The sequence below is a fragment of the Silene latifolia genome, chromosome X, assembly GCF_048544455.1.
Source record: "Silene latifolia isolate original U9 population chromosome X, ASM4854445v1, whole genome shotgun sequence".
In the NCBI taxonomy this organism is placed as follows: domain Eukaryota; kingdom Viridiplantae; phylum Streptophyta; class Magnoliopsida; order Caryophyllales; family Caryophyllaceae; genus Silene; species Silene latifolia.
The window spans coordinates 269,407,795-269,479,883 of record NC_133537.1 but is presented as its reverse complement, the minus strand read 5'-3'; the positions used below and the strand labels follow the sequence as shown (position 1 = coordinate 269,479,883).

The window sequence follows — 72,089 nt, the reverse complement described above, 5'->3', positions numbered from 1 at the left end:
GTTATGAAGTAGTCATAATTTCCTCGAGCGGTGATACTCATTGGTCCACACACATCGGTATGTATGAGTCCCAATAGTTCACTAGCTCGTGTCCTTTACCGCTAAAAGGATTATGAGTCATCTTCCCAAGAAGGCAATATTCGCATGTTCCATATGATTGATAATCAAATGGTGTAATCACATTAGTCGAAATTAATCTTTTAATGCGATTCTCGTTTATGTGACCTAATCGACAATGCTAAATGAGCGATTCATTTGGATCACTTGAATTGAGTTTATTTGATTGAATGTTGTAGATGTCATTAGTTGGATTCGAGGTTTCTAAAATGTAAATGCCATTAATGGAAGGAGCTTGGCCTATAACCAAGTCGTTCCTTGAAATAATACAACGATTGTTTTTAATGACAAAACAAAACCGTCCATGTGTAACATGGCGATTGAAATAATGTTTTTAGAAAGTGTAGGTACATAAAAACAATTATGTAAATACAACACAAATCCATTAGGCAAAGCCAATACATAACTTCCTTTTGATTCGGCCGCTACTCGAGCTCCATTTCCAAGGCGTAGATCCACATCTCCTTTGCTAAGCCTCTTCACGTCTCTTAGCCCCTTTTGGAACGATGATTCCTTCCCTTATATTTCGCAAATATATGGGACAATTCCTAAGCCAATGTCCCGTGCCATAGCAATAATGGCATTCATCTTCAACTTGCTTGAAGTTTTTCCCTTTCTTTCCCTTCTTCTTGAACCTTTTGCCCTTAGAAGCAAGAGCGTGATTGCTTGAGCTCCCACTAGTTTCGGCATCTTTCTCTTCCTGAGATAAAGATTATATAGATTTTATGAGGCGGTCTTCCTGAGACCGGCTCACAAGAGATCTTGTAGTAGTAGGTGGTTTAGAAGAGGTGATGAAGTTTAGGTTTTCATCCGAACCTATCCCAAAATGAAGTTCTCTAGTAGTGTCGAAATCATTGTTGAAGCAAACGTCGTCAAAAACATTGTGGCAAGACTCAATACTTATCGGTGAAGTAGCATTTGATGGATTCATTGTAATGAACTACAAGTATGGAGGAAAAGTAAATATTAACATTTGTCTTTTTAGTCATACTAGTAAATAAATTTAACAAGATATGAGCATTTATATAGTGACCTCTACCCAACTATTAAAAATGATTCCAAGATCCAAATTCATATTAACTTGGGCACGCTTTGGCGATACAACCCTCATCAATATAACTCGGTGGATTAACTCTTTAATCGATTCTACTTTTAGAACTCTTGGTCGATAAAATTACATTAATATTTATCTTTAGCCCAAAACACATCTGGCTATGGTCGAGAATACTTTTGTTGAGTTCAACCCAAATTTCGAATAAATGTGTCCATGATCCAAATCCACATTAACTTGGGCACGCTTTGGCGATACAACCCTCATCAACATTAATTTGGTGAATAGACATTTATCACCCACTTCCCCTACGTAACAAGGTTTTTAGCCCGGTTTGGCCGAGCGCACTCCCATACGAAATGGGTTTTCATGGTTTCTAATTTTTGGTAAGGCTAAGTCTCAATTGTTTATTTAGCGAGAGGTCATGTCAATTTATTATCTATCACGTTTTAAGTGAACTAAAGCGGTGAACTACGATAATTGTAATTGACACGGTTGATAAACTCGATATAAAATGCATGTTTAGTTATGGCGATTTAGCGATGCATGCAACATATAAATAAAATGCAAAGCCGAAAAATAAAATCCTAGTATGGCCTTCCTAAAATAGTAAATCTAATAAACTATTACAAATTCGGAAACCAACTCCTTTGGTCCCTTGAACTTCGGTCTTGGCACGCATCTCGAGGTAACACCGTCTTCATGGAAACTCCGGGAAAAATACAAATAATAAATAAAATTACATAATTTCCTATTATACATTTGTAATAAAAATAAATCTATTAAATTACAAAACGGTGATACGAGATCATAATAATTACAACCGAATCGATATTCCCATACATTTCGAGCAATACCAATTAAAAACTAAGGCCATACTAAGTAAAATTACATAATTCAAAAATTACATAAAATAAAAATATGAGAATCATAAATAAAATGCAGCATTATAATATGTATGAACATGCTAAATTTTATGCTAAATCGCCTTTAAAGAGTCAATACCGTATATTAACCGGTTTTTACGGATTTGCGTGATTTAACTTATTAAATCATAATTTGTTACATAAACTCATATTTATGTTCAAGTTAATTATCCTAACACACTTAGGGCTCAAAATTTAGTCTTCACTAACACTTTGACAATTATTCAACTTGATTTCTTAATATTGTTCATTATGGACCAAAAATACAAAATTATGCTATAAACTTCAAATTAAATTATAAAAATTTCAAATAATTTCGAAATTTGAAATTTAAACTCATTAACATTCCCGAAAAATACCATGACACTCATAATGTTCAAAACTTAGGTTAAAAATTTTGAATATTTATCGAGAAAAACAATGTTGCGGTTTATCGATTTTAACTAATATGACCATTAAAATATGAGAAAAATTATTTTTATCAACTTTTAACTTTTATATCTGAAATATATGATAAAATGCAACATGTGACGTTTTTATTTAGTCATGAAGTATGTGTTAGCATTATTACTAATTTTAGTCACTATTTATGTGATTTTTCGTCAAAAATTCATAAATCATGCAAAAAGACTTCACTATAGCCAAATATTTTAAACACATCTTATAAAATTGCGTGGTACAACATACTAAATTTCCATGACCATATTCGAAATATAACTCATATTAACCTATTTACCCATTTAAATACGATTTTAATTTATAAAATTCATATTTCGAGCAAAACAACTTATTTTAACATGAAAATTTACAGGCCATCAGTAGATAATATATGTGAAAACATATCCAAAAACCACTGAAAAATTCAAAGTGTAGCTATTTTGCGTCCAAATATGACATTTTTCTCATAAAAATCACATTTTTAATGCCAAAAATATATAAAATGAACAATAAAATCCATAAATGAACCAAAAAATCCCAAATAGATTTTATGACCAAAAACTTTAACATGCAAAGTGATTTCGTGATATATCATAATAAACATAAAATTACAAGTTTTATTTGTTAATAAGATTAACTCGGAAAAAACAATAAACCGATTTGCATGCAAACAACCTAAGACGCTCTGATACCGCTTTTTAGGATTCAATAATCTCATTAGTATGCATATTCATATATGAATTAATTTATTTAGTCATAAAATAAATACAAGATCTCATGCATGCAAACATAAAACAAAGTAGAGAAGAAATCGTCACTTCTTACATTTGTGTTTCGGATTTTGGGAACCAACAAGATCTCCTTCTTGTTAGTTCTTGAGCTTTCCAACAATGGATGAACAAGGTTCAAATTAAAACCTCTCCCAAAAGCATATACCCAAGGAATACCCTTAATAACCAAAATTATTATGAACTAGTAATAATATTAATCTTACTTAAAATTAGGACACAAAATATTAATTTTGGTCTCTCTTATTTCGGTCAAGAGAGAAGAGTTTTGTGAGGTTGTATTTCTCTAAAAATTTCACAAGTTGTAGAAAGAATAATAATTTTCTAGCACTAGAAAATCATATAGTAAGTTGTGAATGAATAATAGAGGAAAAACCCTCTATCTTTTTCTCTAGAAAACCGGTGGGAAGGGGGGGAAAATAGGCCAATGCATGGTCTTGTTCTTCTCAAGATGAGACTAGGCATGCAAGGCTAGATAATAGGTTTCATCATCATGTTTTCAATTAAAAATAAAAACACAATATAAAACTTTATTCCGCTCCAATATTTCGGTACACTTAGAATAAAATGGGTAGTCCATTTTACTTTGTCATTTGTCAATTTTGTCACATGTTACATGTTACATGACATGTCACAATGCAATGTATTTTTAACAATTAAAAAATTAACATATTAATAAAATATGTCACATACAAAATTAACTAGTAATTCTTGATTACTTGTACCAAAATGGTTTATCAAATTATAAATTACAACAACTTGTATTTATAATGAATTATTCATTCTGTTACAATTGTTTCGTAAACAATATTTTATTCTAAGTAATAAAATAATTCGATTACTTAGACCGTATCTAATTTAATCGAATTACAATAAGACACGTTGACTTAACTCACAAAACATCCGTCAATTTTAAGCAATTTAATTAACTCGTATCGGCATACGATTAATTAAATAATCAACTAAGAGTATTTCCCTATAGGTATGACCTAAGGGGATCAATTGATCACCACCGTCGCACGACAGTAATGTCAAACTCTAGTCAGCCAATCATTACCGATATGTGTGGACCAGTTGACTGTAAAATATTACATCCCTCTTGTATTCTTAAACATGAGATTTAAACATGTGATCATCATGATCGACAGTTGTGATCACATTATTGTCGGAGGACACTTATTCCAACAAAGATAACCTCCTACACTATTCTAATCTTCTTAGGAGATTTTCGAATGTGCCATTATTCAAGCTTGATTAATCTTTGAATGATCTTCATCTTCGCATGAATGCTTGAATAATACTTTAATAGATTTTAATATCTTGATCCTTGATTGAGGGCTTGATCATAATATGTTCTTATACACTTCCACCACAATTCTTTAAAGCTTGCATTTAGTAAGTCCAATCTAAAAGACTAAACATACAATTACGCGCAACGTGTATATAAAATATCAAGTACTCTTGACATCATCAAAACATAAACATATATTTAAATGGTCCAATAAATTCCCCCTTTTTGATGATAGCAAGTCTCCTAAAATTGTGACTAAGTATATAGTTCCCCCTCAATATAATATCGTCATCTTTATAGATAATGATTAACGCAAAATCAAACAATTATATACTAGACCGAAACTTTAAGGACCCTAAGAGACAATTGGTTCTGACAAGGAGCAAGCTTAGGAAAATGCTTACCATGGTCGTTCTTTCCCCCTCTTGACATCATCGAAAAGATAAGAACAAACATAAAATGACTAGAATAATATACGACGAGGCAAGAGAAAAGAACGATTAATAAAAACAAATAAACCGTAAATAGCCATAAGCACTTACGAAATTATAGTAGCATACAAACCAAAAGAACATGTTTTAAAGCCAAATGGGCCGAATGAAAATAACATGTTTAGAACTACCGGGCCAAACCACAAGTAGTATGCCAAAATGGGCCGAATAAGAAGCTAGTTTATGAAGGCAAAATACAACAAAAGAAAACAGAAGAAAGCAAGGGAAATAAGGAAGGATGAAAATAGGGGAGGGGCAGGATAGGATTAAGGGTGACGGATTTTATGAGGATTGACATAGCCAGGACGAGTACGTAATTCTAACGAATCAAGACGATCAAAACAACTCCGAACATGATTAGCTTGAGCGGCGAGGCTTGTCTCAAAGTTGAGAACCTTCAAAGACAAAGCCTTTGTTGCCTCCAAAGTCAATGCTTAATCCGCCTTCATAACCTTCCCATCTTTCACCAAAGCACCTCCTTGACTAGTAAGAAAAGAAAGACGATCACCATGTTGAAATACTTCCTCACGGATAGTCACTAATCCCCTTTCTAAACCCTCAAGCCTTGTGTTGATATCCTCCATCCAAGCACAAACCCGAGCATCATTCACACCTCCAACAGAGGACCCCGGCTTCCCAACACTAGACACAACCGTAACCAAAACCGTGGTTTTCTCCTTTAACTTGGCCATAATAGACCCCATAAACGCATCCAATTTTTCTTCCATAGCCGCCATCCCAACCTCATTGACACCCTTATCATTACCCTTAGAAAATACCAATTCGGGTCCTTCAAAACCGAGCCCCATCAACTTTATAACATGGTCACACATACCGTCCTTAGCACTAACACCATAGCTTTCCCGACTCACAACCCGCTTAATTTCCAATAGTCTCGAAATCCACATACCGTAAGGAAGATCAAGAGTAGTACAATACTTCTCTTTTGTGACGGTAATGATAGTTTGAACAATCCGATTAAACACAAGACTAGACAAACTCACTTTTCGGCCTTTTAGCCACAAATACAAGATAATAGCTTCGTAGCTTGACACCTTGTCCCGTCCTCCCCTTCTCGGAACGATTGTTTTCCATAAAAAGTTCAAAAAGAACTTGAGTTTGGCGTAGAGAGGACGAACCAAGATGTTGCTATTTTTGGAAGCAAGCTCATCAAAATACCTCTTCATAATCAATTGTTTATCATCACCCACATTAGACCATTCTTGACTTGGGTTGATCTCGGTTCCATCATGAGGAACCTTGAAAGCAGAGCAAAAATCAGCAATGGTGACGGTGATGTCGACACCACTAAAGACTGCATGCAACATTCCCCCTTTAGCTTTCACCGAAGCAAAGAACTGAACAACCTCAATCGGGTATGTACGACCCGAGAACCGACTAACATCATTCCACCCTTGGAAATCAAGAAAATCCACAAAGAATTTTAAAGATGGAATATTAGACAACCAAGATTTGGGATAGTACCTTCCACCATGAATGGAGTATTGTAAAACACGAGAAACCAAGTTGTTTTTGTTCTTGGTCATTCGGACACGATGTAAATCGACTTTGGTTGCGCTTTTCGAAGGCTCTCGAAACACAGTCCTCTAAATCCCATCCCGAATAACAACCTCGGGTTCACTATCTTCTCCAATATCGTCTGCTACAACCTTATTCTTCCCCTTATTCACCCGTTTTCGTTTTCCCTCGGAGACCGAATCATCCCGGCCATAAAACAAGGAGGAAGGTGATGATGGATGTTGGTTTGTTGGAGTGAAAGTAGAGGAAACGGGTTGATGGGATGATGGTGGTTGTGGTTGATTACATGGTCGTGGTTGGTGTTGGTTTCAGGTGGCGGATCAAGTGTTTGCATGTGGATGGGACATGGTTGAGAGATGAATGATGATGATGATGGAGATGGAGTGTAGGTTTGGTAAAGGTAAAAGCAAAAAGCAAGTGGGATATTGACCAAGGCACACGGTTAGGGGGTAGATATAGGAGGAAATCTACGGTAGGGTTAGAGTTAGATGTTTACACAAATTAGAAAACTAATTTGGTAAACGATTTTTGTATAGATTTGGAACTCAAAGGCTGGATGTATATGGCAAATATGTCGCATAAGGACAATGGAAATAAATAATTTTGGATAAAAATTTGGTAGAAAAGGAATATGGAAAATAATTTAGATGAAAAATTGGTGAATAAAAGATTTGGTGTATCTTAATTTGTTAAGAGAATAAGTTTCTATGAGCCTTAATGACTTAAATACAGACAGAATATATACGATAAATAAATTTCTATAAAACGTAAATATTCATGCAACGAAATATACAAACACAGTCATACAATCTTATCTTATACTAGTCAATCATTGAGAGATTAAACATTTTATAGAAGCTTAGGTGCCCCCAATTCAACCAATTTCCAGCCGTAAAGTCTCAAAACGTCCTCTAGCTAAAGGTTTTGTCAAAATGTCTGCCCATTGTTTCTCCGTACTACAAAATTCGAGTTTTATATTCCCTTTTTAAACCTGGTCACATATAAAATGGTGTCTAATTTCAATGTGCTTAGTACGCGAGTGCTGCGCGGGGTTTTGGAAATTATAATAGCACTCGTATTATCACATAAAATAGGAATACAACCTACGTTAACACCATAATCACATAACTGTTGCTTAAGCCATAATAATTGAGTACATACCAGTCCTGCTGCAATATATTCGGCTTCTACTGTTGAAAGGGCAACTGAATTCTGCTTCTTTGAACCCCAGGTAATAATGCAAGGTCCAACAAATGTGGCAACACCTGACGTACTTTTCTTGTCTAAGGAGCATCCTGCATAATCAGCATCTGAATATCCGACATGATCAAAATGGCATTCCATAGGATACCATAGATATAGTTTGGACGTCCCAATAAGATATCGTAAGATTCTTTTTACGGCCGTCATATGCGATTCTTTGGGAGATGATTGATATCTCGCACAAACGCATACACTAAACATTATATCTGGTCTACTTGCAGTTTAATTTAGCAATGACCCAAACATTCCTCGGTAAGTTATTTCATCAACAGACTTACCGTCTTCATCTAAAGTCAATTTCTTGTCTGCGACCATTGGAGTAGACATAGGATGGGAATTTTCCATTCCGAACTTCCTATTTAACTCCTTAATGTATTCCTGTTGATGAATCTTGATGCGTTCCTCAGTTTGTTGAATTTGTAGACCTAGGAAGAATTTCAATTCTCCTATCATACTCATCACAAATTCAGAAGTCATCAACTCCGAAAAATAAATAATGTTTTATCTACGGATCCTCTCTTAAATCCACTTTCGAGTAGAAATTTCGATAATCTGTCATACCAGGCCCTTGGTGCTTGCTTCAATCCATACAAGGCCTTGTCTAATTTAAAGACATGATCTTTAAATTTGTTATCCATAAATCAAGGAGGTTGTTCTACGAAGACTTATTCTTGTAGATACCCATTTAGAAACGTTGTCTTGACATCCATTTGGAAGAGTTTCATTCCTTTATGAGTTGCGAATGCTATCAGAAGTCTAATAGCTTCAAGACGGGCCACACGTGCAAAGGTCTCGTCATAATCTATTCCTTCTTGTTGATTATAACCTTGTACCACCAATCTTGCCTTATTTCGAACTATGACCCCGGCATCATCTAGTTTATTTCTAAACACCCATCTGGTTCCAATTACAGATTGATCCTTGGGTCTAGGAACTAAGTGCCAAACTTTGTTCTATTCGAATTGTTGAAGCTCTTCTTGCATAGCTATAATCCAATCTGATTCTGCGAGAGCTTCCTTAATATTCGTTGGTTCAATTGTTGATAGAAACGAATAGAAAGAGCAGAAATTATTCAAGGATCGTCGCGTTTGAATACCCTTTTTAATATTACCAAGAATGCTTTCCATAGGGTGTGAACTCTTGTATTTCCATTTTGTTAAAGTACTTGGTTCTTCAGCATTTGAACTTGATCCAACTTCATTTGACTCAGAGATTAAGGATGTTCCCCCTGAATCCAATCCTGGTGTTGTAGTTGAGTCAGGTATAACTTCAGACTCATTACCTTGATTTGGATTCAATGTTATAGTAGCATCATCTATAACATTGGGTTGATAATCCTTATCTTGAGACAAAGTTATAGTATCATAAACTATAACTTTAGTTTTCTTCTTTTTGTCATTTGAAGAATGATCAAGCTCATCATGTGTTCCTTCAATTTCCTTGTCTTGAGACAAAGTTATAGTATCATAAACTATAACAAACATGGATCATCAAGTGTAACTTTCATGCATGAAAAAGAGTTAGTAGGCACAACATTTAAATCTACCATATACACATTTCATTTTCTATGGTCTTCAAGAATAATACTACTTGTACCTTCAATTATAATGCGACAAACATCTGCATGAAATACAACCTTGTTACCTTTGTCGCATAGTTGAGATATGCTAAGTAGATTATGCTTGAGACCATCCACTAGATAAACATCACTGATTGCATGGGATTTAAAAATTCTAATTTTGGCCACACCAATCACTTTGCCCTTCTTGTCATCCCCAAATGTTACCTTTCCTCCATTGAAAGACTTGAGTGAAAGAAACAGTTTTTCATCTCCAGTCATGTGTCTTGAGCATCCACTGTTAAGATACCATTGGTTGTTTTCTTTCACCATAACCTGCACAAGGATTAGAAACAGTTTTTAGGTACCCAAGCTAAGTTGGGTCCTTTACGGTTAGTTACTCTATATACCATATCCTTTCGTACCCAAACTTGTCTAACACTTGTACTTCTAAACTTTCGGTAGTTTCGTCTAGGAGGATTTCTAGGTCTAGGGGACTCCCTGGGTCTCACATATCTAGTCTCCTTGTGTTTAGGTCTACTTTGTTTAGGTTGACAAGGAGTTTGTGAGGTACTAGGCCTTTTAGTATAGTCAAAGGCCATGTCGTAGAACCAGCGAAAGTTGTTATTTCTTTCTTCATTAGGTTCATCTATAGAGGATTCATCATCCTCAACTACTGCGTCAACCATTTTAGCAAATTCAGTATTCTTTCGTATATCTTGTACACGTTTGACACAATTGTCTTGGATGTGACCCGTATGACCACAATAATTGCAAATCAAGTATTTAGGAAGATCAGCATATTTTCTTTTTCTGAAATCATGATCAGAAGGTGTTGATTTGCATTTAGAATGATCTCTACGGCTGTAGCACTCATGTCTTAAACCCATCTTCATATTATTGTCAGATTGTTTGGTTAGGAAGTTTAGGACTTTGGTGCTACCTTCCCATTTGTGGTGGACTTTCCTTGCATGTAGGAGTAAGTCCTTTAGGGTTTTAATTTCCTCAAGACATTTCATGTGATCTATGTCATTATCCTTCTTGAAATTGCCATGAAAGTCATGGAACCTTTTGTTAAGAATAAATACAACATCCGAATGTTGTTTTTTTTAACATGGATCATGTCAGTTTTAGATTCCTTCAATTTCTTTGTGAGAAAATCTATTTCTTTCTTTTGGTCTAAAATCACTGCTTCATTAGATGTGACTTTAGACTCTAAACGTTCTTTGGCTTTTCTAAGTTCTAAAGTTATAGCTTCATTAGCTATAACTTTGGCTTAAAGGTGCTTAATATTACGCTTTAGGTATAAGGTTATAGCTTCATTAGCTACAACTTTAGACTCTAGTTCCTTCTTCTCATCATTAGCAGTATCTAATGTTGTGGCTTTATCAGTCGTAACTTTAGATTTCAACTTCTTAGCTTTTTCCTTTAAAATATGATTCTCCTCAGCAATATCAAGAATATGTTCTTTTAGATCCTTTAGTTCCAAATTCTGTTCATGACATTTGTCAAGCGATTGCTCAAAGAATTCAATTAGGGCATTTTTAGAAAGTTTCTTAACACGCTTTTTGAGTTCAAGATAACTAACCTCATCATCGTCATCTTCATCTGATTCTCCTAGAAAGCAGTAATTTGAGTGACAATATGTGCTATCATCGTCGCTGTCAGATAATGGGTCAAGACTTACGCTGCTGAGACAAAGACTTGCTACTTCGTCTTCTTTAGATCCTTCATCATCTTTAGAGTCAAGATCTCCCCAACACGAAGCCATCATTACTTATTTAAACTCCTTCTTTGTCATCTCACGTTTTGTCTTGTCCTTAATTTTCTCCCATGTGGGACAATCCTTGATCATATGATCAGATTTTCCACAGTTGAAGCAACCTCTGTTGGCAAATGACGATTTAGACTCTGTTGCTTTCTTATTGAAAGACTTATTGTTATTAGCAGTAGACTTTGTTTGCTTGTTTCGAAAGATTCTATTTTTAAAATGACGAGCAAACAATACGGTATCATCTTCTATGTCGGAGCTGACATCCTCGCTTTTCAAGGCTATGTTTTTACCTCTACTTGGTTCTGCTTCATCAGCATTTAGAGTGAGTTCATGGGCCATGAGGGCACCAATGAGTTCTTGATAGGATAGGTTATCAAGATCTCTTGATTCCTCCATTGCAGTCACCTTGGCGCGCCACTTTTTAGTTAGGCTTCTAAGAACCTTTCTTGCAATGTCCTCGGTATCAAATTTTCTTCATAGGTTTTTCAATTCGTTTATGATGCTTAAAAAACGTGCGGACATACTATCCAGGGACTCATTTGGCTCCATACTGAATAGCTCATATTTCTGTATTAACAGATCTATGCGGTGCTTCCGAACGATGGAAGTACCTTCATAAGCTAGTTCAAGGCCATCCCATATTTCCTTGGCCGTTGAGCAAGAAGAGAAGCGATCGAATTCTGCAGTAGTCATGCCATTCTGTAATAGGCTTATTGCTTTAGAATTCTTTTCGGCCTTCTTGTAGTCAGCCTCGATATAATCCTCTTCCTTTTTCTCGTAGGTAGTGCCTTCAGTGGATGCAACCAAAATTTTATGCGGTCCGTTTTGGATAGGCTTCCCAAGTAAATGAGAGCGTTACCATTTGTAACACCCCCATTTATTCATGACCCTTGTAACACCCCCATTTATTCAGGAGTCTTTAGCTAGGCTTCCTAAGTAAATGAGAGCGTTACCATCTCGCTTGCCCGAGGTAAGTGATACAAATTAAACAAACCAAAGTACTTTAATAAACTTTAAATCAAATCAATGGCTTTATTACATTAGTCCAACTGAAAATAAATAATTAAAACTTGCAGCGGAATTAAATAAAGTGAATAATTAACTAAATGATCTAGACTTCTAGGTAGTCTGGCCGAAGTCCTCACGCATCCCCATACGCTCCCAAGTCAGCTAATCTTAAGTACCTGTCAAGTTTGCTCCTCAGTTACGGTTCATCACAGGTGTTCACGAATACACTGTCAACCACGAGGTTGAGTAGGGACTAAATAAACAACAACGTAATAATTATTAACCATAATAAGAACATAAGTGAAAACAGCAGGATTAGTACATTAATAAAAATCCATCTCAGCTACAATAACCACTGGTTATACTGTCATCCATAACTTTCACCCATCCATACCCCATACTACAATCTCAACAACTCCTCCCCAAACACCGTCTTAACGCTTCCTCAGCTCCGAATGTGCACATCTCTCTAGTAGTGAGCCTACTAGAGAAGAGACTCTGAGGGGCAGCCAGTGATCAACTGACGCCACAAGGACTAGCGGTTGCTCAGACCGGTCCCTTCAAATACTAACCAAGGACTAGCGGTATATCGGTCCCTTCAATAGATAACTTACAAGGACTAACAGTTCGGTCCCTTCAATCAAAATACAATAATCACCAATACTCGTAAACAACCCAACTCCATGATCTCAGTTCCACATTCGTACTCACAATTGCAATATATAAATCAACCACATATATAAACAATTAACAATCACATAAATGTAAGTTGAGTAGGATAATCCCTACCTGAGATGGTAGCAAATCCAATAAGCCAAATACAAGCCCAATTAGTACTCGTCTCTACCACACCGAAATCTACAATTATAATAACATACACTAATTATTATTAACTAACAAATTAACTACTATAATTCATTTACCCATTATAAACTAAACTAACTACTTTAACTAATTTTCTAAAGCCTTGTTTACGTCTCACCATACACTACTACAATTTCAAGCAAAGATGACGCCTTTTAGAAGACAGTTGGTCACGGAACCGTCTTTAGTCATGCATATATATTGGCGCCCTTCATGATTATATGGATAGCATGGTTTACAAATAGAACCGTCCTTGATTTTTATATAACGAGGACGGTTGGTCAAGAAAACCGTCTTGCTTTACAAAAGACCACACTCATTGGACCCAGCCGTTCTGTTTGTAATACATGTTTTTAGATGAAACTCCATGTCTCCGTCTATTCTACCACTCTAATGCGTACTCACAGTTACATACTCCCTCAAATCCCCCGCCCTATCTCAAACGTCAACCACCACACCTTCCATTATCGCCGATCACCACGCCATCGTTCCCTTGCCTTGTCAAAAACCACAACAATTCACTCTCCCTCTATCGTTCTATCCCAATCACCCTAACATATTCCCCCAATAACCAACAACCACACACCTTCTGTCACCACTACGCACAGGCCGTTGCTTGTCGTCCGCGCCGCTGGTCATATACGCCGTCGTTAGCCGCCGCGTTCCATCACCCTATCCGGCCTGCAGGCCCCTCACTTCATTGGTAGAACTTCTACTTTGCTTATATTCATGTAATTAATTATTTATTAGTATAAATTTTGATTAATACAATTTTGTGATTTATATTTCGGATAATTCACGCGGTACCCTTAAAGTTGGTCATTTTGCACAAAATACCCAAATTTTTGATCCGGAAAACTTAATGAGGCTATAACTCGTGTTTACGAACTCAGAAAGTAAAGATTTTTTTTTTTTCAAATCGATCATCTTTCTGAGTACTACGATTTGAAAAAAAAGTTTGACGAGTTTGGAACTCGTGGCCAAGAGATATGCTCACTCAAAGTTTGTTCGGTCGAAAAAACTTTGACACACAATAACTCCTAGTAGCGGAATCCAAATGCACCATTTTTTTTTTTCAAATTGTAGTTCTCTAAAAGATAAGCGATTTGGAAAAAAATTCGTCACTTTTGGAACACGTAAACACGAGTTATGACCTCTTTAAGATTTACGGATCAAAAATTTGGGTATTTCGTGCAAAATGACAAACCTTAAGGTACCGCGTGAATTATCCGTTTATATTTTCTATAGTTAGTATAAATTTTGTATAATTTGTTTCCGATTCGATTTGTTAGTATTTGATTGTGATCAATTTGGGGAAGTATATCATTTGTTGGATGGTTAATCGTAGTCAATTATGTTCTGTGTTGTTTAATTTAGGTCTGAAGAATACACTATGTTCTGTTAACCAATTTAATTTCACCATCTTCTATAATATTTACTCAGTATATATTTTAACAGATATCTTTCCATATCTCACTGTGAAAAAACTCATCATTAATTGAAATAGGTGGGGGTTTAGAATTGATCTTACCTTAGGAGAGCTGGCTTAACTGAAGAAAATGTGGTCTTCAACAACACTCGGTTGTTATCTGAAGGTTTTGTTTTTATGTAAACTGATGTTTAGAGGGTGCAAGTTATTGTTCTGGTGCTGTGAGACGTTTTCTGTATATATAAATTGATGTTTTATGCTGTCAGATGGCTTTTTGTGTAATTAGAGGCTGCAAAAATATTAGCTAAAGGTTGTTTTATTTTCCCAAATTCAGTTGGTATATGCTCTAAGAAGATGGAACATGTTTGGTAGTACTTGCATACTGTTTATAAGTTAGTTACATGATTATTTTTTTGTACACCAATATGCTATGATAATAAGGGTTACTAATTCATTAGGATTGAGTTTATGTAAGCCGTCACTACTAAGACACGGTACCATGAGTGGAGTGAAATAGATATCATTTGAAACGCTTAATCCACTCCGCACATACCTCTCACTATTTTGAGAATTCGAAATATGAAGTATGAACTCAACACATATTACTCCATAAATGCTATTGGCGCTCAAACTTAAGAATTTACAGTTATTAATGAATAATTTGAACCTAGTGCACTGCTTAATATTTCTTTACTGGGGAAGTAACTGAAATACATGGAAGTAACCAAAACTTGCTTTGTCAAATGTCTTAAAAAAATCAGGCTAGTTCAGGGATTTCTTTTTTCGGATTTGGGGGGTTTAAGAAATGTGGATAGTAGTGGTACATGAAGCTCTCTATGCCGTACAAGTACTGTTGAATGTAATCCCTGATTGAATGTAATGCTATTGATAAATGACGGTTGCATTCCTATTATCATATAGATGTGTTTAAAAGAGTGTACTCTGATAGATTTAGTGATATATTTCAAAAAAAAAATATTGAACATTGAATAGTAATATAGAATATCTATGTATGGATTGGATTTAAAATGATGTCTAGAGGTTGCAAATTGATGTTTAATAAGTCTAAAGATTTTGAGAAGTTCAATAATAAGTTGATTTCTTATTCAATTTTTTCCTTGAGTATAGAGAAATACTTTGGAAGTGCAATGAAGAAAATTAAAATTATGATGATGATGATGATGAAGTTCTGGCTGAGTATCTATGGAGGGGGTCTAAGAGAACCCAAGGATCGACTACTTGTGCATCTATGGAGGGGTCTAAATCACATCTAGCTAGTGAGGAGTCGCCCCATAATGAGCCATCACATAAGGATAAACCAAGTAAGGAGCCATCTAGTGAGGAGCCACCCTCAGAGGAGGTTTTCTGTACACTAGAGGCCAACATTCCTAGGTTTTTATATTAGCTTAATTAGAAATGCAGTGACTGTTCTTAGGATGTTCACCTGGTTTCTTAGCCAAAGATGGATAAATGCAGGGGAGAATTAAGCAAATGGAAATTTGATATTTCATTCATAATTCTCCATTACAGAAGATGATAGTACTTATAAGGTAGTTGACTTGGAAATTAAGCTAAGGTTAAGATAGTAATTAGCCTAATAGACCAGCTGTATTATTCTTATCACCAAATTATTCCTTCTAGGTACTAGCTGACTCACTGTCCTTGTTTGTCCTATTCAGGTGCTCCAACGGATCTGCACATGGGGCCATGAGTTGTACTGGTGGGTGATGGTACTGACATTCAGGTAATTTCCTTCCTTCAGTTCCCTTGACACGAGCACAAATAGTTAGGAAGTTAGTTACCCCTACTCTGGCACAATTTCCTGCATTAGCAATGCCATAGTCCTGACTGAATTTTCCTGCAACTGTAATGCTCTGCAGTTGAATATCAAGTGGTGTATCAGGTTTCCTATCCTAGCACTTCAGGTTGGCGTTCATACTGTTCAAGTACTTCTGAAATGCATACCATTCCATTATGATTATTACTGTTTACTCATGCTAAGGGTTCATTTAATTATCTATATAAATGCATACTTTCTGAAATGAAAAGGCTTGCATTATTACTGTTTGATTGTTTATATAAATGCTAAGGCCAGCATTATTACTTTCTGAAACATTAGTGTTATTTTCACAAGCTTGATTTGTCAACTAACTATCTAGTGTGAAATGCATACTTTCTGAAACATTTGTGTGATGAGTATTTGTAAAATGAATGCAGTCTATGTAAAAGATAATCATCCCTTCATCTATAAATCATCATTTTCACAAGCTTGCTTGAATATGAGACTATTATAGTAACTAATACTTCGTTAAGTTATTAAGAAGTCTAGAGCTATATGAATGTTACACTCTATTACATGGACACTAAATAGTTGAAGTATTGAATTTTCATTGCCAAAACACTGTATTAGATACATTTAAATTATGATTAATTTTAAATGTGTAGGCATGGAAAAATTGTATATTATCATTGTCAAGAAACCGATAAAGAGGCTAATCTCGAGTTGCTGGTGATTTAAATCCATTTTATGATAACGCTAAGGCTAATCTCGAGTTGAGATCTAAGTCGAACTTGAGGTTATCCCATCAATTAGCTAATTAGCTAAGTTAAAATGATGTCTAAAAGAGGCAATACACTTTTTCATAGTGGGAATCGAGCCTAGATGCTCCATATATTGAAAGGTATGTACCTTTTTTTCATACTACTATTAATTATATTATTCAGTGCTACTTATTAATACGCGATGCTGATTGTTTTATTTTATAAATGGTAGTAATCATTGGTTGTTAGCTGCTATTAATCCAAAGGATAATGTAGTATATTGGTGTTATCGAGCTGGAACTCTAAAGCCTCGTAAATTTTTGAAGGATACAATTATTTGGTAAGCTTAGCATGTATACGATTTAAGAAATTGTCGATAGCTTGTATTTTTGAGGTTCAAACTTATTTGTTTTTGTTTGGTTGGATTTTAGAGTGTAATTGTAAGATTTGCTGGATTTTTTGAAATGTAGCCGGATATAATATTTAAGGTATATAGTCTTATAGGTTATGGATGAAATAATTTCCTTTTCAAAAATATGATTGTGTGAAAGCATATGGATGCGTGCCAATATTGTGCAGGATATATTTGTAAATTGCGTGAAATTGATTTCAAAAATTGGCACAAAAATGTGTAGATGACGGTTCCTTGACAAAGCGTCATGAAGCTGGCGCAAAAATTGCGCGCGCCATTTATCCAAAACAAGATGGTTCTGACGCGCACCCATCCTCTAAGAAAATGATGTGACTCATATTTGTGCACATTTAGTCCCCGAATTAACCTCGTTCTCATGATTTCTAGCGACTATTAGGGTCATTTCTTATCTTTAGTTCCTTATTTTGAATATTCTTTGAGATTTTGTATCCTTGGTAGGAGAGGATTGTTAGCCTTGCATTTATGGAGCAAAATAAAACTAAATGGATCGCATCTAATGACCAAGCATCGAAGAGGAGACCAATACTAAAGGCCTAAGCAAACAAAACAAGTGAATTGGGCAATGATGAAGCTCGCCACGACCCCAAGACAGTCCCCACGGATTGTTAGGCAGTCAAAAATATGAGGAGAAACCCTGTCCCAGGATCCGGGGATCCGGGCGTCCTGAGCTCAGCACAAGCGTCTCAGCCCAGGATCCGGGCGTCCCAAGGCTCGGCTCGAGCAGATCTTCTTACAGGATTCGAGCATTCTTTAGCCAAGACGCGCGTGTCCTTGAGGGATTGGCTACCCAGCTCGCGCGTGTCCCTACGGGACTTGCAAATCGTCAACTTCTCTTAGGGTCTTAATCGTCATTTAGACCCTTAGTAACCCTAATCCTTGTACTTAATCCTTAGTGTAAATACCCTATTGTACTAGCTAGATAGAAGGCATCTCATAATCAAGTACTAATATCTCTTAATTTAGTCTTAATCCAAGTTGTAATACACATTTCAATATTAATCACATCTTAATCTTTCCTTAATATCTCAATTGTTCTTAGTTTTAGTTGGGTAATTAGAAGATTATTTGGGGTTTATTGGAGGATTGACAACCTTCCATCAATCATCAAGTTTACGTCTATTATTCTTTGCTTAATTATTTGGATCATCTCAAGTAGGTTTTATATATTCCCTTTTACCTTTGCTTAATTATTGTTAATTACATCACTTGTTCATCATGTTTTGCTTTGTTAATATGATTGACATCCTTATTAGCATGTTAAACTTGACCATGAGTGAGTAGTCTCTTAGTTAGGGTTAATGAAAAATTAGGGGAATCAATCATGGGATTAGATCTATGCTTAAATTAGTATGCTTTTATAATCAAATGCTTGCTTGTTATGATTTCAACCTATGCACATGTTATGTTTGATGAAATGCTAGACTATGAAATCTTGCATTTTTTTACCCATCTCTTATCTTTTCAATGAGGCTTGTAAGATATAAGCCAATTCAAACTTTGTTAGACCATGCATAGATTTGAACAGGAAGACACTAAGTCGACTTGTAGGTGTTGTAAAGTCTTGATCGACTCGGCTCTGGGACCTAAATCTTCCATGAATTGTAAGATATACACTAAGTCGATTCCAGCACGACAATAAGTTGCTTGCATCTATTTGAGAACATGTTTGTATGATCTATTTCCATGATCCCCTTATGAACCCATGCCACCCTAGTGCCCCTAATAAATTGTTTACAAACCCCTTTTATTGCTTTGCTTTGTTTTCCGTAATTTACATACATCTTGTTTATTAGTCTAGATTACATCTCATCTCAACCCAAATTGAAATCCTAAATCAATACCCGTCCCTTGGAATCCGACCTTTACTTACCACTCCAATAAAGAGTAGTTTTTAAAGTTAGAAATATTGTTTTGGTTGAAAGCTTTAACGACAAGCAATCCATTCACACCAAAAATAGCGCCGTTGCCGGGGACGGTGTTCAATTGATTCGATTTTCATTAATTGTTTTTAATTGTGTCTTTCTTTACCTTGGAGAAGTCAATCTCCTTAAGGTTGTTCTAATTGTTTTCTAGTTGTTTGATATTTTGCATGACTAGGAGATCACAAGGTAATCCATTAGCTATTGATCTTGAGATTGAAAGGACCTTAACCAACAATAGAAGAGTTGCTAGAGGTACTTCAAGAGTTGTGGGCATTGGAGAGATTTTGGACATTCAACCAAATAACATTGAGTTTGTCAACCCTTTTGCAAGAGAAGGAGAGGATAACCCAATTCCAAACCAACCAAAAAATCAACCAATAATGCCTAAATTTTCATCTCATTCCGTACCTACCGAGGAGAACCTACCAAATGGTACTCCTACACCACCACATTTAACCCGTAATTTCATTGCCAAATCCTCATTCATAAAATTAGTTGAGAGAAGTGAATTTGGATGGATTCCTAGTAAGGATCCTCATTTACATATGGAGACTTTTTGTGACTATTGTGATGCAATTTCTCAAGCCGGAGTTACTCAAGACCAAATTCGGTGGGTGTTGTTTCCTTTTTCCTTAATCGGAACTGCAAAGCAATGGTTGAAGAGCCTAGACAAGGCTACCCTTGGTATTGATTCATGGAAGAAGTTAACACTTGCCTTATACAAGAAATTCTATCCTCCGGAGAAGACTAACATGTTGAGAGCCCAAATCACCGGGTTCAAACAAAGGGATGAAGAATCATAATATGAATCATGGGAGAGATTTAAGGACACTTGTCGCTCTTGTCCACACCATGGACTTACTGAGTGGTTCCTTGTTCAACTGTTTTGGAACGGCATATATGAAGACTCACGCAATCACTACTACAAATATAGGCAACTACAACGGCCCTTTAACAACGCTTATTCATGAAAATCACCATAAGACGTTGTAGAATGGATGGCGCGAATTTTACCAAACATAACTACAACGGTTTTGTGTTGTTAACTGTTGTTATTGGTTTTAACAACGGGTCATACTTTCAAAATCGTTGTTAATATAAAAACTAATAACAACGGTTGAATCTGTAATACATTTTAACCGTTGTTAATAATTTGGCGCAAAATTAGTGAAAAGTAATTACAACGGTTTTTTTAGAACCCGTTGTTATTAGGTTGTAATAATGGTTGTATACTGAATAACCGTTGTTATTAATGTTATGCAAATCTTAAGAACAACAGATTGCTTTATTCTGCTATACGCTATAAAACACAAACACACGCTAATACTGCTACTATACACAAATATCATCCTCCATTCCTCCCTGATCGTCTCTCTGTCTTCATCTCCGTCACCGTCTTCTCTCCCTCATCGTGTTTATCAATCAGGTATATATGTTTCTTAGCAACGCTTATAGATATAGGATTGTATGTTCAATTTCCTGGCCTATGAATGTCGATTATTTTTGAGTTTGTGAATTTTTTGGGTTATTATCTGATTTGTTGATAATTTTGCTTAATTGCTTTCCCGAATTTCTTTTATTTGTTTGCCTATTATTGGATTTTCTGAATTAGTTTCCTATATATTACGAATGTAGAAAAATTACTCGAACTTGGATGATTGATGCAAATATGAGTGACCGCAACTATAAGGATGATTTAGCTGAATTTTATGAAGTCGTTTCGAACAATTTGAAAGGTTCTTCTAGTATTGCACGTCCTTGTGAAAGATGTGGTAATATTAGGTATATGGCTTTTCCGGACGTAAAATACACCTAGAAAAGTGGAGATTTAGTCGATCCTATACACGTTGGATTTTTCATGGGGAACCATTAGAGGACAAGAATAGTTTTGAAGAAGATGATGTTGAGGTACACGAAAGGCTAACTGATGATCCTGAGTTTGCCGAGTTTTTTGAGTTGGAAGAGTTGGAAGAAGAGAAGTTGAATGTTGGGTCTATAGATAATGAAGAGAATGATGATGAGTCAAATGCTTTTGAAGATGTAGGTGATGACACTATTAATTAGGATGACCTTAACAACATGTATGAGAAGTTGTGTGAGTCTGAAGCACCTCTATATCCTAGTTTTAAGTTCACAAAACTGTCAGCTGTGGTGAAGTTGTATAATATCAAGGGGGCAAATGGGGTGAGTGACACGTGTTTCACTAGTTTTTTAGCCTTTATAAAGGAGTTGCTTCCAGATGGTAATGTTCTACCTGTTAAGACATATGAGGCGAAAAAACTAATAAGAGGAGTGGGTATGAAATATGATAAAATACATGCATGTCCAAATGATTGCATATTATATCGGAAATTATATCAAAACTTAACCAATTGCCCTAAATGTTTGGAGTGGCGTTATAAGGATAAGGAAGGGATCCCGGCTAAGGTGTTGTGGTATTTTCCAGTGATACCAAGATTCATAAGGATTTATGCGAATCCCGATGATTCAAAAATGTTAACTTGGCATGAAACAGGAAGAATAAATGATGGAAAGCTAAGACACCCGGCAAATGGTATGCAATAGAAATCGTTCGATGCTAAGTATCCTTAGTTCGGCAATGAATCTAGAAACTTACGTCTAGCACTGTCCACTGATGGAATGAAACCACACGGAAACATGAGTAGCTAACATAGTACTGGGCCAGTGGTGTTGGCTATTTATAACTTACCTCCATATGTGTGCATGAAGAGAAAGTATTTGATGTCGTCGTTGTTAATTTCCGACCCTAATCAACCTGGAAATGATATAGATGTCTATTTGGAACCTCTTCTAGATGATTTGCGAATATTGTGGGATAGTGGGATAGAAGTATTTGATGCATATAAGAACGAAACTTTCATTTTGAGAGCGATGTTATTGTGTACAATATCTGACTATCTGGCTTATTGCGACCTTTCTGGACACATAGTTCATGGGAAAGAGGCTTGTCCATTGTGTGGGGGAGGATATCGAGTCTGAATACTTGAAGTCTTCTCGTAAGTAAGTGTATATGGGAGATAGGAGGTTCTTGTATCATGACCATTGTTATCGCAAGATGCAGAAAGCATTCAATGGAATACAAGAACTTCGTCAACCTCCTAGAATTTTGAGTGGGCATGAAGTTTATCAAAAAGTAAAGCATATTGAGATAGATTATGGGAAGAAGAGCGGCTTTAAATTGTCTACTCATGGGTATAAGAAAAGATCCATATTTTTTTGATAAACTTTCATATTGGGCTAACCTGGAGGTCAGGCATTGCCTCGATTTCATGCACATTGAGAAATATGTCTGTGATAATATTATCAATACCCTTTTGAATGTTCCCGGTAAAACAAAGGATAACGCCGCAGCTAGGGAAGATATGAAAATGATGGGTATTAGGCTAGAGTTGGCACCACAGAAGAGAGGTAATCGTACATTTTTACCGCCAGCAGTTTATACCCTTTCACGGAATGAGAAAAAAGAGTTATGTGCATGCTTGAATGGAATTAAAGTGCCACATGGTTATTCGTCGAACATCAAAAGCCTAGTGTCGATGCAAGACCTAAAACTCACCGGGTTAAAGTCACATGATTGTCACACTTTGATGCAACAATTACTACCTGTGGCTATTCGTTCCATTTTATCTGAAAAGGTAAGATATGCTATAACTAGATTGTGTCTCTTCTTCCAGTCCATATGCGAGAAAGTCATTGATCCCGATGACGCGGAATCATTGCAGGACCTCGTTGTAACATCTCTTTGTCAGTTGGAAATGTATTTTCCACCCTCTTTCTTCACTATCATGATTCATCTGACCATTCACTTGGTTAGGGATATTTTGTACCTTGGGCCCGTGTACTTGAGATACCAGTTTCCTTTCGAATGATTGATGAAAGTCTACAAGGACTATACATCTAATCGGTATCTTCCGGAAGGTTGTATTGCTGAACGCGCTATTTTAGACGAAGCTCTTTCTTATTGTTACGATCATCTCTCCCATGAGGAGTTGATTGGCGTTCCTAAGAACCGTCATAGTGACTGGATGACCGGAAAAGGTATTAGGGGCCAGGTTGAAAAAATTGTGACACGTGAAATGTTGTATTTAGCACATACGTATGTGCTAAACAACGAAGATGAGGTGCAACCTCATATTCAACAACACAAAGATGAGCTCAAATACAATCATCCAAACAAGACCGAGAAGTGGATTGCAAACGAGCATACGAAGAGGTTTACAGAGTGGTTTAGGAATATTGACTTAGATTGTACGAATCAAACTGGTGATGACATCTCTCCTAGGTTCCTACGTCTTGGTTTAGGTCCAAATGCCAGGGTCACCTTTTACAGCAGTTTTGCCACTAATGGATATACTTTTTACACCCGCGAGCAACATGAGTTGAGCACAATGCAAAATTGTGGTGTGAGTTCTGAATTTGAGGCAATGCACTTTACTACTTCAAAAGATAAAAAGCCTATTTGGGGAAAATGCCTTTATTATGGTGTTATTCAAGAAATATTGGTACTAGATTACATTGATTTCACAATGCCTTTGTTTCGATGTAACTGGGTTGATAACAACATCCATTGTGTCCGAAAGGATAAGATGGGATTTACGTTAGTCAATCTGGGTTAGGTTGGCAATAATAAGGATGATCCTTTAATAATGGCATCCCAAGCGAAACAAGTGTTCTATGTCACCGATCCTATGGATAAGAAGTGGTCTGTTGTACTGTCTATAAGGAGTAGAAGGAGTAGTCCATCCGATAATGGTGATGATGATCAGGATGTCGTTTTTGAGGGAATGGATCACTCTACCACTGTATCTTATTTCGACGATGTTGACACTGATTATGAGGACACTGAAAGCATCTATATGCATGATGACCATGGTTAAGGTATTTGGGTTAACGAAGAAACTATGACAACCAAGAAACGTCCTCGGTCTTGAGATGGTCTATAATGTAAGTTATTAGCTTTCATTTTTATTTTTATTTTTTAAATATATATATCTTCCTTTTAGTTTTTATTTTTTAAATAACTATCTCCACTGAACAGCTTAGTAGAAGGAATTGCATATTTAATACAAACGTACTGGAAATCTTACAAGACTACAGGGTTACACATTATCTTTATTTAAGTTGCCTTTCCATACAGGCCCACGACACTGCTTATGATAGGTGGATACAGACACACACAGTTTGACACTCAACAAATAACACACGACGTTGCTTGGAAGTTTCAGCCACAGACACGGACACATTTTCTAGGGGTTTTAGGGGTACATTGCTTGGAAAACAGCCACAATCTGGTTGTAGGCATCGACGCTTTCTGACCTGGCCGACTACTGCCCATCAATGATGGTCGCATACGGCACTTGGACATAGTCCACGACATTCTTCAGAAGCTCAGCATCCGAGTCTGTGGCTACCCAGAGGTATGGTTCGATTGTTGATCTATTCGGAGCATTCCAGTCGTTCCTGCCATGGCCTCTGAGTTGAAACATCATGTCAAGCTTAAATGCTGATTCTGCATGTGCAGGTGATGTTCCAAACTAAATGAGTAGACTCCCTTTGAATCCCCATGTCCCCCATTGTGGCTTAACTTTGCTGACCGAGTATCCCAGCTCAATAAGCTTATTCCTCAAAGGATTAAAGCTTTTGGCAGCAAATTTTCCATTGTCTATATCTATGTGGCCTGGGGCATTCATCAGGACACAGTGATATGGACGACCAACATTTTGAGTCATTTTCAGACCAGTAATTTGATGGTTTAATTTATTTGTGAGTTGTGGGGAGCTAAGCTCTTTTCTGAATTTATAGCAAGTTTGAGATGTGTTGTATGTCTTTAGCTTTTGGTAGATTTAAAAAGCCAATAGAAGCAATGGTCATTGTTAAAGATTCCCAAATTTACATGGTATGGTAAATCCTGTAGATATACAGTATGCATGCATGCTGGTGTTGTTGTCTTATTTTCTTGATCTTATTATTAGATGTGGATGCTGTTGTTGAAATTGCCGAATAATGTTGCAGTATATAGTGCTTCTGCTGTTACAGTATGTAACACCCCGTATTTTATTAAGTTGGATAAAATTCTTTTAATTGCTATTTTGAATTTAATTACATCATTTAACGATTTATATATTTATGCTTAGCTAATTAATTAATTTCATCATAATTCGATACGTTAATTTTAATAATCATTAATAAGTTTATTTAAAGTTAGTTCGAGTTTATTGAAATTAGTTCGAGTTTATTTATTTAATAATTTCCGTTTCTTTACGAGTCCTTATGAAAGTTGTTTTAAGTAAACCCGAGATGGATTTTGGGAACAAAACCGTCCAATTAGCTATTTTGAGCTTATTTCACTAAATTAGCAATTTTTATTAATATCCGTTAGTTTTGTAAAAATCGCTAATAATTCCGATTCAAGCTGATATTGTATTATTTACGTTAACTAGCTGAGTTTATTTTATTTTCACTCATTAAATTTATTTATTATTGATTCCGTTTTATTACTGAAACTTTTACTTAAATCGGTTAAATTTAACTCAAACGGTTTTAATAACGATCGAAGTTTCTTAACGACGAAGAAACGTACGTATAATAAATAGCAGTCATGTGGTTTCTTTGCCTCATTTCTTCATCCCTTCACGTCTTCTTCTTCCCTTCTTTGTTCTTCTTTTCCTTCGTTTTAATTTTGATCTTCAAAATTGATACGATGATCCGTTTGTCATCCGTTTTCAACTATTTTTGTTCCATAGCGCTCCTTTCGTCGTTCTCGTCAATCCGTTGTAAGTAAAATTCATTTTCGTCATGTATTTTTACAAACCCATTTATATTTTCAGCTTTATTTATGATAAGACGGTTGTATGTACTAAAATAGACGGTCTGGTTGAAGATTAAAAAGGTAACGATAACGGATTACTCGATATTACTTGTAAAATATGTTTATTTCGAATGCTGGTTAGTCTGTTTTATAATTGAGACGGTGTATAATTATATATAGGGATCCTTATGGATGTTAATTAGTCAGTTGTATAGTTGAGACGGTGTATACTGATATGTGGAGATGATTGAGACGGTGTATACTGACCTCTAGGGATCATTTGGGATGCTAGCTAGTAAGTGGTATATTTAAGACGGTGTATGCTGACATGTATGGATTGTTTTGGGTGATAATTGGTGTGTTTAATAGTTGAGACGGTGTATACTGACATGTAGGGATTGTTTTGGACTGATTTGGACTCTGTGTTGGGGCGATTTTTATAGTCTTTAGGGTCTGTTTTTGAGTGCTTTATACTTGTGGATTTCCGCTCTAAAACCGTTTTAAATGCTGACTTAGTTGGCTCAGCTAGGACTGTTTTTAGGCGCGAGAATGGAGTCTTAAGGGGACGATTGGTACTCTGTTTTGGGCAGGGACGAGAACTGTCATCGTGGGTTTTCACTTTGCATTTGAGGACTGGAGTTGGGGTCGAACTTAGGCATCTTTTGGGTTCTTTTTGGACCGATTTTTGGGTCGGAGTTATGAAGTAGGGTGAAGGGTGGCTATGGGTAGTCGGGTGGTGGTCGTGTCGGACTCCACTGTGTGGCCTAGCCGTGGCCCGGCCGTGGCCTAGCTAAGTCACGAGTTTGAGGCCATGTGTAGTTGGTTGTTAGGCCGAGTTTGAGGTTGTCATAATAACTTTTGAGCCGTGTCCATAAATTGTTTTGACGCTAGTTTGGTTTATTTAAAATATAATTAAATTAATTTCCATCTCATATTTTATATAAAGATAATTCGTTAATATCGTCCTTTCATATAATTATTTTAGGTGGCTCATATGTGGTTGAAGATGAAGAGTAATTTTGGGTTTTAGAAGCTTTCTCAAGTTATTACTTGTCTCTTTGCTAGCGTAAGGTAACTATTCCGAGTTACTCGACGAATTAATGTCACATTAGTAGTTAATGTGTGCCTGTTGTTTGTTAAGTGTTTAGGTGATTGATAATGTGTTACTTTCGTTTTTCACATGATAGAAATTAGAAATAGCATGAGAATAATATTGCGATAAAATTTGTAATTTGGGCCAAAGCAGGCCAAGACTCTGAGCTGGTTCAGATTGACCGAACGAGTTTGGTCAAACTAGGTTTAAACCAAATACCTCGATTTGACCGATGACCGTCGTCGGGACTCGGGTCGAGGGTTTGTCTTTGAGGTGAGATTGGTTGTTATTGGAAATTTTATGTTATGTCTTGATATTTGTAATTATCATTTCACATGTTGGTTGTTGGATGAATTGGCTGCCTTATACTTCAGTCTTATTGCCTCTTTGCCATTTTAGCTTGTTCTCATGAATTATGAAATTAACGGTTAGCTGGAATTTGGATTATTATTGATAATGGAGATATTGTTGGATTGTCACCTGAATTGGGTATCCTACTTGTCTTGTGTGGTGTGGGCTAAAGTATTCAAGCTGGGACTAGCAGGGACTAGGTCCTAGGTGAGTATTTCGGCCTTCATCATAGATAGGTCATTATAGTCTTTGACGAGTGTATGTTCACTGCTCAATAGCCTTTGTGTTCTGACTTGGTGGGTTTATATCCAAGTTGGGGCATGACCTCGTTACTTATTTTGAGAGTAAGTGGTCAGCTTAAGTACTAGCCACCCCTTTGGTGGACTCCTTAGGGTACTCACATGGTTTTATACAATTGTGGGTCTTGGGTGCGGTGGTGTGTATCCGCATGTCTAGGTCTGCGCAGATTTTAGGCTAGGGTTGTGTTGTGTCTTGGCCATGTTTTGATAGAACCTCTGAGCCAAGATACCGGTTCAATTACCTTCCCTACCTCGTGGTATGGACTCGAGTTACAGAGTGACTATTGACGGGACTAAGAACTTATGCCTGTCTTTGATATATTGCCCTTTCTTGTTTGATGATTCTATGAATCATAGAAGGTGAGATGCAAGCCGGCTATGGTTGATAGAGTTTGGATTCCTGGATGTTATGTGATTCACATGATAGTGTAGTATGAGTCGGTCTAGTATTCACATGCTAGGACTATGTGTTGTTATATTGTTGTTCACATGATAAGCACGATTGTCTAGCATCTATATGCTAAGGCATTGTGTGATTCGTATTCATATTCTTATGTTTACATGTTATATTAATTATGACATTTCGTGGCTGGGAGAACTCGGAGTTACTCCCCACTGACTGTGGGCTTTCGTATTTGTATAAAATGCGAATGACAGGTAGGTGATGCATATATGGGGTACATGGACGAGCTAGCGAGCAAAGTAACCTTGGAACCTAGATTAACTTTATTATATTGTGACCCTTAAATATTTTTATGTCACATACATTTTAGGGACATATGTCTCCCTCTTTACATTTGGTTGTATAATTTGCTATTCGCGACTTTAGCGATGGTTATGTTATGAAACTTCTAGTTAGACCTTGTATGTTTGACACCTTCCAATTTGGATATCTTTATAACAGGTTCAGGTTTTAAAAATTACAGGTTTTTACCCAAATGAACCTATTACAAACATATCCATGCAGTTTTATTCTAGAATTACGTGTTTACTTTTCCGCGATAAATGAGGGTGTCACACAGTATGTATTGTTACAAGTTTGGACTGTAATGGAATTATAGTAATTTTTTTAAAAAAAAGGGTTCAACAATAACAATGGTTATATTAACAACACCCGTTGTTATTACTATCAACAACGGTTATAGTTACATTACCCGTTGTTATTATTTTCAACAACGGGTGTAGTACCTCTACCCGTTGTCATTGATTTTTTAGACATATTTCATTTTGGCGTAAATTGGGTGAAAATATATTACAACGGGTATATTTTAACCGTTGTAATAAAGTTATGACAACGGTTGACTTTTATTGACCCGTTGTTATTAACATATAACAACGGTTTTGTTTTGAGGACCCGTTGTCAATAGTTTGTCTTAATAAAAAACTAATTTACAAACACATACAGCATACCACACAAACACACAACATCAGTTCAACCGTTGGTATCCTGAGTTTATTATTCTCTCTCCCCCTCTTTCTACATTCTCGTTGCCGGCCGTCGCCCAGTTTCCGACGCCCAGATTCCGTTGCCTTCCCTTATCATCCTGCTCATTCTCTTTATCATCATCATCATCATCATCACGTATGTTCACTTTAATTTTGTGTTTCGTCATTAGGGTTTTATGATGATCATCTTTTTTGTTTTTCATGCATCTGTTTGTTTTTCGTCTTCTTTGTTATTTTTATCATCCCGCATCATCTACTTCATTCCTCTTATTAGGGTTTAGGATTTTAGAAGCTCAAACTGTTGTTTTAAATTTTCATTCCTCTTTAGGGTTTTAGATAATACTCTTCATGACGTTGTTAAGTTGTTCATTTACTATTTCATTCATATTTGGGTTTTAGGCTTATCATGCGTGAAAAATGGAAAAGAAGTCAAAAGAATAATAAGCCTGGGGATGATAATAAGCCTGGTGAGAGGGGTACTACGAAGTGCCCTGCAGCCCTTGTAGCTATAGCCGCTAAAGAGCCGCTTAAAATAAAATGGAACTCGAAGGGTTTCCCTACTGGTCCAAATGCGGGTTTTTTATCCACTTGGATTGGATGTTACACAAGACAGTTTGTGCCTATCCATTTAGATGAAATTAGGAATTTTAATCCAAAATTGGCGGAGTTATACTTGGCTCGTATAAACGAAGCCTTTGATATTGTCGATGAATTCCATGATAAGTATTTAATGCAGAAGGTAGGGATTGTCTTAAGGCAGTGGAAGTGTGACGTTGCTAGGGATTGGCTGTATGTGGACAAGGCAACGGGGGAGATGCGTAAGAGTCCACCGGAAAACAAGTGTCCCACCATCAGTCAGAAACAATGGGATCTTTTCAAAGCGATGAGAACTAGTGAGAAGTTTCAGGTTAAATATCCTCGCCTTTTAACGATTTACATATCATTTTTTTAATTAATGAGTTTTTTATATAATCTTTTTATTATCTCATCTACTTGAACTTTTATATAATTTGAAGGCCGTTAGCAGAAGAAATCGTGCTAACATTTCATGGAAGTTGGGGAAATGGTATGGTTCTCGAGGCGGTTACAGATTGATAGAAGACAACCTCGTAAGTAGCAAGCATTCCCCTGTGAGATTTGATTTTTTTAATCACACTTGGACTTGATACACATTTATATGTATAACTGTTACCATGTTAATGTGTAGGTGGCAAAGGGAGTGACCGACTTGGATCGGCATGTAACTTATAAAGAAGGGCACACGCCTACAGGATCCCGGTCGCGTGACAAATGTGATGAGGAAGTGTTGGCCAACATAGTAAGCATTATTTTATTAAGACGAGTTCAATACTAAATTTATTATTTTAGTCACAAATATAATTTGAAGTTTATTTATATATTATAGGACAAGGTATTGAAGGAGGTAGAAGAAGGGAAATTCACTCCCAGTGGTCGTGATGACGTTCTTGCTAGCGATCGGCCGACCCGAACTGTGAGATCCCTGAAAAAATCTCCTTTTTGAAAATAAGTAAATAGTATGGAGTCGCCAGTAGGTTTATAAAAAACATACAAAAATAAGTTAAACGGAAAAGACCCCTTTTGATCCTTGGAATGGGGACTGATCCGTCACTCCGGTCTGAACCAAAGATTGCGGATTCGGGGGTAAAGGTACGATCAGGGAAGGTGTTAGGCACCCGGATCGTCCATCAAACTGACGACCTCTACTATTTATTTATAATATTATATATTTGACGAAATTTATCAAAAGAATAAGAAAAATGAAACAAATTATGTACAAGGAATAGTTTATATACAATTATACGATAAATAAAGAAATAAATAAAAGACTGAAATAAAAAGAGTAAAGAAAACTTATTTGAATTGATACCCTCAGGCCTATGTGGATGTTGACTATTAATGAATTTCGATTTTGTCGTAAGTTATTGCCTCTTATGCGCTTATATGGAATCTGGGATGATTTTTATGTGAATGGTTTGATTTGAAACTGAGATGAAATATTTGAGGCGGGTGTTGAATTTACTTATCTGGCTTTGTGTGCATGGCTCGTCCTCCTTCTTCCCGTGGATATGCGGGAGTATATTTATAGTAATTTGCTATTGGAATTTGTGTGGAATTGGAGTTTGACTTGCTCTCATATTGTTGCTGTGAGACCACGATCTTGATTGAGCACCTTGGTTTTTGTTTTATCCTTTATATCAAACTTTCTGAACTTTTTAATTTTTTTATTTTAATCAATTCCTCTTACTATTCTGTACACATAATTTGTACGTAATCATGCTATGGGCCGACACACATTATTAATCTTTCGAGTACTAACAATGGGCCTATCCATAGGAATATGGTGAGCTATGTGCTAGTGGCCTAGTGTTATTAATTGGGTCGACTATATATTGACATAAGTTCTGACATGGAACTCTATTTTGATCTTATAATGTATTTTTGAGAGTGTTACTTAAATGGTATGAAATATAGTAATGAAATGGACCGGGTGAGAAATAAGTCGAAAGAGGTTTTGGGCTACTTTAAGTAGTTTACTCGGAAATAAGCGTAAAGAGCCTTTAATTATAACATTGTCAATTTTCATTTAGTCATTTAAATTTTAGCCTCATCATCGGGTACCCGCAAGGCTAGGTAGACATTTTGAGGTGTCCACAGAAGCCCCCACGTTGACCGAGTCTGGGTAAGACGAAGGTCAAAGTAGTCCGATCGGGACAGATAAAGGTTAAGAAACATATCTGGGCCTCTTATATTACTTGTCTGTAGTAGTTGAAAACTGGGACTGGTTTAGCAAAACTTTGTTTTACTAGTCTGGAATGAAGCTGGTAAAACTTTGTTTCACCAATCTGGAAACTGGAATGGCAAAACTTTGTTTCGCCGGTCTGGAACCTGGTAAAGCAAAACTTTGTTTTGCTGCTGGTCTGGAATCTAGAATAGCCAAACTTTGTTTAGCTGGTCTGGAATCTGGATTAGCCAAACTTTGTTTAGCTGGTCTGGAAACTGGTATAGCTAAACTTTGTTTAGCTTGTCTGGATCTGGTAGAGCGAAACTTTGTTTCGCTGGTTTGGAATCTGGTTAAGCAAAACGTTTTTTCACTTAAGAGTGAACCTGCAAAATTTGATTTCACAAGCTCGAATGCGTGTCAGGGCCCGCCGACCGAGGATTCAAAATTTCATTTTGAAAAGAGAATGTAAAATTTTATTTTACAAACTAGGATCTACAAAATTTTATTTCGCAAAAAGGAAAGTTCAGAAAATTTTATTTTAAGAACTTAAATGCATGTCAGGGCCTGCCGACCAAGGAATTGAAAATTTTATTTTGAAAAAAGGATAAGAATGTAAAATTTTATTTTACAAACTTAGATGCGTGTCAGGGCCCGCCGACCGATAAGTTTGAAAATTGCAAAATTTTATTTCGCAAAAAAGGCAAGTTCAAAAAAAAAATTTATTTTAAGAACTCATATGCATGTCAGGGCCTGCCGACCAAAGGATTTGAAAATTGCAAAATTTTATTTCGCAAAAAGGATAAGTTCAGAAAATTTTATTTTAAGAACTCAAAATACATGTCAGGGTCTGCCCACAAAGGATTTGAAAATTTTATTTAGTTTGAGAATCGTAAAATTTTAATTCACGAAATGGGCTGAAAATTTGCAAAAGTTTTATTTCGCTAATATAGAAAAGCGTAGAGAAAATGTAAAACCGTCAATAGGCACAAGTTAGACAGGCCTAATTAAAAGACGGGTGGAAAATAAGCCAACAAATCTACTGCTCCATATTAAAGTGGACCATTTTCTAGCACTTATCATCACGTGTCTCAACTCTCAAGTGCCCTGCATTGATTTTTTTTCTTCATTTCCTCCATTACTGCTCGATGAAATTCCAAATTGTCAAACCCTTGTTTCTGAATCGACTTGATTTATTTGTCTGGTGTTGCTCAGAAAATAAAACCACAATCAATCACTGAGAATTAAAACCCCAATCAGTTGTATTCCGAGATCCGCGCAAGCCACCGTAGCATCGTTACAGCTCCGGATTTGGGATGAGATCAGCGGTTTTGTGCCGCCATTTGAGCCCCGATTAGAAACCGGATGACTGATGAAGGAGTCCCGTCGAAGTAAGTGCTTTTTTTTGTCGATTGATTTCGAATTTATACTCTTTAAATGGTTGCTCAAATATACTATCCTGATATGGGACATGATCGACAGCATCTGTGTCGTTGTAGCCATCGTCTGAGCAATAGAATGACAATGAGTTGACTGATGAAGGAGCACTGGCGATTGTCGATTCTGCTAGCTCCTGAGATAGAGTGAAATAAACGGAGTTGTGCCGCAATTTGAGCCCCTATTAGCGACCGGATGACTGATGAAGGAACACGGTCGACGTAGGTGTGTTTTTTTTGTCGATTGATTTTCAATTAATACTCTTTAAATGATTATCTTCACATTTTCCATTAATTTCAAGTATACCATCCTGATATGGGACATAATTGACAGTTGATGTGCCGTCATAGCCATCGTCTGATCCCCGAGTCGACTGATAAAGAGCATCGTCGGATCCTTTGAGCCCTCCTAGCCATCATTAACTGAGCATCAACAAACCTGCAGGTCGTGATTTTTGACCTGATTTCGCATTCTTGGTATCAAGCTCCGTTTTGAATAGTAAGTTTTTCCGTCTGAACTGATTTTTAACCGCCTCTCTTTTTTCTGCTTTTTTTTACTGGTCCTGTTTTCTTCTGTTGCTTTCTTCTCCGACTGTCACAGTTATGCTTCTTCTTCGTTCTATTTTTTACCGGTCAAGTCTTGTGCTTGATACAAAGCTTCTGGCCAAATTATGGGTGCTTTCCCTTTCTTAGTCAATTGATGTTGAATCTATGCTCTCTTTTTTGGATTTTACATTTTTGGTTTTATGGTTTTACCGATTTCAAGTAGTGTGCTTGATAATACGACTGAACTGATTGCACAATTATGACATTAATGCAAATAATTTATGATTTAAGACGCAAGTAGTATATGCTGATAATGCAAATAGAATGCTTATGATGCTAATGATGCAAGATGCTAATGTACTTACGACAATGGAGACAAACACTAACTAATTGACAATGCGTTCTTTTCCTAAAATAGACCATAGATACATAACACATCTCATTACCAGTCCTGTTAATTTTTTCCAAAACGTGCTATTGAGCATGATTTGGGCAAGGGGCATAGTACTCTAGTCCTAGCTGCTTAGGTTTTGTGCCTATTGAATTGTTACCAAATTGTAAGTCCTTACAATTTTATTGGTCACGGCTGTCTTCTAAATTGTTAACACATGCGCAATAACTTTTCCCTTAGGCCTTTCGTTTTGGCTGAAATTCTTCTATTTAGATTCCCTGTGACACAATCCTTCAGAGGCTGCTTGTTGTGGTAGCCCCCTGTTTATTTTCTGGTGTGTGTTTTTTTTAGTGTCACACAGCAAATCTGTTTTTTTTTTTTTTTTAGAAAACATCTCTTTTTTCTTTTTTTCCGACCTGGTGTGGGTCGTGATTGTGCCAATTTTTTTTTTATTATTTTTTTTTGCCTTGGATTTTGAGATTCAAATTGTAAAATGAGTTTTGCCCTCTTTATATTAACAAGTTTGACTAATTACCCAAAACTAATACTATAGAAATAAAATACTTATGTAACCGTATAAATTTAGTGTACATCCCCCGAAATCTTAGATGCTAAACGAGGGTGATAAATGGAATGGAGTAGAAGGTTCTATGGTGTTTGATGACACTGGAGACTTGTGTGCCTCTCTCACTCACCTAAATGAATGAAAGGATCGTCCCAAGAGGAATGGAGACAAATTTATTGTGGATTGACTCGTCTGAGAAATGAAAAAAAGTGATCACTCTGCAATTTTTAATTGCATCTTGACTAGTGTTTTTTTTTTTAACTTTTTTTTACTAGAACTTTTTTTTTGTCTTTTTTTTTTACTGGAACCTTTTTTTTTGTCTTTTGAATTTTTTGAGATTTTTGATACGGATAAAATTGCAACTTTGGCTGGTTTTTTTTGTCTTGTGAATTTTTGAGACTTTTGACATAGTTCATTCTAAGGGACCTGTGGTCATCTATCTTGTTTTAAGGGCATGGAGTGTGCGCTCCCGTGTTTTATTTGGTAAGTTTAGGCACGGGTGTACTAGGAATATGATTTTGATATTTTTGTGCTAGTTTTCTAGCCTCAATGGAAATGGATGACAATATTTGCTAAAAATGGTCGATCATATGAGTTTGTGCTCATCTAGTGGTCATTTGAGATATGAGAAATTGACAAATTTGGGAAATAGAGAGTTGTGCTCATTTAAACTAGTAGTCACAAGAAGTATGGAAAATTAACGAATCAAGTAGGAAAATGAAATCTCCAAACCTATAGGTCACCTAGTTAGAGACACGACGATCAAGGAATTATCACACCACAGAGACGGAAAAGATGGTCTAGTGCATGCCCTCGTTTAGGCTGACTCTAAGAGGTCGACTGATCTACACTAAAAAGATACGACCTAAAGTATTCCAAGTCTATTATACTAGTTAAGGGTAAAAAGTAGAACAAGTGACTAATAAAAATGACATATGCTCTTTGTTTCATTTTTTTATGCACTCAAAAAGGACTAGGATGGTCCTAACTTAATTAGACACATATGTAAACTAGTGTTTTTTTTAGGTAATGTCAAGAACACTCGTATGAGATTATATGACTATAAGAGTGATTTTTCTTGCTCTATTGACATGTTTGTTCTTACTCTTAGTTTTTTTTAAATATATATGCAACTGAGAAAGGACTTGGATGGTCCTAATTTTATTAAATTTTGATGGAAACTACATGTCAGTAGGTATCATCTAGTCTTCATGTACCCTTCTTTTGTTCCCACGCTAGAGTGGCTATTAAAATTAGGGTCTCGTTTACTCCTCCTTATCCCGGATCATGACATCTTAGCGTTTAGAAAACGATTTTATTTATTTTATAATAGACAAGACTAGAATGGAGGAATATGGTGAATGCACATGTATCTAATGCTAGCTAAGACCTGAATGCGAGTACCTAATTTTTTTACGTTTGCAATATTCTGCTTTGCTTAGCTTTACTGTACTGAACCTATTATATGCAAATGCAGGCCCTATATGAGACAGTCTAAGAATGAAATTTACTATGTGAAGTGCATGTGTCGAACTACCTAGGATGCTGAATGCTGCACACTGGATTCAATGATGCAGGTACTGATATTTATTTTTTGACATGTCATGCAGGGGACGGGACGGACACGCCGACGGACTAACGCCGACACACCGAATCGCTGAATGCCAAAACCCGTGCCATGTTCTATGATGCTTCTATAAATGATCGATTATGTGCATAAGCATGCCCTTACCGAGGAATGTAATGGTTTACGTACCGGCGATGATATGATATCTAATGCAAGGCTAACCAGTGTAGTGACCGCCTACTGATAACGCTATGTGTAGATATGAATTGAAAGTATGGTCAGAATGCAGGCTACATAACTTCCTATTTGAGACTTTGTTGTACATAACTGATGGGCTATGCTATGCTATGCAAACGATCTGATACTAAATGCTGATGCTCGGAGGGGGTGTGGTCACGTGCAGACGCTTTTTATATTTACAAGATGAAACCTGAAGTGCGTAAGGACTCAATGCAATGTTTAGACCAATTTATTAATGCACATGTACGTTCATGATGTCTACTGTAGTTATCGGTAGCTGAGACACGTCCATATCAAATTAGCAAATGCAAATTAAACTACCGTTTTTTTTCTTTTTTTTTTGAATGTATCATACAAGAGAAATTATACATGTCAAAGCATTAACAAGACACACAAGATATCCTAACAAAGGTTCTACGGGATCTATGGTTAGGTTTGTGGGTAGGATATTGGGTACTCAAGACATTAAAACACCACGAGGGTATCTCTCGCTTTTGTGCTCCCCCAGTCATATGGACCAGACGGGTTGCCAAAACACGACGTCATGAGGTGGAAAATACGTGTAAGGCCTAGTCGGTCGAATGGACCTTCTAAGTATACATCATACCTTACCGAGGTTAAATTAGGGTAGCTTAAGATGGAGTAATATTGGCTAACGGGGAGCCTACGCTTTTTTTTAACATCCGAGACAAGATATTAGCATCGTTAATAACGAATACAATAAAATAAAAATAAGAAAAAGAAAACACAGGGAACGTGTAATGCATGGCTTATTCATAAGAAACAATTCATATTGCTTTGAACCTCAATGCACATATCCAGGCAATTTAACAAGAATCAGCAACTACGCAGTAAGGCATACAATTTTTGTTGACCGACTACAACAACTGTACGAAATTAATCGCACACATACAATTTCGTCCAAAAATATAATATTATAAATAAATTTCAAGTCTTACCCTCTTATAAACTCCCAAATGAGTCGCCACCGCGAGATCCCCCGAAAAATCTCCTTTTTGAAAATAAGTAAATAGTATGGAGTCGCCAAAGAGGGTTTTATAAAAACATACAAAAATAAGTTAAACGGAAAAGACCCTTTTGATCCTTGGAATGGGGACGATCCGTCACTCCTATCGTCTGAACCAAAGATTGCGGATTCGGGGGTAAAGGTACGATCAGGGAAGGTGTTAGGCACCCGGATCGTCCATCAAACTGACGACCTCTACTATTTATTTATAATATTATATATTTGACGAAATTTATCAAAAGAATAAGAAAAACGAAACAAATTATGTACAAGGAATAGTTTATATACAATTATACGATAAATAAAGAAATAAATAAAAGACTGAAATAAAAAGAGTAAAGAAAACTTATTTGAATTGATACCCTCAGGCCTATGTGGATGTTGATTATTAATGAATTTCGACTTTGTCGTAAGTTATTGCCTCTTATGCGCTTATATGGAATCTGGGATGATTTTTATGTGAATGGTTTGATTTGAAACTGAGATAAAATATTTGAGACGGGTGTTGAATTTACTTATCTGGCTTTGTTTGCATGGCTCGTCCTCCTTCTTCCCGTGGATATGCGGGAGTATATTTATAGTATTTTGCTATTGGAATTTGTGTGGAATTGGAGTTTGACTTGCTCTCATATTGTTGCTGTGAGACCACGATCTTGATTGAGCACCTTGGTTTTTGTTTTTAATCCTTTATCGAACTTTCTGATCTTTTTAATTTTTTTATTTTAATCAATTCCTCTTACTATTCTGTACACATAATTTGTACGTAATCATGCTATGGGCCGACACACATTATTAATCTTTCGAGTACTAACAATGGGCCTATCCATAGGAATATGGTGAGCTATGTGCTAGTGGCCTAGTGTTATTAATTGGGTCGACTATATATTGACATAAGTTCTGACATGGAACTCTATTTTGATCTTATAATGTATTTTTGAGAGTGTTACTTAAATGGTATGAAATATAGTAATGAAATGGACCGGGTGAGAAATAAGTCGAAAGAGGTTTTGGGCTACTTTAAGTAGTTTACTCGGAAATAAGAATAAAGAGCCTTTAATTATAACATTGTCAATTTTCATTTAGTCATTTAAATTTTAACCTCATCATCGGGTACCCGCAAGGCTAGGTAGACATTTTGAGGTGTCCACAAAAACCCCCACGTTGACCGAGTCTGGGTAAGACGAAGGTCAAAGTAGTCCGATCGGGACAGATAAAGGTTAAGAAACGTATCTGGGCCTCTTATATTACTTGTCTGTAGTAGTTGAAAACTGGGACTGGTTTAGCAAAACTTTGTTTTACTAGTCTGGAATGAAGTTTGGTAAAACTTTGTTTCACCAACTGAAATCGGAATGGCAAAACTTTGTTTCACGGTGGAACTCGTAAAGCAAAACTTTGTTTTTCTTTGTCCGAATCTAGAATAGACAAACTTTGTTTAGTAGTCGGAATCGGATTAGCCAAACTTTGTTTAGCCGATGCGAAATCGTATAGCTAAACTTTGTTTAGCTTGTCCGGATCTGGTAGAGCGAAACTTTGTTTCGGTTTGGAATCTGTTAAAAAACTTTTTTCACTTAAGAGTGAACCTGCAAAATTTGATTTCACAAGCTCGAATGCGTGTCAGGGCCCGCCGACCGAGGATTCAAAATTTCATTTTGAAAAGAGAATGTAAAATTTTATTTTACAAACTAGGATCTACAAAATTTTATTTCGCAAAAAGGAAAGTTCAGAAAATTTTATTTTAAGAACTTAAATGCATGTCAGGGCCTGCCGACCAAGGAATTGAAAATTTTATTTTGAAAAAAGGATAAGAATGTAAAATTTTATTTTACAAACTTAGATGCGTGTCAGGGCCCGCCGACCGATAAGTTTGAAAATTGTAAAATTTTATTTCGCAAAAAAGGCAAGTTCAAAAAAAAAAAATATTTTAAGAACTCATATGCATGTCGGGCCCACCCAAAGGATTTGAAAATTGCAAAATTTTATTTCGCAAAAAGGATAAGTTCGTAAAAATTTTATTTTAAGAACTCAAAATACATGTCAGGGTCTGCCCACAAAGGATTTGAAAATTTTATTTAGTTTGAGAATCGTAAAATTTTAATTCACGAAATGGGCTGAAAATTTGCAAAAGTTTTATTTCGCTAATATAGAAAAGCGTAGAGAAAATGTAAAACCGTCAATAGGCACAAGTTAGACAGGCCTAATTAAAAGACGGGTGGAAAATAAGCCAACAAATCTACTGCTCCATATTAAAGTGGACCATTTTCTAGCACTTATCATCACGTGTCTCAACTCTCAAGTGCCCCGCATTGATTTTTTTCTTCATTTCCTCCATTACTGCTCGATGAAATTCCAAATTGTCGAACCCTTGTTTCCGAATCGACTTGATTTATTTGTCTGGTGTTGCTCGAAAATAAAACCACAATCAATCACCGAGAATTAAAACCCCAATCGGTTGTATTCCGAGATCCGCGCAAAGCCACCGTAGCATCGTTACGCTCGGATTTGGGATGAGATCAGCGGTTTTGTGCCGCCATTTGAGCCCCGATTAGAAACCGAATGACTGATGAAGGAGTCCCGTCGAAGTAAGTGCTTTTTTTTGTCGATTGATTTCGAATTTATACTCTTTAAATGGTTGCTCAAATATACTATCCTGATATGGGACATGATCGACAAAGATCATCGTGTCGTTGTAGCCATCGTCGAGCAATAGAATGACAATGAGTTGATCGATGAAGGAGCACTGGCGATTGTCGATTCTGCTAGCTCCTGAGATAGAGTGAAATAAGCGGAGTTGTGCCGCAATTTGAGCCCCTATTAGCGACCGGATGACTGATGAAGGAACACGGTCGACGTAGGTGTGTTTTTTTTTGTCGATTGATTTTCAATTAATACTCTTTAAATGATTATCTTCACATTTTCCATTAATTTCAAGTATACCATCCTGATATGGGACATAATTGACAGTTGATGTGCCGTCATAGCCATCGTCTGATCCCCGAGTCGACTGATAAAGAGCATCGTCGGATCCTTTGAGCCCTCCTAGCCATCATTAACTGAGCATCAACAAACCTGCAGGTCGTGATTTTTGACCTGATTTCGCATTCTTGGTATCAAGCTCCGTTTTGAATAGTAAGTTTTTCCGTCTGAACTGATTTTTAACCGCCTCTCTTTTTTTCTCGCTTTTTTTGGTCTGTTTTCTTCTGTTGCTTTCTTCTCCGACTGTCACAGTTATGCTTCTTCTTCGTTCTATTTTTTACCGGTCAAGTCTTGTGCTTGATACAAAGCTTCTGGCCAAATTATGGGTGCTTTCCCTTTCTTAGTCAATTGATGTTGAATCTATGCTCTCTTTTTTGGATTTTACATTTTTGGTTTTATGGTTTTACCGATTTCAAGTAGTGTGCTTGATAATACGAACTGATGAACTGATTGCACAATTATGACATTAATGCAAATAATTTATGATTTAAGACGCAAGTAGTATATGCTGATAATGCAAATAGAATGCTTATGATGCTAATGATGCAAGATGCTAATGTACTTACGACAATGGAGACAAACACTAACTAATTGACAATGCGTTCTTTTCCTAAAATAGACCATAGATACATAACACATCTCATTACCAGTCCTGTTAATTTTTTCCAAAACGTGCTATTGAGCATGATTTGGGCAAGGGGCATAGTACTCTAGTCCTAGCTGCTTAGGTTTTGTGCCTATTGAATTGTTACCAAATTGTAAGTCCTTACAATTTTATTGGTCACGGCTGTCTTCTAAATTGTTAACACATGCGCAATAACTTTTCCCTTAGGCCTTTCGTTTTGGCTTTCAAATTCTTCTATTTAGATTCCCCGTGACACAATCCTTGAGGTCGCTTGTTGTGGTAGCCCCTGTTTATTTTCTTGTGTGTGTTTTTTTTAGTGTCACACAAAGAAATCTTTTTTTTTTTTTTAGAAAACATCTCTTTTTCTTTTTTTCCGACTGGTGTGGGTCGTGATTGTGCCAATTTTTTTTTATTTTTTTTTTTGTCTTGGATTTTGAGATTCAAATTGTAAAATGAGTTTTGCCCTCTTTATATTAACAAGTTTGACTAATTACCCAAAACTAATACTATAGAAATAAAATACTTATGTAACCGTATAAATTTAGTGTACATCCCCCGAAATCTTAGATGCTAAACGAGGGTGATAAATGGAATGGAGTAGAAGGTTCTATGGTGTTTGATGACACTGGAGACTTGTGTGCCTCTCTCACTCACCTAAATGAATGAAAGGATCGTCCCAAGAGGAATGGAGACAAATTTATTGTGGATTGACTCGTCGAGAAATGAAAAAAGTGATCACTCTGCAATTTTTAATTGCATCTTGACTAGTGTTTTTTTTAACTTTTTTACTAGAACTTTTTTTTTGTCTTTTTTTTTTACTGGAACCTTTTTTTTTGTCTTTTGAATTTTTTGAGATTTTGATACGGATAAAATTGCAACTTTGGCTTTTTTTTTTTTTGTCTTGTGAATTTTTGAGACTTTTGACATAGTTCATTCTAAGGGACCGGTGGTCACCTATCTTGTTTTAAGGGCATGGAGTGTGCGCTCCCGTGTTTTATTTGGTAAGTTTAGGCACGGGTGTACTAGGAATATGATTTTGATATTTTTGTGCTAGTTTTCTAGCCTCAATGGAAATGGATGACAATATTTGCTAAAAATGGTCGATCATATGAGTTTGTGCTCATCTAGTGGTCATTTGAGATATGAGAAATTGACAAATTTGGGAAATAGAGAGTTGTGCTCATTTAAACTAGTAGTCACAAGACGTATGGAAAATTAACGAATCAAGTAGGAAAATGAAATCTCCAAACCTATAGGTCACCTAGTTAGAGACACGACGATCAAGGAATTATCACACCACGAGAGGAAAAGATGGTCTAGTGCATGCCCTCGTTTAGGCTGACTCTAAGAGGTCGACTGATCTACACTAAAAAGATACGACCTAAAGTATTCCAAGTCTATTATACTAGTTAAGGGTAAAAAGTAGAACAAGTGACTAATAAAAATGACATATGCTCTTTGTTTCATTTTTTTATGCACTCAAAAAGGACTAGGATGGTCCTAACTTAATTAGACACATATGTAAACTAGTGTTTTTTTTAGGTAATGTCAAGAACACTCGTATGAGATTATATGACTATAAGAGTGATTTTTCTTGCTCTATTGACATGTTTGTTCTTACTCTTAGTTTTTTTTAAATATATATGCAACTGAGAAAGGACTTGGATGGTCCTAATTTTATTAAATTTTGATGGAAACTACATGTCGAGGGTATCATCTAGTCTTCATGTACCCTTCTTTTGTTCCCACGCTAGAGTGGCTATTAAAATTAGGGTCTCGTTTACTCCTCCTTATCCCGGATCATGACATCTTAGCGTTTAGAAAACGATTTTATTTATTTTATAATAGACAAGACTAGAATGGAGGAATATGGTGAATGCACATGTATCTAATGCTAGCTAAGACCTGAATGCGAGTACCTAATTTTTTTACGTTTGCAATATTCTGCTTTGCTTAGCTTTACTGTACTGAACCTATTATATGCAAATGCAGGCCCTATATGAGACAGTCTAAGAATGAAATTTACTATGTGAAGTGCATGTGTCGAACTACCTAGGATCTTTGAATCTTTGCACACTGGATTCAATGATGCAGTCGATATTTATTTTTGACATGTCATGCGGGGGACGGACGGACACGCGGACGGACTAACGCCGACACACTTTGAACTCGCTGAATGCCAAAACCCGTGCCATGTTCTATGATGCTTCTATAAATGATCGGATTATGTGCATAAGCATGTCCTTCGAGGAATGTAATGGTTTACGTCACGGCGATGATATGATATCTAATGCAAGGGTAACCAGTGTAGTGACCGCCTACTGATAACGCTATGTGTAGATATGAATTGAAAGTATGGTCAGAATGCAGGCTACATAACTTCCTATTTGAGACTTTGTTGTACATAACTGATGGGCTATGCTATGCTATGCGACGATCGATACTATATGCTTTGATGCTCGGAGGGGGTGGTCACGTGCGACGCTTTTTATATTTACAAGATGAAACCTGAAGTGCGTAAGGACTCAATGCAATGTTTAGACCAATTTATTAATGCACATGTACGTTCATGATGTCTACTGTAGTTATCGGTAGCTGAGACACGTCCATATCAAATTAGCAAATGCAAATTAAACTACCGTTTTTTTCTTTTTTTTTGAATGTATCATACAAGAGAAATTATACATGTCAAAGCATTAACAAGACACACAAGATATCCTAACAAAGGTTCTACGGGATCTATGGTTAGGTTTGTGGGTAGGATATTGGGTACTCAAGACATTAAAACACCACGAGGGTATCTCTCGCTTTTGTGCTCCCCCAGTCATATGGACCAGACGGGTTGCCAAAACACGACGTCATGAGGTGGAAAATACGTGTAAGGCCTAGTCGGTCGAATGGACCTTCTAAGTATACATCATACCTTACCGAGGGTAAATTAGGGTAGCTTAAGATGGAGTAATATTGGCTAACGGGGAGCCTACGCTTTTTTTTAACATCCGAGACAAGATATTAGCATTGTTAATAACGAATACAATAAAATAAAAATAAGAAAAAGAAAACACAGGGAACGTGTAATGCATGGCTTATTCATAAGAAACAATTCATATTGCTTTGAACCTCAATGCACATATCCAGGCAATTTAACAAGAATCAGCAACTACGCAGTAAGAGTGATAGCATACAATTTTTGTTGACCGACTACAACAACTGTACGAAATTAATCGCACACATACAATTTCGTCCAAAAATATAATATTATAAATAAATTTCAAGTCTTACCCTCTTATAAACTCCCCAGCGGAGTCGCCACTGTGAGATCCCTGAAAAAATCTCCTTTTGAAAATAAGTAAATAGTATGGAGTCGCCAGTAGGTTTTATAAAAAACATACAAAAATAAGTTAAACGGAAAAGACCCCTTTTGATCCTTGGAATGGGGACTGATCCGTCACTCCGGTCTGAACCAAAGATTGCGGATTCAGGGGTAAAGGTACGATCAGGGAAGGTGTTAGGCACCCGGATCGTCCATCAAACTGACGACCTCTACTATTTATTTATAATATTATATATTTGACGAAATTTATCAAAAGAATAAGAAAAACGAAACAAATTATGTACAAGGAATAGTTTATATACAATTATACGATAAATAAAGAAATAAATAAAAGACTGAAATAAAAAGAGTAAAGAAAACTTATTTGAATTGATACCCTCGGCCTATGTGGATGTTGATTATTAATGAATTTAAAACTTTGTCGTAAGTTATTGCCTCTTATGCGCTTTATATGGAATCGGGATGATTTTTATGTGAATGGTTTGATTTGAAAACCCAGATAAAATATTTGAGACGGGTGTTGAATTTACTTATCTGGCTTTGTTTGCATGGCTCGTCCTCCTTCTTCCCGTGGATATGCGGGAGTATATTTATAGTATTTTGCTATTGGAATTTGTGTGGAATTGGAGTTTGACTTGCTCTCATATTGTTGCTGTGAGACCACGATCTTGATTGAGCACCTTGGTTTTTGTTTTTAATCCTTTATCGAACTTTCTGATCTTTTTAATTTTTTTATTTTAATCAATTCCTCTTACTATTCTGTACACATAATTTGTACGTAATCATGCTATGGGCCGACACACATTATTAATCTTTCGAGTACTAACAATGGGCCTATCCATAGGAATATGGTGAGCTATGTGCTAGTGGCCTAGTGTTATTAATTGGGTCGACTATATATTGACATAAGTTCTGACATGGAACTCTATTTTGATCTTATAATGTATTTTTGAGAGTGTTACTTAAATGGTATGAAATATAGTAATGAAATGGACCGGGTGAGAAATAAGTCGAAAGAGGTTTTGGGCTACTTTAAGTAGTTTACTCGGAAATAAGAATAAAGAGCCTTTAATTATAACATTGTCAATTTTCATTTAGTCATTTAAATTTTAACCTCATCATCGGGTACCCGCAAGGCTAGGTAGACATTTTGAGGTGTCCACAGAAGCCCCCACGTTGACCGAGTCTGGGTAAGACGAAGGTCAAAGTAGTCCGATCGGGACAGATAAAGGTTAAGAAACGTATCTGGGCCTCTTATATTACTTGTCTGTAGTAGTTGAAAACTGGGACTGGTTTAGCAAAACTTTGTTTTACTAGTCTGGAATGAAGCTGGTAAAACTTTGTTTCACCAATCTGGAAACTGGAATGGCAAAACTTTGTTTCGCCGGTCTGGAACCTGGTAAAGCAAAACTTTGTTTTGCTGCTGGTCTGGAATCTAGAATAGACAAACTTTGTTTAGCTGGTCTGGAATCTGGATTAGCCAAACTTTGTTTAGCTGGTCTGGAAACTGGTATAGCTAAACTTTGTTTAGCTTGTCTGGATCTGGTAGAGCGAAACTTTGTTTCGCTGGTTTGGAATCTGGTTAAGCAAAACTTTTTTTCACTTAAGAGTGAACCTGCAAAATTTGATTTCACAAGCTCGAATGCGTGTCAGGGCCCGCCGACCGAGGATTCAAAATTTCATTTTGAAAAGAGAATGTAAAATTTTATTTTACAAACTAGGATCTACAAAATTTTATTTCGCAAAAAGGAAAGTTCAGAAAATTTTATTTTAAGAACTTAAATGCATGTCAGGGCCTGCCGACCAAGGAATTGAAAATTTTATTTTGAAAAAAGGATAAGAATGTAAAATTTTATTTTACAAACTTAGATGCGTGTCAGGGCCCGCCGACCGATAAGTTTGAAAATTGTAAAATTTTATTTCGCAAAAAAGGCAAGTTCAAAAAAAAAATTTATTTTAAGAACTCATATGCATGTCGTGGCCGACCAAAGGATTTGAAAATTGCAAAATTTTATTTCGCAAAAAGGATAAGTTCAGAAAATTTTATTTTAAGAACTCAAAATACATGTCAGGGTCTGCCCACAAAGGATTTGAAAATTTTATTTAGTTTGAGAATCGTAAAATTTTAATTCACGAAATGGGCTGAAAATTTGCAAAAGTTTTATTTCGCTAATATAGAAAAGCGTAGAGAAAATGTAAAACCGTCAATAGGCACAAGTTAGACAGGCCTAATTAAAAGACGGGTGGAAAATAAGCCAACAAATCTACTGCTCCATATTAAAGTGGACCATTTTCTAGCACTTATCATCACGTGTCTCAACTCTCAAGTGCCCTGCATTGATTTTTTTTCTTCATTTCCTCCATTACTGCTCGATGAAATTCCAAATTGTCGAACCCTTGTTTCCGAATCGACTTGATTTATTTGTCTGGTGTTGCTCAGAAAATAAAACCACAATCAATCACTGAGAATTAAAACCCCAATCAGTTGTATTCCGAGATCCGCGCAAGCCACCGTAGCATCGTTACAGCTCCGGATTTGGGATGAGATCAGCGGTTTTGTGCCGCCATTTGAGCCCCGATTAGAAACCGAATGACTGATGAAGGAGTCCCGTCGAAGTAAGTGCTTTTTTTTTGTCGATTGATTTCGAATTTATACTCTTTAAATGGTTGCTCAAATATACTATCCTGATATGGGACATGATCGACAGCATCTGTGTCGTTGTAGCCATCGTCTGAGCAATAGAATGACAATGAGTTGACTGATGAAGGAGCACTGGCGATTGTCGATTCTGCTAGCTCCTGAGATAGAGTGAAATAAGCGGAGTTGTGCCGCAATTTGAGCCCCTATTAGCGACCGGATGACTGATGAAGGAACACGGTCGACGTAGGTGTGTTTTTTTTTGTCGATTGATTTTCAATTAATACTCTTTAAATGATTATCTTCACATTTTCCATTAATTTCAAGTATACCATCCTGATATGGGACATAATTGACAGTTGATGTGCCGTCATAGCCATCGTCTGATCCCCGAGTCGACTGATAAAGAGCATCGTCGGATCCTTTGAGCCCTCCTAGCCATCATTAACTGAGCATCAACAAACCTGCAGGTCGTGATTTTTGACCTGATTTCGCATTCTTGGTATCAAGCTCCGTTTTGAATAGTAAGTTTTTCCGTCTGAACTGATTTTTAACCGCCTCTCTTTTTTCTGCTTTTTTTTACTGGTCCTGTTTTCTTCTGTTGCTTTCTTCTCCGACTGTCACAGTTATGCTTCTTCTTCGTTCTATTTTTTACCGGTCAAGTCTTGTGCTTGATACAAAGCTTCTGGCCAAATTATGGGTGCTTTCCCTTTCTTAGTCAATTGATGTTGAATCTATGCTCTCTTTTTTGGATTTTACATTTTTGGTTTTATGGTTTTACCGATTTCAAGTAGTGTGCTTGATAATACGACTGAACTGATTGCACAATTATGACATTAATGCAAATAATTTATGATTTAAGACGCAAGTAGTATATGCTGATAATGCAAATAGAATGCTTATGATGCTAATGATGCAAGATGCTAATGTACTTACGACAATGGAGACAAACACTAACTAATTGACAATGCGTTCTTTTCCTAAAATAGACCATAGATACATAACACATCTCATTACCATCTGTTAATTTTTTCCAAAACGTGCTATTGAGCATGATTTGGGCAAGGGGCATAGTACTCTAGTCCTAGCTGCTTAGGTTTTGTGCCTATTGAATTGTTACCAAATTGTAAGTCCTTACAATTTTATTGGTCACGGCTGTCTTCTAAATTGTTAACACATGCGCAATAACTTTTCCCTTAGGCCTTTCGTTTTGGCTGAAATTCTTCTATTTAGATTCCCTGTGACACAATCCTTCAGAGGCTGCTTGTTGTGGTAGCCCCCTGTTTATTTTCTGGTGTGTGTTTTTTTAGTGTCACACAAAGAAATCTGTTTTTTCTTTTTTTTTAGAAAACATCTCTTTTTTCTTTTTTTCCGACCTGGTGTGGGTCGTGATTGTGCCAATTTTTTTTTTATTATTTTTTTTTGTCTTGGATTTTGAGATTCAAATTGTAAAATGAGTTTTGCCCTCTTTATATTAACAAGTTTGACTAATTACCCAAAACTAATACTATAGAAATAAAATACTTATGTAACCGTATAAATTTAGTGTACATCCCCCGAAATCTTAGATGCTAAACGAGGGTGATAAATGGAATGGAGTAGAAGGTTCTATGGTGTTTGATGACACTGGAGACTTGTGTGCCTCTCTCACTCACCTAAATGAATGAAAGGATCGTCCCAAGAGGAATGGAGACAAATTTATTGTGGATTGACTCGTCTGAGAAATGAAAAAAAGTGATCACTCTGCAATTTTTAATTGCATCTTGACTAGTGTTTTTTTTTTAACTTTTTTTTACTAGAACTTTTTTTTTGTCTTTTTTTTTTTACTGGAACCTTTTTTTTTTGTCTTTTGAATTTTTTGAGATTTTTGATACGGATAAAATTGCAACTTTGGCTGGTTTTTTTTGTCTTGTGAATTTTTGAGACTTTTGACATAGTTCATTCTAAGGGACCGGTGGTCACCTATCTTGTTTTAAGGGCATGGAGTGTGCGCTCCCGTGTTTTATTTGGTAAGTTTAGGCACGGGTGTACTAGGAATATGATTTTGATATTTTTGTGCTAGTTTTCTAGCCTCAATGGAAATGGATGACAATATTTGCTAAAAATGGTCGATCATATGAGTTTGTGCTCATCTAGTGGTCATTTGAGATATGAGAAATTGACAAATTTGGGAAATAGAGAGTTGTGCTCATTTAAACTAGTAGTCACAAGACGTATGGAAAATTAACGAATCAAGTAGGAAAATGAAATCTCCAAACCTATAGGTCACCTAGTTAGAGACACGACGATCAAGGAATTATCACACCACAGAGACGGAAAAGATGGTCTAGTGCATGCCCTCGTTTAGGCTGACTCTAAGAGGTCGACTGATCTACACTAAAAAGATACGACCTAAAGTATTCCAAGTCTATTATACTAGTTAAGGGTAAAAAGTAGAACAAGTGACTAATAAAAATGACATATGCTCTTTGTTTCATTTTTTTATGCACTCAAAAAGGACTAGGATGGTCCTAACTTAATTAGACACATATGTAAACTAGTGTTTTTTTTAGGTAATGTCAAGAACACTCGTATGAGATTATATGACTATAAGAGTGATTTTTCTTGCTCTATTGACATGTTTGTTCTTACTCTTAGTTTTTTTTAAATATATATGCAACTGAGAAAGGACTTGGATGGTCCTAATTTTATTAAATTTTGATGGAAACTACATGTCAGTAGGTATCATCTAGTCTTCATGTACCCTTCTTTTGTTCCCACGCTAGAGTGGCTATTAAAATTAGGGTCTCGTTTACTCCTCCTTATCCCGGATCATGACATCTTAGCGTTTAGAAAACGATTTTATTTATTTTATAATAGACAAGACTAGAATGGAGGAATATGGTGAATGCACATGTATCTAATGCTAGCTAAGACCTGAATGCGAGTACCTAATTTTTTTACGTTTGCAATATTCTCGCTTTGCTTAGCTTTACTTATCTTGAACCTATTATATGCAAATGCAGGCCCTATATGAGACAGTCTAAGAATGAAATTTACTATGTGAAGTGCATGTGTCGAACTACCTAGGATCTTTGAATGTCGCACACCGGATTCAATGATGCAGTGCGATATTTATTTTTGACATGTCATGCGGGGGGACGGGACGGACACGCCGACGGACTAACGCTGACACACTGAACTGCTGAATGCCAAAACCCGTGCCATGTTCTATGATGCTTCTATAAATGATCAGATTATGTGCATAAGCATGTCCTTACTGAGGAATGTAATGGTTTACGTACCGGCGATGATATGATATCTAATGCAAGGGTAACCAGTGTAGTGACCGCCTACTGATAACGCTATGTGTAGATATGAATTGAAAGTATGGTCAGAATGCAGGCTACATAACTTCCTATTTGAGACTTTGTTGTACATAACTGATGGGCTATGCTATGCTATGCAGACGATCTGATACTATATGCTGATGCTCGGAGGGGGTGTGGTCACGTGCAGACGCTTTTTATATTTACAAGATGAAACCTGAAGTGCGTAAGGACTCAATGCAATGTTTAGACCAATTTATTAATGCACATGTACGTTCATGATGTCTACTGTAGTTATCGGTAGCTGAGACACGTCCATATCAAATTAGCAAATGCAAATTAAACTACCGTTTTTTTTCTTTTTTTTTTGAATGTATCATACAAGAGAAATTATACATGTCAAAGCATTAACAAGACACACAAGATATCCTAACAAAGGTTCTACGGGATCTATGGTTAGGTTTGTGGGTAGGATATTGGGTACTCAAGACATTAAAACACCACGAGGGTATCTCTCGCTTTTGTGCTCCCCCAGTCATATGGACCAGACGGGTTGCCAAAACACGACGTCATGAGGTGGAAAATACGTGTAAGGCCTAGTCGGTCGAATGGACCTTCTAAGTATACATCATACCTTACCGAGGGTAAATTAGGGTAGCTTAAGATGGAGTAATATTGGCTAACGGGGAGCCTACGCTTTTTTTTAACATCCGAGACAAGATATTAGCATTGTTAATAACGAATACAATAAAATAAAAATAAGAAAAAGAAAACACAGGGAACGTGTAATGCATGGCTTATTCATAAGAAACAATTCATATTGCTTTGAACCTCAATGCACATATCCAGGCAATTTAACAAGAATCAGCAACTACGCAGTAAGAGTGATAGCATACAATTTTTGTTGACCGACTACAACAACTGTACGAAATTAATCGCACACATACAATTTCGTCCAAAAATATAATATTATAAATAAATTTCAAGTCTTACCCTCTTATAAACTCCCCAGCGGAGTCGCCACTGTGAGATCCCTGAAAAAATCTCCTTTTTGAAAATAAGTAAATAGTATGGAGTCGCCAGTAGGTTTTATAAAAAACATACAAAAATAAGTTAAACGGAAAAGACCCCTTTTGATCCTTGGAATGGGGACTGATCCGTCACTCCGGTCTGAACCAAAGATTGCGGATTCAGGGGTAAAGGTACGATCAGGGAAGGTGTTAGGCACCCGGATCGTCCATCAAACTGACGACCTCTACTATTTATTTATAATATTATATATTTGACGAAATTTATCAAAAGAATAAGAAAAACGAAACAAATTATGTACAAGGAATAGTTTATATACAATTATACGATAAATAAAGAAATAAATAAAAGACTGAAATAAAAAGAGTAAAGAAAACTTATTTGAATTGATACCCTCAGGCCTATGTGGATGTTGACTATTAATGAATTTCGACTTTGTCGTAAGTTATTGCCTCTTATGCGCTTATATGGAATCTGGGATGATTTTTATGTGAATGGTTTGATTTGAAACTGAGATAAAATATTTGAGACGGGTGTTGAATTTACTTATCTGGCTTTGTTTGCATGGCTCGTCCTCCTTCTTCCCGTGGATATGCGGGAGTATATTTATAGTATTTTGCTATTGGAATTTGTGTGGAATTGGAGTTTGACTTGCTCTCATATTGTTGCTGTGAGACCACGATCTTGATTGAGCACCTTGGTTTTTGTTTTTAATCCTTTATCGAACTTTCTGATCTTTTTAATTTTTTTATTTTAATCAATTCCTCTTACTATTCTGTACACATAATTTGTACGTAATCATGCTATGGGCCGACACACATTATTAATCTTTCGAGTACTAACAATGGGCCTATCCATAGGAATATGGTGAGCTATGTGCTAGTGGCCTAGTGTTATTAATTGGGTCGACTATATATTGACATAAGTTCTGACATGGAACTCTATTTTGATCTTATAATGTATTTTTGAGAGTGTTACTTAAATGGTATGAAATATAGTAATGAAATGGACCGGGTGAGAAATAAGTCGAAAGAGGTTTTGGGCTACTTTAAGTAGTTTACTCGGAAATAAGCGTAAAGAGCCTTTAATTAAAACATTGTCAATTATCATTTAGTCATTTAAATTTTAGCCTCATCATCGGGTACCCGCAAGGCTAGGTAGACATTTTGAGGTGTCCACAGAAGCCCCCACGTTGACCGAGTCTGGGTAAGACGAAGGTCAAAGTAGTCCGATCGGGACAGATAAAGGTTAAGAAACGTATCTGGGCCTCTTATATTACCTGTCTGTAGTAGTTGAAAACTGGGACTGGTTTAGCAAAACTTTGTTTTACTAGTCTGGAATGAAGCTGGTAAAACTTTGTTTCACCAATCTGGAAACTGGAATGGTAAAACTTTGTTTCGCCGGTCTGGAACCTGGTAAAGCAAAACTTTGTTTTGCTGCTGGTCTGGAATCTAGAATAGCCAAACTTTGTTTAGCTGGTCTGGAATCTGGATTAGCCAAACTTTGTTTAGCTGGTCTGGAAACTGGTATAGCTAAACTTTGTTTAGCTTGTCTGGATCTGGTAGAGCGAAACTTTGTTTCGCAGGTTTGGAATCTGGTTAAGCAAAACGTTTTTTCACTTAAGAGTGAACCTGCAAAATTTGATTTCACAAGCTCGAATGCGTGTGAGGGCCCGCCGACCGAGGATTCAAAATTTCATTTTGAAAAGAGAATGTAAAATTTTATTTTACAAACTAGGATCTACAAAATTTTATTTCGCAAAAAGGAAAGTTCAGAAAATTTTATTTTATGAACTTAAATGCATGTCAGGGCCTGCCGACCAAGGAATTCAAAATTTTATTTTGAAAAAAGGATTAGAATGTAAAATTTTATTTTACAAACTTAGATGCGTGTCAGGGCCCGCCGACCGATAAGTTTGAAAATTGCAAAATTTTATTTCGCAAAAAAGGCAAGTTCAAAAAAAATTTTTATTTTAAGAACTCATATGCATGTCAGGGCCTGCCGACCAAAGGATTTGAAAATTGCAAAATTTTATTTTGCAAAAAGGATAAGTTCAGAAAATTTTATTTTAAGAACTCAAAATGCATGTCAGGGTCTGCCCACAAAGGATTTGAAAATTTTATTTAGTTTGAGAATCGTAAAATTTTAATTCACGAAATGGGCTGAAAATTTGCAAAAGTTTTATTTCGCTAATATAGAAAAGCGTAGAGAAAATGTAAAACCGTCAATAGGCACAAGTTAGACAGGCTTAATTAAAAGACGGGTGGAAAATAAGCCAACAAATCTACTGCTCCATATTAAAGTGGACCATTTTCTAGCACTTATCATCACGTGTCTCAACTCTCAAGTGCCCTGCATTGATTTTTTTTTTCTTCATTTCCTCTATTACTGCTCGATGAAATTCCAAATTGTCGAACCCTTGTTTCCGAATCGACTTGATTTATTTGTCTGGTGTTGCTCAGAAAAGAAAACCACAATCAATCACTGAGAATTAAAACCCCAATCAGTTGTATTCCGAGATCCGCGCAAGCCACCGTAGCATCGTTACAGCTCCGGATTTTGGATGAGATCAGCGGTTTTGTGCCGCCATTTGAGCCCCGATTAGAAACCGGATGACTGATGAAGGAGTCCCGTCGAAGTAAGTGCTTTTTTTTGTCGATTGATTTCGAATTTATACTCTTTAAATGGTTGCTCAAATATACTATCCTGATATGGGACATGATCGACAGCATCTGTGTCGTTGTAGCCATCGTCTGAGCAATAGAATGACAATGAGTTGACTGATGAAGGAGCAATGGCGATTGTCGATTCTGCTAGCTCCTGAGATAGAGTGAAATAAGCGGAGTTGTGCCGCAATTTGAGCCCCTATTAGCGACCGGATGACTGATGAAGGAACACGGTCGACGTAGGTGTGTTTTTTTTTGTCGATTGATTTTCAATTAATACTCTTTAAATGATTATCTTCACATTTTCCATTAATTTCAAGTATACCATCCCGATATGGGACATAATTGACATTGATGTGCCGTCATAGCCATCGTCGATCCCCGAGTCGATCGATAAAGAGCATCGTCGGATCCTTTGAGCCCTCCTAGCCATCATTAATCGAGCATCAACAAACCCGCAGTCGTGATTTTGACCCGATTTCGCATTCTTGGTATCAAGCTCCGTTTTGAATAGTAAGTTTTTCCGTCTGAACCGATTTTTAACCGCCTCTCTTTTTTTCTCGCTTTTTTTTTACTGGTCCCGTTTTTTTCTTGTTGCTTTCTTCTCCGATTTGTCACGTTATGCTTCTTCTTCGTTCTATTTTTTACCGGTCAAGTCTTGTGCTTGATACAAAGCTTCCGCCAAATTATGGGTGCTTTCCCTTTCTTAGTCAATTGATGTTGAATCTATGCTCTCTTTTTTGGATTTTACATTTTTGGTTTTATGGTTTTACCGATTTCAAGTAGTGTGCTTGATAATACGATGAACCGATTGCACAATTTGCACAATTATGACATTAATGCAAATAATTTATGATTTAAGACGCAAGTAGTATATGCTGATAATGCAAATAGAATGCTTATGATGCAAGATGCTAATGTACTTACGACAATGGAGACAAACACTAACTAATTGACAATGCGTTCTTTTCCTAAAATAGACCATAGATACATGACACATCTCATTACCAGTCCTGTTAATTTTTTCCAAAACGTGCTATTGAGCATGATTTGGGCAAGGGGCATAGTACTCTAGTCCTAGCTGCTTAGGTTTTGTGCCTATTGAATTGTTACCAAATTGTAAGTCCTTACAATTTTATTGGTCACGGCTGTCTTCTAAATTGTTAACACATGCGCAATAACTTTTCCGTTAGGCCCTTCGTTTTGGCTAAAATTCTTCTATTTAGATTCCCTGTGACACAATCCTTTAGAGGCTGCTTGTTGTGGTAGCCCCCTGTTTATTTTCTGGTGTGTGTTTTTTTTAGTGTCACACAGCAAATCTGTTTTTTCTTTTTTTTTAGAAAACATCTCTTTTTTCTTTTTTTCCGACCTGGTGTGGGTCGTGATTGTGCCAATTTTTTTTTTATTATTTTTTTTTGCCTTGGATTTTGAGATTCAAATTGTAAAATGAGTTTTGCCCTCTTTATATTAACAAGTTTGACTAATTACCCAAAACTAATACTATAGAAATAAAATACTTATGTAACCGTATAAATTTAGTGTACATCCCCCGAAATCTTAGATGCTAAACGAGGGTGATAAATGGAATGGAGTAGAAGGTTCTATGGTGTTAGATGACACTGGAGACTTGTGTGCCTCTCTCACTCACCTAAATGAATGAAAGGATCGTCCCAAGAGGAATGGAGACAAATTTATTGTGGATTGACTCGTCTGAGAAATGAAAAAAAGTGATCACTCTGCAATTTTTAATTGCATCTTGACTAGTGTTTTTTTTTAACTTTTTTTTACTAGAACTTTTTTTTTGTCTTTTTTTTTTTTTACTGGAACCTTTTTTTTTTGTCTTTTGAATTTTTTGAGATTTTTGATACGGATAAAATTGCAACTTTGGTTGGTTTTTTTTGTCTTGTGAATTTTTGAGACTTTTGACATAGTTCATTCTAAGGGACCTGTGGTCACCTATCTTGTTTTAAGGGCATGGAGTGTGCGCTCCCGTGTTTTATTTGGTAAGTTTAGGCACGGGTGTACTAGGAATATGATTTTGATATTTTTGGGCTAGTTTTCTAGCCTCAATGGAAAAAGATGACAATATTTGCTAAAAATGGTCGATCATATGAGTTTGTGCTCATCTAGTGGTCATTTGAGATATGAGAAATTGACAAATTTGGGAAATAGAGAGTTGTGCTCATTTAAACTAGTAGTCATAAGAAGTATGGAAAATTAACGAATCAAGTAGGAAAATGAAATCTCCAAACCTATAGGTCACCTAGTTAGAGACACGACGATCAAGGAATTATCACACCACAGAGACGGAAAAGATGGTCTAGTGCATGCCCTCGTTTAGGCTGACTCTAAGAGGTCGACTGATCTACACTAAAAAGATACGACCTAAAGTATTCCAAGTCTATTCTACTAGTTAAGGGTAAAAAGTAGAACAAGTGACTAATAAAAATGACATATGCTCTTTGTTTCATTTTTTTATGCACTCAAAAAGGCCTAGGATGGTCCTAACTTAATTAGACACATATGTAAACTAGTGTTTTTTTTAGGTAATGTCAAGAACACTCGTATGAGATTAATGACTATAAGAGTGATTTTTCTTGCTCTATTGACATGTTTGTTCTTACTCTTAGTTTTTTTTTAAATATATATGCAACTGAGAAAGGACTTGGATGGTCCTAATTTTATTAAATTTTGATGGAAACTACATGTCAGTAGGTATCATCTAGTCTTCATGTACCCTTCTTTTGTTCCCACGCTAGAGTGGCTATTAAAATTAGGGTCTCGTTTACTCCTCCTTATCCCGGATCATGACATCTTAGCTTTTAGAAAACGATTTTATTTATTTTATAATAGACAAGACTAGAATGGAGGAATATGGTGAATGCCCATGTATCTAATGCTAGCTAAGACCTGAATGCGAGTACCTAGTTTTTTACGTTTGCAATATTCTGCTTTGCTTAGCTTTACTGTACTGAACCTATTATATGCAAATGCAGGCCCTATATGAGACAGTCTAAGAATGAAATTTACTATGTGAAGTGCATGTGTCGAACTACCTAGGATCTTTGAATCTTTGCTTGGATTCAATGATGCAGTGCGATATTTATTTTTGACATGTCATGCGGGGGACGGGACGGACACACCGACGGACTAACGCCGACAAACTGAATCGCTGAATGCCAAAACCCGTGCCATGTTCTATGATGCTTCTATAAATGATCGAGATTATGTGCATAAGCATGCCCTTACTGAGGAATGTAATGGTTTACGTACCGGCGATGATATGATATCTAATGCAAGGCTAACCAGTGTAGTGACCGCCTACTGATAACGCTATGTGTAGATGTGAATTGAAAGTATGGTCAGAATGCTGGCTACATAACTTCCTATTTGAGACTTTGTTGTACATAACTGATGGGCTATGCTATGCTATGCAGACGATCTGATACTATATGCTGATGCTCGGAGGGGGTGTGGTCACGTGCAGACGCTTTTTATATTTACAAGATGAAACCCGAAGTGCGTAAGGACTCAATGCAATGTTTAGACCAATTTATTAATGCACATGTACGTTCATGATCTCTACTGTAGTTATCGGTAGCTGAGACACGTCCATATCAAATTAGCAAATGCAAATTAAACTACCGTTTTTTTTCTTTTTTTTTTTTTGAATGTATCATATAAGAGAAATTATACATGTCAAAGCATTAACAAGACACACAAGATATCCTAACAAAGGTTCTACGGGATCTATGGTTAAGTTTGTGGGTAGGATATTGGGTACTCAAGACATTAAAACACCACGAGGGTATCTCTCGCTTTTGTGCTCCCCCAGTCATATGGACCAGACGGGTTGCCAAAACACGACGTCATGAGGTGGAAAATACGTGTAAGGCCTAGTCGGTCGAATGGACCTTCTAAGTATACATCGTACCTTACCGAGGGTAAATTAGGGTAGCTTAAGATGGAGTAATATTGGCTAACGGGGAGCCTACGCTTTTTTTTTAACATCCGAGACAAGATATTAGCATCGTTAATAACGAATACAATAAAATAAAAATAAGAAAAAGAAAACACAGGGAACGTGTAATGCATGGCTTATTCATAAGAAACAATTCATATTGCTTTGAACCTCAATGCACATATCCAGGCAATTTAACAAGAATCAGCAACTATGCAGTAAGAGTGATAGCATACAATTTTTGTTGACCGACTACAACAACTGTACGAAATTAATCGCACACATACAATTTCGTCCAAAAATATAATATTATAAATAAATTTCAAGTCTTACCCTCTTATAAACTCCCAAATGGAGAATCGCCATTTTGTGAGATCCCCGAAAAATCTCCCTTTTTTTGAAAATAAGTAAATAGTATGGAGTCGCCAGTAGGTTTTATAAAAAACATACAAAAATAAGTTAAACGGAAAAGACCCTTTTGATCCTTGGAATGGGACTGATCCGTCATCCGTCTGAACCAAAGATTGCGGATTCGAGGGTAAAGGTACGATCGGGGAAGGTGTTAGGCACCGGATCGTCCATCAAACGACGACTCTACTATTTATTTATAATATTATATATTTGACGAAATTTATCAAAAGAATAAGAAAAATGAAACAAATTATGTACAAGGAATAGTTTATATACAATTATACGATAAATAAAGAAATAAATAAAAGACTGAAATAAAAAGAGTAAAAAAACTTATTTGAATTGATACCCTGTAAACATGTGGATGTTATTATTAATGAATTTCGATTTTGTCGTAAGTTATTACGCTTCTTATCGCGCTTTATATGGAATCGGGATGATTTTTATGTGAATGGTTTGATTTGAAACTGAGATGAAATATTTGAGGCGGGTGTTGAATTTACTTATCTGGCTTTGTGTGCATGGCTCGTCCTCCTTCTTCCCGTGGATATGCGGGAGTATATTTATAGTAATTTGCTATTGGAATTTGTGTGGAATTGGAGTTTGACTTGCTCTCATATTGTTGCTGTGAGACCACGATCTTGATTGAGCACCTTGGTTTTTGTTTTATCCTTTATATCAAACTTTCTGAACTTTTTAATTTTTTTATTTTAATCAATTCCTCTTACTATTCTGTACACATAATTTGTACGTAATCATGCTATGGGCCGACACACATTATTAATCTTCCGAGTACTAACAATGGGCCTATCCATAGGAATATGGTGAGCTATGTGCTAGTGGCCTAGTGTTATTAATTGGGTCGACTATATATTGACATAAGTTCTGACATGGAACTCTATTTTGATCTTATAATGTATTTTTGAGAGTGTTACTTAAATGGTATGAAATATAGTAATGAAATGGACCGGGTGAGAAATAAGTCGAAAGAGGTTTTGGGCTACTTTAAGTAGTTTACTTTAAATAAGCGTAAAGAAATTTTTTAATTATAACATTGTCAATTTTCATTTAGTCATTTAAATTTTAGCCTCATCATCGGGTACCCGCAAGGCTAGGTAGACATTTTGAGGTGTCCACAGAAGCCCCCACGTTGACCGAGTCTGGGTAAGACGAAGGTCAAAGTAGTCCGATCGGGACAGATAAAGGTTAAGAAACGTATCTGGGCCTCTTATATTACCTGTCTGTAGTAGTTGAAAACTGGGACTGGTTTAGCAAAACTTTGTTTTACTAGTCTGGAATGAAGCTGGTAAAACTTTGTTTCACCAATCTGGAAACTGGAATGGTAAAACTTTGTTTCGCCGGTCTGGAACTTGGTAAAGCAAAACTTTGTTTTGCTGCTGGTCTGGAATCTAGAATAGCCAAACTTTGTTTAGCTGGTGCGAATCTGGATTAGCCAAACTTTGTTTAGCCGGTCCGAAATCGGTATAGCTAAACTTTGTTTAGCTTGTCCGATCTGGTAGAGCGAAACTTTGTTTCGCCGGTTTGGAATCAGTTAAGCAAAAACGTTTTTTCACTTAAGAGTGAACTCGCAAAATTTGATTTCACAAGCTCGAATGCGTGTGAAGGCCCGCCGACCGAGGATTCAAAATTTCATTTTGAAAAGAGAATGTAAAATTTTATTTTACAAACTAGGATCTACAAAATTTTATTTCGCAAAAAGGAAAGTTCAGAAAATTTTATTTTATGAACTTAAATGCATGTCAGGGCCTGCCGACCAAGGAATTCAAAATTTTATTTTGAAAAAAGGATTAGAATGTAAAATTTTATTTTACAAACTTAGATGCGTGTCAGGGCCCGCCGACCGATAAGTTTGAAAATTGCAAAATTTTATTTCGCAAAAAAGGCAAGTTCAAAAAAAAATTTTATTTTAAGAACTCATATGCATGTCGTGGCTGCCACCAAAGGATTTGAAAATTGCAAAATTTTATTTCGCAAAAAGGATAAGTTCAGAAAATTTTATTTTAAGAACTCAAAATGCATGTCAGGGTCTGCCCACAAAGGATTTGAAAATTTTATTTAGTTTGAGAATCGTAAAATTTTAATTCACGAAATGGGCTGAAAATTTGCAAAAGTTTTATTTCGCTAATATAGAAAAGCGTAGAGAAAATGTAAAACCGTCAATAGGCACAAGTTAGACAGGCCTAATTAAAAGACGGGTGGAAAATAAGCCAACAAATCTACTGCTCCATATTAAAGTGGACCATTTTCTAGCACTTATCATCACGTGTCTCAACTCTCAAGTGCCCTGCATTGATTTTTTTTTCTTCATTTCCTCCATTACTGCTCGATGAAATTCCAAATTGTCGAACCCTTGTTTCCGAATCGACTTGATTTATTTGTCTGGTGTTGCTCAGAAAATAAAACCACAATCAATCACTGAGAATTAAAACCCCAATCAGTTGTATTCCGAGATCCGCGCAAGCCACCGTAGCATCGTTACAGCTCCGGATTTTGGATGAGATCAGCGGTTTTGTGCCGCCATTTGAGCCCCGATTAGAAACCGGATGACTGATGAAGGAGTCCCGTCGAAGTAAGTGCTATTTTTTTGTCGATTGATTTCGAATTTATACTCTTTAAATGGTTGCTCAAATATACTATCCTGATATGGGACATGATCGACAGCATCTGTGTCATTGTAGCCATCGTCTAAGCAATAGAATGACAATGAGTTGACTGATGAAGGAGCACCGCGATTGTCGATTCTCGCTAGCTCCGAGATAGAGTGAAATAAGCGGAGTTGTGCCGCAATTTGAGCCCCTATTAGCGACCGGATGACTGATGAAGGAACACGGTCGACGTAGGTGTGTTTTTTTTTGTCGATTGATTTTCAATTAATACTCTTTAAATGATTATCTTCACATTTTCCATTAATTTCAAGTATACCATCCTGATATGGGACATAATTGACATTGATGTCTGTCATAGCCATCGTCCCGATCCCCGAGTCGATCGATAAAGAGCATCGTCGGATCCTTTGAGCCCTCCTAGCCATCATTAATCGAGCATCAACAAACCTGCAGGTCGTGATTTTTGACCTGATTTCGCATTCTTGGTATCAAGCTCCATTTTGAATAGTAAGTTTTTCCGTCTGAACTGATTTTTAACCGCCTCTCTTTTTTCTGCTTTTTTTACTTTGTCCCGTTTTCTTCTGTTGCTTTCTTCTCCGATCGTCACAGTTTATGCTTCTTCTTCGTTCTTTTTTTTTAATGGTCAAGTCTTGTGCTTGATACAAAGCTTCTGGCCAAATTATGGGTGCTTTCCCTTTCTTAGTCAATTGATGTTGAATCTATGCTCTCTTTTTTGGATTTTACATTTTTGGTTTTATGGTTTTACCGATTTCAAGTAGTGTGCTTGATAATACGACTGAACTGATTGCCTGAACTGATTGCACAATTATGACATTAATGCAAATAATTTATGATTTAAGACGCAAGTAGTATATGCTGATAATGCAAATAGAATGCTTATGATGCAAGATGCTAATGTACTTACGACAATGGAGACAAACACTAACTAATTGACAATGCGTTCTTTTCCTAAAATAGACCATAGATACATGACACATCTCATTACCAGTCCTGTTAATTTTTTCCAAAACGTGCTATTGAGCATGATTTGGGCAAGGGGCATAGTACTCTAGTCCTAGCTGCTTAGGTTTTGTGCCTATTGAATTGTTACCAAATTGTAAGTCCTTACAATTTTATTGGTCACGGCTGTCTTCTAAATTGTTAACACATGCGCAATAACTTTTCCGTTAAGCCCTTCGTTTTGGCTAAAATTCTTCTATTTAGATTCCCTGTGACACAATCCTTCGTAGGCGCTTGTTGTGGTAGCCCCTGTTTATTTTCTAAATGTGTGTTTTTTTAGTGTCACACAAAAATCTGCTTTTTTTTTTTTTTAAAACATCTCTTTTTCTTTTTTTCCGACCTGGTGTGGGTCGTGATTGTGCCAATTTTTTTTTTATTATTTTTTTTTGCCTTGGATTTTGAGATTCAAATTGTAAAATGAGTTTTGCCCTCTTTATATTAACAAGTTTGACTAATTACCCAAAACTAATACTATAGAAATAAAATACTTATGTAACCGTATAAATTTAGTGTACATCCCCCGAAATCTTAGATGCTAAACGAGGGTGATAAATGGAATGGAGTAGAAGGTTCTATGGTGTTAGATGACACTGGAGACTTGTGTGCCTCTCTCACTCACCTAAATGAATGAAATGATCGTCCCAAGAGGAATGGAGACAAATTTATTGTGGATTGACTCGTCTGAGAAATGAAAAAAAGTGATCACTCTGCAATTTTTAATTGCATCTTGACTAGTGTTTTTTTTTTAACTTTTTTTACTAGAACTTTTTTTTTGTCTTTTTTTTTACTGGAACCTTTTTTTTTTTGTCTTTTGAATTTTTTGAGATTTTTGATACGGATAAAATTGCAACTTTGGCTGGTTTTTTTTGTCTTGTGAATTTTTGAGACTTTTTACATAGTTCATTCTAAGGGACCTGTGGTCACCTATCTTGTTTTAAGGGCATGGAGTGTGCGCTCCCGTGTTTTATTTGGTAAGTTTAGGCACGGGTGTACTAGGAATATGATTTTGATATTTTTGGGCTAGTTTTCTAGCCTCAATGGAAATAGATGACAATATTTGCTAAAAATGGTCGATCATATGAGTTTGTGCTCATCTAGTGGTCATTTGAGATATGAGAAATTGACAAATTTGGGAAATAGAGAGTTGTGCTCATTTAAACTAGTAGTCACAAGAAGTATGGAAAATTAACGAATCAAGTAGGAAAATGAAATCTCCAAACCTATAGGTCACCTAGTTAGAGACACGACGATCAAGGAATTATCACACCACAGAGACGGAAAAGATGGTCTAGTGCACGCCCTCGTTTAGGCCGACTCTAAGAGGTCGACTGATCTACACTAAAAAGATACGACCTAAAGTATTCCAAGTCTATTCTACTAGTTAAGGGTAAAAAGTAGAACAAGTGACTAATAAAAATGACATATGCTCTTTGTTTCATTTTTTTATGCACTCAAAAAGGACTAGGATGGTCCTAACTTAATTAGACACATATGTAAACTAGTGTTTTTTTTAGGTAATGTCAAGAACACTCGTATGAGATTATATGACTATAAGAGTGATTTTTCTTGCTCTATTGACATGTTTGTTCTTACTCTTAGTTTTTTTTAAATATATATGCAACTGAGAAAGGACTTGGATGGTCCTAATTTTATTAAATTTTGATGGAAACTACATGTCAGTAGGTATCATCTAGTCTTCATGTACCCTTCTTTTGTTCCCACGCTAGAGTGGCTATTAAAATTAGGGTCTCGTTTACTCCTCCTTATCCCGGATCATGACATCTTAGCTTTTAGAAAACGATTTTATTTATTTTATAATAGACAAGACTAGAATGGAGGAATATGGTGAATGCCCATGTATCTAATGCTAGCTAAGACCTGAATGCGAGTACCTAGTTTTTTACGTTTGCAATATTCTGCTTTGCTTAGCTTTCTTTATCTTGAACCTATTATATACAAATGCGGGCCCTATATGAGACAGTCTAAGAATGAAATTTACTATGTGAAGTGCATGTGTCGAACTACCTAGGATCTTTGAATGTCGCACAATCGGATTCAATGATGCAGTGCGATATTTATTTTTTGACATGTCATGCGGGGACGGGACGGACACACCGACGGACTAACGCCGACAAATCGAATCTGAATGCCAAAACCCGTGCCATGTTCTATGATGCTTCTATAAATGATCGATTATGTGCATAAGCATGCCCTTGCGAGGAATGTAATGGTTTACGTACCTAAGCGATGATATGATATCTAATGCAAGGCTAACCGGTGTAGTGACCGCCTGCGATAACGCTATGTGTAGATGTGAATTGAAAGTATGGTCGAAATGCGAGGCTACATAACTTCCTATTTGAGACTTTGTTGTACATAACGATGGGCTATGCTATGCTATGCGAGACGATCGATACTATATGCGATGCTCGGAGGGGTGTGGTCACGTGCGGGACGCTTTTATATTTACAAGATGAAACCCAAAGTGCGTAAGGACTCAATGCAATGTTTAGACCAATTTATTAATGCACATGTACGTTCATGATCTCTACTGTAGTTATCGGTGAGTGAGACACGTCCATATCAAATTAGCAAATGCAAATTAAACTACCGTTTTTTTTTTTTTTTTTTTTTTTGAATGTATCATACAAGAGAAATTATACATGTCAAAGCATTAACAAGACACACAAGATATCCTAACAAAGGTTCTACGGGATCTATGGTTAAGTTTGTGGGTAGGATATTGGGTACTCAAGACATTAAAACACCACGAGGTATCTCTCGCTTTTGTGCTCCCCTCATATGGACCAGGACGGGTTGCCAAAACACGACGTCATGAGGTGGAAAATACGTGTAAGGCCTAGTCGGTCAAATGGACCTTCTAAGTATACATCGTACCTTACCGAGGGTAAATTAGGGTAGCTTAAGATGGAGTAATATTGGCTAACGGGGAGCCTACGCTTTTTTTTAACATCCGAGACAAGATATTAGCATCGTTAATAACGAATACAATAAAATAAAAATAAGAAAAAGAAAACACAGGGAACGTGTAATGCATGGCTTATTCATAAGAAACAATTCATATTGCTTTGAACCTCAATGCACATATCCAGGCAATTTAACAAGAATCAGCAACTATGCAGTAAGAGTGATAGCATACAATTTTTGTTGACCGACTACAACAACTGTACGAAATTAATCGCACACATACAATTTCGTCCAAAAATATAATATTATAAATAAATTTCAAGTCTTACCCTCTTATAAACTCCCAAATGGAGTCGCCAAACGTGAGATCCCCCGAAAAATCTCCTTTTTGAAAATAAGTAAATAGTATGGAGTCGCCAGTAGGTTTTATAAAAAACATACAAAAATAAGTTAAACGGAAAAGACCCTTTGATCCTTGGAATGGGATGATCCGTCACTCCGGTCTGAACCAAAGATTGCGGATTCGGGGGTAAAGTACGATCGGGGAAGGTGTTAGGCACCTTGGATCGTCCATCAAACTGACGACCTCTACTATTTATTTATAATATTATATATTTGACGAAATTTATCAAAAGAATAAGAAAAATGAAACAAATTATGTACAAGGAATAGTTTATATACAATTATACGATAAATAAAGAAATAAATAAAAGACCAAATAAAAAGAGTAAAGAAAACTTATTTGAATTGATACCCTCAGGCCTATGTGGATGTTGATTATTAATGAATTTGATTTTGTCGTAAGTTATTACTCTTATGCGCTTATATGGAATCCTGGATGATTTTTATGTGAATGGTTTGATTTGAAACTGAGATGAAATATTTGAGGCGGGTGTTGAATTTACTTATCTGGCTTTGTGTGCATGGCTCGTCCTCCTTCTTCCCGTGGATATGCGGGAGTATATTTATAGTAATTTGCTATTGGAATTTGTGTGGAATTGGAGTTTGACTTGCTCTCATATTGTTGCTGTGAGACCACGATCTTGATTGAGCACCTTGGTTTTTGTTTTATCCTTTATATCAAACTTTCTGAACTTTTTAATTTTTTTATTTTAATCAATTCCTCTTACTATTCTGTACACATAATTTGTACGTAATCATGCTATGGGCCGACACACATTATTAATCTTTCGAGTACTAACAATGGGCCTATCCGTAGGAATATGGTGAGCTATGTGCTAGTGGCCTAGTGTTATTAATTGGGTCGACTATATATTGACATAAGTTCTGATATGGAACTCTATTTTGATCTTATAATGTATTTTTGAGAGTGTTACTTAAATGGTATGAAATATAATAATGAAATGGACCGGGTGAGAAATAAGTCGAAAGAGGTTTTGGGCTATTTTAAGTAGTTTACTCGGAAATAAGCGTAAAGAGCCTTTAATTATAACATTGTCAATTTTCATTTAGTCATTTAAATTTTAGCCTCATCATCGGGTACCCGCAAGGCTAGGTAGACATTTTGAGGTGTCTACAGAACATCCAGGTCGATTAAGGGGCGGCCCATTACAGGTTGGAGTAACAAAATATTATGGGACAACTGCCCCGAAAAAGAAGAAAAGGAAGACTAAGGCTGAGAAGGCTGACATGGTACTATTTATTCTATTATTTTCATTTAAGTTCAATTCACATGTTATTGTTGGGATACAAATTGCTGAAACATTACATTCTTGGCACGCAGGTTCAGTTATTGGCATCCGTACTACTAAAGATGAATGCTGGAGGCAAGCCTTCCGAAGAAGAATTGAAGATGATGGAGGATGTCATTAAAAGGGGTAAGGTACAACAGATTGATCAAGAAGCCGAGAACACTACTACCTTGGCAATACATGAGAAGGAAGTATCGGTCAACGAGATTCAGAAAGATCAGGTACCTAATGCTTCTGAAGTTGTAACAACTAAAGCCGATCAGGTACCTAATACTTCCTTATTTTTCTTTTTCTTTTTTTTTTTGGGTAAGATCAGGGGGTGTATTCCCTGCCAGCTCTAATGCTATAACTTTTGACATCGTGCCATTGGTTAATTTTATTAGGTAAATAATGAGTATGAAAAGGAGATGCAACTTGAGAAGACGGCTGATGGAAAACAGCAGCATACATCCCCTTCAAGTCAGTTCACAGTTTTCGGCAAGGTATGCATGAAGTCTTTAATTAGTTAAATTTATATGAATTCTATTAAATTTTGGGATATAATATATAATGTATGTGTATTCTTCAGGCCGTAAACAATAGGGTAGTTATTCTTGCTGACCCTAAATTCGAGAAACCAATTGTGCGTGTTGGCCGGGCTCTCGTAGAAGTGCCCACCAAATCAGCGGAAACTTTATTGGTTATTCATGGCGAAAACTTTTGCCGAATCATAGAAAAGTGGAGATAACTGAAGTCTTTCCAGGCCATGAAAAAGTTCAACTGCCCGTCCCAGTTTGTGACGACATTACCATTCTGGCAGATGCGGTTGGAAGTTTCATCCAATGGCCTGAATCTCACATCTTCCTGGCTCGTTCGTCTCCGCCTCAGCCGAAAGCAGTTGGGGTTAGAAAAAATACCTTTATATGTTAAATTTTTAATTGTTGAATATTTTTATATGTTAAATTTATATGTTATTTTTTTTGTAGGGAACAAAAAAGTCGGCTAAGGCGGATAAGCCTAAGTCCCCAGACATGCCAACTACCTCGTCGAGACAACAACTTGATGAGGTATTTAATTAACTTCTCCATTTTTTTAAAACCTCCCATTATTTATATTTTTTCTGTATTTCTAAAAAGCATGGAAATGTTTTGTAGGGAACAAAAAAGCCAGCTAAGGCGGATAAGCCTAAGTCCCCAGTCATGCCAACTACCTCGTCGAGACAACAACTTGATGAGGTACTTAATTAACTTCTCCATTTTTTTAAAAACCTCCCTTTATTTATATTTTTTCTGTATTTCTAAAAAGCATGGAAATGTTTTGTAATGAACAAAAAAGCCGTCTAAGGCGGATAAGCCTAAGTCCCCAGACATGCCTACTACCTCGTCGAAACAACAACTTGATGAGGTATTTAATTAACTTCTCCATTTTTTTAAAAACCTCCCTGTATTTATATTTTTTTTTTGTATTTCTAAAAAGCATGGAAATTTTGTGTAGGGGACAAAAAAGACGGATAAGCCTAAGTCCCCAGTTATATCTGCTACTACTGCCTCTCATTGAAAGAGTAGGTTGATGAGGTATTTAGTTAAGTACTCTTTTATTTTTATTACTCCAACTAGCTAGCTAGGATATGTTACCTTTGTATTTTTTATTATTTTAATTATCTACATGTGTAGGCTGGTGGTAGAAGCACAAAATCAGAGAAGCATTATTTCCCCGCACTGAAAGATGTTAGGAGTTTAAACTCCACAAAATATTCTGGGAAGGATTACATGCTAAAAGTAAGAACGATGACGATGAGGAAACTGCATTCGGAGGCTAGCAATCGCATAGCAAACGAGCAATTGATAATTATTCCGCTCGAGGAGCATATTATAGGGGTTGAGCGCGAAGCAATTATGTCATGGGAGATGCTAGCCATTTGGGCTGGCCTAGACGAGATTGATGTCCAACACCTCTTTGTTTGGATGAAGTAAGTTTCTTAATAAATTTTTTAATATTCTAATATTCTGACTACTAAATAGTGTTTTAAATACCGGAATTAATACCGTAATAATGTAGGATATTGAAATTGAGAGTGATCCCCGAGAAAAAGATTCCATGTGATCAATACGGATTCCTGTGCCCCTATGTTTTATCTATGCATATCACGATTTTTTCGTTCGAAGATCGGGTAGATTATATTTCTCAGCAATTGGTGACAACCAAGAAGCTGATTTTTGTCCCTTATAATGAAAAAGGGTAATAAACAAATTAATATTACGTTTCCCCCTACAATTGTATTTTCATAACTAATATATGTACTTGTTAATAATGATGATGTCTCTTGATGTAGGACTCATTGGGTGCTAGCAACCATCATGCCGACGAAAAAGAATATTTTGTGGTTGGACTCTTTGCATAAACAACCATGCGAGACTCTTAAGGACTTGATTATTAAGTAAGCTTATAATACTGATTTATTTATAATAACATTAAGTTTCAATTTTTATTTATAGCAAAAAGCTCATTTTTGCCCTAAAAATATGAGTTTCTGCCTCTTTTTTTTTTTTTTTTTTTTTTTTTAAAAAAAAGGCCTTTGAGAAGAAAAGACCTAACGAGCAGGATCAACCCACGAAAGATTCTGATGATGGCCCTACTTTTATTACGATAACAGGGGTACGTGCTCAAATAAAATACCTTAAGTGCAAAAATCTGTGTTTAATACTAATAAAATACCTAAAGTGCAAGATTATGATGTGGGCCTTCTCTCGTCTCTTTGTTTTTATGTAATAATAGGTCCCTCGCCAGCCGGATAGCATACAATGTGGATAATACGTTTGTCGGTTCATGTTGGAGATTATTATGCGAAGATATATCGTTATTCCAGAAAAGGTTAGTAATTTAATAATGTGTTTATTACTTTTTTTAAATTAGAGCTGATGTTGTCTTGCTTGCTGCTATACCATGATGTTGATATGCTGAATGATGTATGTTGTTACAATAATGCCTTGTCTTTGTTTTCTCCGCAGTATGTAATCAGCGCGCCACAAGAACTTCAGCAGTACAAATGGCAACATATAGACGAGGTAAGGGACATGTTGGGCAAATACGTCTTAGAACATAGCAATGCTGAAGGCTAAATGCATGATACTCAGAGCTTAGATCAGCTTAGTAAATTTTTTGTTGAAGTTAGGGAATGATCATAGTTCATGTAAAGTTAACTCATTGTAAGTATATATGATGCTGCTGTTGTGGTTGAATTGAATCTATTGAGTTCTGATGAACCCAAATTTGTGATTTATCTTTGTCTTGATATATGGTGTCTTTGATATATGCAGGATTTTGAATGACATGAAACAAATTTAATTTTCAAAAAAATTAGGAGTTCGTAATAAAAACGGTTACTAAAACAAAAACCGTTGTAAATACCTTTCACAAATAGCCGCCATAATATTCAACAACAGGTTTTAAAATAAGAACCGTTGTAAATACCTTTCACAAATACCCGCGCATAATATTCAACAACAGGTTTTAAAAGAAGAACCGTTGTTACTAACGATTTCAACAACGGTTATTTAGAGTATACCCGTTGTTAAAAGTCTTCACAATTTTGGTGGGAAAGATACAACAACAGTTATTTATATGATAACCGTTGTTATATTACTCCCACCAAAATTTTGAAACACTTTCCACAACGACTTACTCACAACAACAACGGCTTTTAACCGTTGTGAATACTTTCCACAAGGGTTTTAGTAAATAACCTTACCGTTGTAAATACCTTTTACAACGGCCGCTTTTACAACGTCCGCCTTTTGTTTTTACAACGGTTTTTACCCGTTGTTATAGCCTGTATCTGTAGTAGTGAATGTGCTTAATATGGGATCCAATGGGAGGTTTACCGAAGTTGATGAAAACCAAACATGGGCCAAAATCGAAGAGATGGCGGTTCATAATTTCCAATATAGTAGGCCTCGAAAGGCCACTAGACGAGCAAAGCATGAGGTAGATTCCGTCACATAGTTGGGTGCTCAACTAAGTGCTCATATCGACACCATCAACTTGAAGTTTGAGAAGGCCATGTCTAAGTTTGAAGAAGCTTCCAAGTCACTCAAACAACATGTCAATGCTATGATGGCATCATCCTCAATCACAAATGGAGTATGTGAAAGTTGTGGAACCTTGGGACATCATCAAAATGAATGTAGGGGAACAATTGAAAAAGTAAATGTTTTCCAAGCATACAAGAGTGGTACCCCTTATTCCAACTACTATAATGAGAATACCAAATTCCATCTAAATCACTCATAGAAGAGCCAAAATGTTCAAAATCCTCAACCAACATACACCCCACCTCCAATGAGAAATTAAACTCAAGGACCCTTTTTCAACCAAAGCCAAGGATATCAAAATCAACCTCCTACAACCAATCCAATGACCAAAGTTTTGATGTTCAAAAAGCGGTCCTCTAAATGCAAAAGAACCAACAAGAATTCTTCACCCAAATGCAAAAAGATAGCCAAGCTAAATAAACCACCATCAACAACATACTTACTCATACCAAAATGTTAGAGACTCAAATGATTCAACTAGCATCTTCTAACTCCCAAAGACAAAAGGGGCAATTACCTCCTCAAGGTAACACCCCCCCCCCCCCCCCCACACACACACACAAGACATGAAACGGTTAGTGCGATCCATTTAAGGAGTGGTACAAGATATGAGGGGCCGAAGAGGCCAATTGATGAAGATATTGTGGATGATTGTAGAAAGAAAAGAGTTGTGGAGAACTCTAAGGAAGTAGAACCTACCACCAATGAACTTTCAAAGAAGAGAAATGAAGAAAAGGCTAAGAATGTTGATAAAGAGCCTATTGTGATTAGACTTCCATTCCCAAGTCGCCAAGCTAAGCCTAAGCTTGATGAGCAACTTGAAA

The 72,089-nt window shown here is 36.3% G+C and overlaps 4 long non-coding RNA genes and 1 other non-coding gene across 7 annotated transcripts; 4 read left to right on the top strand and 1 right to left on the bottom strand.

Annotated features, from left to right (window-relative positions):
* Positions 1-20,185: 20,185 nt before the first annotated feature.
* LOC141625272 (small nucleolar RNA R71) lies at positions 20,186-20,292 on the bottom strand. The gene has a single exon (XR_012535061.1). It is a non-coding gene; the product is annotated as a small nucleolar RNA R71 (small nucleolar RNA).
* A 12,915-nt stretch (positions 20,293-33,207) lies between these two features.
* LOC141616757 (uncharacterized) lies at positions 33,208-51,207 on the top strand. Of its 2 annotated transcripts, XR_012531034.1 has the most exons (5): positions 33,208-33,582; positions 33,674-33,853; positions 33,962-34,126; positions 36,607-36,706; positions 50,982-51,207. It is a non-coding gene; the product is annotated as an uncharacterized LOC141616757 (long non-coding RNA). The 2 variants fall into 2 exon arrangements; XR_012531035.1 differs by lacking the exons at positions 36,607-36,706; positions 50,982-51,207 and adding an exon at positions 36,740-37,275 and having other exon boundaries at positions 33,212-33,582.
* LOC141621805 (uncharacterized) lies at positions 40,697-43,620 on the top strand. Its single transcript, XR_012532685.1, has 3 exons — positions 40,697-40,815; positions 40,925-41,089; positions 43,554-43,620. It is a non-coding gene; the product is annotated as an uncharacterized LOC141621805 (long non-coding RNA).
* Positions 47,136-50,605, top strand: LOC141616756 (uncharacterized). 2 transcript variants are annotated; one of them, XR_012531033.1, is made up of 4 exons: positions 47,136-47,511; positions 47,621-47,783; positions 47,893-48,057; positions 50,539-50,605. It is a non-coding gene; the product is annotated as an uncharacterized LOC141616756 (long non-coding RNA). The 2 variants fall into 2 exon arrangements; XR_012531032.1 differs by having other exon boundaries at positions 47,137-47,511; positions 47,604-47,783.
* Positions 51,208-57,710: 6,503 nt separating the features above from the next.
* On the top strand, positions 57,711-58,192 carry LOC141616758 (uncharacterized). Its single transcript, XR_012531036.1, has 2 exons — positions 57,711-57,892; positions 57,974-58,192. It is a non-coding gene; the product is annotated as an uncharacterized LOC141616758 (long non-coding RNA).
* The last annotated feature ends 13,897 nt before the right edge of the window (positions 58,193-72,089 follow it).